Genomic DNA, 72,089 nt, shown 5'->3' with positions numbered 1-72,089 from the left:
TATATTCTAGGAAATCTAACAAGCATATATACCACTTCCATGGTTGATTTTAGAGTTTTCAAAAACGGCCGAAATGGGGGTTAAATGAATTTCCTTGTTAAGTTACGGATTTCACTCGTTTTTGACCCTTTTTCTTTCACTAAAAAGGGCATAAAGTGGCCTAGCCTTATTGAATCGAAGCATGTAATATATTCTAGGAAATCTAACAAGCATATATACCACTTCCATGGTTGATTTTAGAGTTTTCAAAAACGGCCGAAATGGGGGTTAAGTGAATTTCCTTGTTAATTTACGGATTTCACTCGTTTTTGACCCTTTTTCTTTCACTAAAAAGGGCATAAAGTGGCCTTGCCTTATTGAATCGAAGCATGTAATAGTTCTTAAGAAATCTAACAAGCATATCTACGACTTCCATGGTTGATTTTAGAGTTTTCAAAAACGGCCGAAATGGGGGTTACGTGAATTTCCTTGTTAATTTACGGATTTCCCTCGTTTTTGACCCTTTTTCTTTCACTAAAAAGGGCATAAAGTGGCCTAGCCTTATTGAATCGAAGCATGTAATATATTCTAGGAAATCTAACAAGCATATATACCACTTCCATGGTTGATTTTAGAGTTTTCAAAAACGGCCGAAATGGGGGTTAAGTGAATTTCCTTGTTAATTTACGGATTTCACTCGTTTTTGACCCTTTTTCTTTCACTAAAAAGGGCATAAAGTGGCCTAGCCTTATTGAATCGAAGCATGTAATAGTTCTTAAGAAATCTAACAAGCAAATCTACGACTTCCATGTTTGATTTTCTTTATCAAGTTCCTAGGAAATCTAACAAGCATATATACCACTTCCATGGTTAATTTTAGAGTTTTCAAAAACGGCCTAAATGAGGGTTAAGTGAATTTCCTTGCTAATTTACGGATTTCACTCGTCTTTTGACCCTTTTTCTTTCACTATAAAGGGCATAAAGTGGCCTAGCCTTATTGAATCGAAGCATGTAATATTTACTAGGAAATATAACAAGCATATCTACGAATTCCATGGTTGATTTTAGAGTTTTCAAAAACGGCCGAAATGGGGGTTAAGTGAATTTCCTTGTTAATTTACGGATTTCACTCGTCTTTTGACCCTTTTTCTTTCACTATAAAGGGCATAAAGTGGCCTAGCCTTATTGAATCGAAGCATGTAATATTTACTAGGAAATATAACAAGCATATCTACGAATTCCATGGTTGATTTTAGAGTTTTCAAAAACGGCCGAAATGGGGGTTAAGTGAATTTTCTTGTTAATTTACGGATTTCACTCGTCTTTTGACCCTTTTTCTTTCACTATAAAGGGCATAAAGTGGCTTAGCCTTATTGAATCGAAGCATGTAATATTTCCTAGGAAATATAACAAGCATATCCACGACTTCCATGGTTGATTTTAGTGTTTTCAAAAATGGCCGAAATGGGGCTTAAGTGAATTTCCTTGTTAATTTACGGATTTCACTCGTCTTTTGACCCTTTTTCTTTCACTAAAAAGGGCATAAAGTGGCCTACCCTTATTGAATCGAAGCATGTAATAGTTCCTAGGAAATCTAACAAGCATATCTCCGACTCCGATGGTTGATTTTAGAGTTTTCAAAAACGGCCGAAATGGGGGTTAAGTGAATTTCCTTGTTAATTTACGGATTTCACTCGTTTTTGACCCTTTTTCTTTCACTAAAAAGGGCATAAAGTGGCCTTGCCTTATTGAATCGAAGCATGTAATAGTTCTTAAGAAATCTAACAAGCATATCTACGACTTCCATGGTTGATTTTAGAGTTTTCAAAAACGGCCGAAATGGGGGTTACGTGAATTTCCTTGTTAATTTACGGATTTCCCTCGTTTTTGACCCTTTTTCTTTCACTAAAAAGGGCATAAAGTGGCCTACCCTTATTGAATCGAAGCATGTAATATATTCTAGGAAATCTAACAAGCATATATACCACTTCCATGGTTGATTTTAGAGTTTTCAAAAACGGCCGAAATGGGGGTTAAGTGAATTTCCTTGTTAATTTACGGATTTCACTCGTTTTTGACCCTTTTTCTTTCACTAAAAAGGGCATAAAGTGGCCTAGCCTTATTGAATCGAAGCATGTAATAGTTCTTAAGAAATCTAACAAGCAAATCTACGACTTCCATGTTTGATTTTCTTTATCAAGTTCCTAGGAAATCTAACAAGCATATATACCACTTCCATGGTTAATTTTAGAGTTTTCAAAAACGGCCTAAATGAGGGTTAAGTGAATTTCCTTGCTAATTTACGGATTTCACTCGTCTTTTGACCCTTTTTCTTTCACTATAAAGGGCATAAAGTGGCCTAGCCTTATTGAATCGAAGCATGTAATATTTACTAGGAAATATAACAAGCATATCTACGAATTCCATGGTTGATTTTAGAGTTTTCAAAAACGGCCGAAATGGGGGTTAAGTGAATTTCCTTGTTAATTTACGGATTTCACTCGTCTTTTGACCCTTTTTCTTTCACTATAAAGGGCATAAAGTGGCCTAGCCTTATTGAATCGAAGCATGTAATATTTACTAGGAAATATAACAAGCATATCTACGAATTCCATGGTTGATTTTAGAGTTTTCAAAAACGGCCGAAATGGGGGTTAAGTGAATTTTCTTGTTAATTTACGGATTTCACTCGTCTTTTGACCCTTTTTCTTTCACTATAAAGGGCATAAAGTGGCTTAGCCTTATTGAATCGAAGCATGTAATATTTCCTAGGAAATATAACAAGCATATCCACGACTTCCATGGTTGATTTTAGTGTTTTCAAAAATGGCCGAAATGGGGCTTAAGTGAATTTCCTTGTTAATTTACGGATTTCACTCGTCTTTTGACCCTTTTTCTTTCACTAAAAAGGGCATAAAGTGGCCTACCCTTATTGAATCGAAGCATGTAATAGTTCCTAGGAAATCTAACAAGCATATCTCCGACTCCAATGGTTGATTTTAGAGTTTTCAAAAACGGCCGAAATGGGGGTTTAGTGAATCTCCTTGTTAATTTACGGATTTCACTCGTCTTTTGACCCTTTTTCTTTCACTAAAAAGGGCATAAAGTGGCCGACCCTTATTGAATCGAAGCATGTAATAGTTCCTAGGAAATCTAACAAGCATATCTCCGACTCCAATGGTTGATTTTAGAGTTTTCAAAAACGGCCGAAATGGGGGTTTAGTGAATCTCCTTGTTAATTTACGGATTTCACTCGTCTTTTGACCCTTTTTCTTTCACTAAAAAGGGCATAAAGTGGCCTACCCTTATTGAATCGAAGCATGTAATAGTTCCTAGGAAATCTAACAAGCATATCTCCAACTCCAATGGTTGATTTTAGAGTTTTCAAAAACGGCCGAAATGGGGGTTACGTAAATTTCCTTGTTAATTTACGGATTTCACTCGTTTTTGACCCTTTTTCTTTCACTAAAATGGGCATAAAGTGGCCTAGCCTTATTGAATCGAAGCATGTAATAGTTCTTAAGAAATCTAACAAGCATATCTACGACTTCCATGGTTGATTTTAGAGTTTTCAAAAACGGCCGAAATGGGGGTTACGTGAATTTCCTTGTTAATTTACGGATTTCCCTCGTTTTTGACCCTTTTTCTTTCACTGAAAAGGGCATAAAGTGGCCTAGCCTTATTGAATCGAAGCATGTAATATATTCTAGGAAATCTAACAAGCATATATACCACTTCCATGGTTGATTTTAGAGTTTTCAAAAACGGCCGAAATGGGGGTTAAGTGAATTTCCTTGTTAATTTACGGATTTCACTCGTTTTTGACCCTTTTTCTTTCACTAAAAAGGGCATAAAGTGGCCTAGCCTTATTGAATCGAAGCATGTAATATTTACTAGGAAATATAACAAGCATATCTACGAATTCCATGGTTGATTTTAGAGTTTTCAAAAACGGCCGAAATGGGGGTTAAGTGAATTTCCTTGTTAATTTACGGATTTCACTCGTCTTTTGACCCTTTTTCTTTCACTATAAAGGGCATAAAGTGGCTTAGCCTTATTGAATCGAAGCATGTAATATTTCCTAGGAAATATAACAAGCATATCCACGACTTGCATGGTTGATTTTAGTGTTTTCAAAAATGGCCGAAATGGGGCTTAAGTGAATTTCCTTGTTAATTTACGGATTTCACTCGTCTTTTGACCCTTTTTCTTTCACTAAAAAGGGCATAAAGTGGCCTACCCTTATTGAATCGAAGCATGTAATAGTTCCTAGGAAATCTAACAAGCATATCTCCGACGCCAATGGTTGATTTTAGAGTTTTCAAAAACGGCCGAAATGGGGGTTTAGTGAATCTCCTTGTTAATTTACGGATTTCACTCGTCTTTTGACCCTTTTTCTTTCACTAAAAAGGGCATAAAGTGGCCTACCCTTATTGAATCGAAGCATGTAATAGTTCCTAGGAAATCTAACAAGCATATCTCCAACTCCAATGGTTGATTTTAGAGTTTTCAAAAACGGCCGAAATGGGGGTTACGTGAATTTCCTTGTTAATTTACGGATTTCACTCGTTTTTGACCCTTTTTCGTTCACTAAAAAGGGCATAAAGTGGCCTAGCCTTATTGAATCGAAGCATGTAATAGTTCTTAAGAAATCTAACAAGCATATCTACGACTTCCATGGTTGATTTTAGAGTTTTCAAAAACGGCCGAAATGGGGGTTACGTGAATTTCCTTGTTAATTTACGGATTTCCCTCGTTTTTGACCCTTTTTCTTTCACTGAAAAGGGCATAAAGTGGCCTAGCCTTATTGAATCGAAGCATGTAATATATTCTAGGAAATCTAACAAGCATATATACCACTTCCATGGTTGATTTTAGAGTTTTCAAAAACGGCCGAAATGGGGGTTAAATGAATTTCCTTGTTAATTTACGGATTTCACTCGTTTTTGACCCTTTTTCTTTCACTAAAAAGGGCATAAAGTGGCCTAGCCTTATTGAATCGAAGCTTGTAATATATTCTAGGAAATCTAACAAGCATATATACCACTTCCATGGTTGATTTTAGAGTTTTCAAAAACGGCCGAAATGGGGGTTAAGTGAATTTCCTTGTTAATTTACGGATTTCACTCGTTTTTGACCCTTTTTCTTTCACTAAAAAGGGCATAAAGTGGCCTTGCCTTATTGAATCGAAGCATGTAATAGTTCTTAAGAAATCTAACAAGCATATCTACGACTTCCATGGTTGATTTTAGAGTTTTCAAAAACGGCCGAAATGGGGGTTACGTGAATTTCCTTGTTAATTTACGGATTTCCCTCGTTTTTGACCCTTTTTCTTTCACTAAAAAGGGCATAAAGTGGCCTAGCCTTATTGAATCGAAGCATGTAATATATTCTAGGAAATCTAACAAGCATATATACCACTTCCATGGTTGATTTTAGAGTTTTCAAAAACGGCCGAAATGGGGGTTAAGTGAATTTCCTTGTTAATTTACGGATTTCACTCGTTTTTGACCCTTTTTCTTTCACTAAAAAGGGCATAAAGTGGCCTAGCCTTATTGAATCGAAGCATGTAATAGTTCTTAAGAAATCTAACAAGCTAATCTACGACTTCCATGGTTGATTTTCTTTATCAAGTTCCTAGGAAATCTAACAAGCATATATACCACTTCCATGGTTAATTTTAGAGTTTTCAAAAACGGCCGAAATGAGGGTTAAGTGAATTTCCTTGCTAATTTACGGATTTCACTCGTCTTTTGACCCTTTTTCTTTCACTATAAAGGGCATAAAGTGGCCTAGCCTTATTGAATCGAAGCATGTAATATTTACTAGGAAATATAACAAGCATATCTACGAATTCCATGGTTGATTTTAGAGTTTTCAAAAACGGCCGAAATGGGGGTTAAGTGAATTTTCTTGTTAATTTACGGATTTCACTCGTCTTTTGACCCTTTTTCTTTCACTATAAAGGGCATAAAGTGGCTTAGCCTTATTGAATCGAAGCATGTAATATTTCCTAGGAAATATAACAAGCATATCCACGACTTCCATGGTTGATTTTAGTGTTTTCAAAAATGGCCGAAATGGGGCTTAAGTGGATTTCCTTGTTAATTTACGGATTTCACTCGTCTTTTGACCCTTTTTCTTTCACTAAAAAGGGCATAAAGTGGCCTACCCTTATTGAATCGAAGCATGTAATAGTTCCTAGGAAATCTAACAAGCATATCTCCGACTCCAATGGTTGATTTTAGAGTTTTCAAAAACGGCCAAAATGGGGGTTTAGTGAATCTCCTTGTTAATTTACGGATTTCACTCGTCTTTTGACCCTTTTTCTTTCACTAAAAAGGGCATAAAGTGGCCTACCCTTATTGAATCGAAGCATGTAATAGTTCCTAGGAAATCTAACAAGCATATCTCCAACTCCAATGGTTGATTTTAGAGTTTTCAAAAACGGCCGAAATGGGGGTTACGTAAATTTCCTTGTTAATTTACGGATTTCACTCGTTTTTGACCCTTTTTCTTTCACTAAAATGGGCATAAAGTGGCCTAGCCTTATTGAATCGAAGCATGTAATAGTTCTTAAGAAATCTAACAAGCATATCTACGACTTCCATGGTTGATTTTAGAGTTTTCAAAAACGGCCGAAATGGGGGTTACGTGAATTTCCTTGTTAATTTACGGATTTCCCTCGTTTTTGACCCTTTTTCTTTCACTGAAAAGGGCATAAAGTGGCCTAGCCTTATTGAATCGAAGCATGTAATATATTCTAGGAAATCTAACAAGCATATATACCACTTCCATGGTTGATTTTAGAGTTTTCAAAAACGGCCGAAATGGGGGTTAAGTGAATTTCCTTGTTAATTTACGGATTTCACTCGTTTTTGACCCTTTTTCTTTCACTAAAAAGGGCATAAAGTGGCCTAGCCTTATTGAATCGAAGCATGTAATATTTACTAGGAAATATAACAAGCATATCTACGAATTCCATGGTTGATTTTAGAGTTTTCAAAAACGGCCGAAATGGGGGTTAAGTGAATTTTCTTGTTAATTTACGGATTTCACTCGTCTTTTGACCCTTTTTCTTTCACTATAAAGGGCATAAAGTGGCTTAGCCTTATTGAATCGAAGCATGTAATATTTCCTAGGAAATATAACAAGCATATCCACGACTTCCATGGTTGATTTTAGTGTTTTCAAAAATGGCCGAAATGGGGCTTAAGTGAATTTCCTTGTTAATTTACGGATTTCACTCGTCTTTTGACCCTTTTTCTTTCACTAAAAAGGGCATAAAGTGGCCTACCCTTATTGAATCGAAGCATGTAATAGTTCCTAGGAAATCTAACAAGCATATCTCCGACTCCAATGGTTGATTTTAGAGTTTTCAAAAACGGCCGAAATGGGGGTTTAGTGAATCTCCTTGTTAATTTACGGATTTCACTCGTCTTTTGACCCTTTTTCTTTCACTAAAAAGGGCATAAAGTGGCCTACCCTTATTGAATCGAAGCATGTAATAGTTCCTAGGAAATCTAACAAGCATATCTCCAACTCCAATGGTTGATTTTAGAGTTTTCAAAAACGGCCGAAATGGGGGTTACGTAAATTTCCTTGTTAATTTACGGATTTCACTCGTTTTTGACCCTTTTTCTTTCACTAAAATGGGCATAAAGTGGCCTAGCCTTATTGAATCGAAGCATGTAATAGTTCTTAAGAAATCTAACAAGCATATCTACGACTTCCATGGTTGATTTTAGAGTTTTCAAAAACGGCCGAAATGGGGGTTACGTGAATTTCCTTGTTAATTTACGGATTTCCCTCGTTTTTGACCCTTTTTCTTTCACTGAAAAGGGCATAAAGTGGCCTAGCCTTATTGAATCGAAGCATGTAATATATTCTAGGAAATCTAACAAGCATATATACCACTTCCATGGTTGATTTTAGAGTTTTCAAAAACGGCCGAAATGGGGGTTAAGTGAATTTCCTTGTTAATTTACGGATTTCACTCGTTTTTGACCCTTTTTCTTTCACTAAAAAGGGCATAAAGTGGCCTAGCCTTATTGAATCGAAGCATGTAATATTTACTAGGAAATATAACAAGCATATCTACGAATTCCATGGTTGATTTTAGAGTTTTCAAAAACGGCCGAAATGGGGGTTAAGTGAATTTTCTTGTTAATTTACGGATTTCACTCGTCTTTTGACCCTTTTTCTTTCACTATAAAGGGCATAAAGTGGCTTAGCCTTATTGAATCGAAGCATGTAATATTTCCTAGGAAATATAACAAGCATATCCACGACTTCCATGGTTGATTTTAGTGTTTTCAAAAATGGCCGAAATGGGGCTTAAGTGAATTTCCTTGTTAATTTACGGATTTCACTCGTCTTTTGACCCTTTTTCTTTCACTAAAAAGGGCATAAAGTGGCCTACCCTTATTGAATCGAAGCATGTAATAGTTCCTAGGAAATCTAACAAGCATATCTCCGACTCCAATGGTTGATTTTAGAGTTTTCAAAAACGGCCGAAATGGGGGTTTAGTGAATCTCCTTGTTAATTTACGGATTTCACTCGTCTTTTGACCCTTTTTCTTTCACTAAAAAGGGCATAAAGTGGCCTACCCTTATTGAATCGAAGCATGTAATAGTTCCTAGGAAATCTAACAAGCATATCTCCAACTCCAATGGTTGATTTTAGAGTTTTCAAAAACGGCCGAAATGGGGGTTACGTAAATTTCCTTGTTAATTTACGGATTTCACTCGTTTTTGACCCTTTTTCTTTCACTAAAATGGGCATAAAGTGGCCTAGCCTTATTGAATCGAAGCATGTAATAGTTCTTAAGAAATCTAACAAGCATATCTACGACTTCCATGGTTGATTTTAGAGTTTTCAAAAACGGCCGAAATGGGGGTTACGTGAATTTCCTTGTTAATTTACGGATTTCCCTCGTTTTTGACCCTTTTTCTTTCACTGAAAAGGGCATAAAGTGGCCTAGCCTTATTGAATCGAAGCATGTAATATATTCTATGAAATCTAACAAGCATATATACCACTTCCATGGTTGATTTTAGAGTTTTCAAAAACGGCCGAAATGGGGGTTAAGTGAATTTCCTTGTTAATTTACGGATTTCACTCGTTTTTGACCCTTTTTCTTTCACTAAAAAGGGCATAAAGTGGCCTAGCCTTATTGAATCGAAGCATGTAATATTTACTAGGAAATATAACAAGCATATCTACGAATTCCATGGTTGATTTTAGAGTTTTCAAAAACGGCCGAAATGGGGGTTAAGTGAATTTCCTTGTTAATTTACGGATTTCACTCGTCTTTTGACCCTTTTTCTTTCACTATAAAGGGCATAAAGTGGCTTAGCCTTATTGAATCGAAGCATGTAATATTTCCTAGGAAATATAACAAGCATATCCACGACTTGCATGGTTGATTTTAGTGTTTTCAAAAATGGCCGAAATGGGGCTTAAGTGAATTTCCTTGTTAATTTACGGATTTCACTCGTCTTTTGACCCTTTTTCTTTCACTAAAAAGGGCATAAAGTGGCCTACCCTTATTGAATCGAAGCATGTAATAGTTCCTAGGAAATCTAACAAGCATATCTCCGACCCCAATGGTTGATTTTAGAGTTTTCAAAAACGGCCGAAATGGGGGTTTAGTGAATCTCCTTGTTAATTTACGGATTTCACTCGTCTTTTGACCCTTTTTCTTTCACTAAAAAGGGCATAAAGTGGCCTACCCTTATTGAATCGAAGCATGTAATAGTTCCTAGGAAATCTAACAAGCATATCTCCAACTCCAATGGTTGATTTTAGAGTTTTCAAAAACGGCCGAAATGGGGGTTACGTGAATTTCCTTGTTAATTTACGGATTTCACTCGTTTTTGACCCTTTTTCGTTCACTAAAAAGGGCATAAAGTGGCCTAGCCTTATTGAATCGAAGCATGTAATAGTTCTTAAGAAATCTAACAAGCATATCTACGACTTCCATGGTTGATTTTAGAGTTTTCAAAAACGGCCGAAATGGGGGTTACGTGAATTTCCTTGTTAATTTACGGATTTCCCTCGTTTTTGACCCTTTTTCTTTCACTGAAAAGGGCATAAAGTGGCCTAGCCTTATTGAATCGAAGCATGTAATATATTCTAGGAAATCTAACAAGCATATATACCACTTCCATGGTTGATTTTAGAGTTTTCAAAAACGGCCGAAATGGGGGTTAAGTGAATTTCCTTGTTAATTTACGGATTTCACTCGTTTTTGACCCTTTTTCTTTCACTAAAAAGGGCATAAAGTGGCCTAGCCTTATTGAATCGAAGCATGTAATATATTCTAGGAAATCTAACAAGCATATATACCACTTCCATGGTTGATTTTAGAGTTTTCAAAAACGGCCGAAATGGGGGTTAAGTGAATTTCCTTGTTAATTTACGGATTTCACTCGTTTTTGACCCTTTTTCTTTCACTAAAAAGGGCATAAAGTTGCCTTGCCTTATTGAATCGAAGCATGTAATAGTTCTTAAGAAATCTAACAAGCATATCTACGACTTCCATGGTTGATTTTAGAGTTTTCAAAAACGGCCGAAATGGGGGTTACGTGAATTTCCTTGTTAATTTACGGATTTCCCTCGTTTTTGACCCTTTTTCTTTCACTAAAAAGGGCATAAAGTGGCCTAGCCTTATTGAATCGAAGCATGTAATATATTCTAGGAAATCTAACAAGCATATATACCACTTCCATGGTTGATTTTAGAGTTTTCAAAAACGGCCGAAATGGGGGTTAAGTGAATTTCCTTGTAAATTTACGGATTTCACTCGTTTTTGACCCTTTTTCTTTCACTAAAAAGGGCATAAAGTGGCCTAGCCTTATTGAATCGAAGCATGTAATAGTTCTTAAGAAATCTAACAAGCTAATCTACGACTTCCATGGTTGATTCTCTTTATCAAGTTCCTAGGAAATCTAACAAGCATATATACCACTTCCATGGTTAATTTTAGAGTTTTCAAAAACGGCCGAAATGAGGGTTAAGTGAATTTCCTTGCTAATTTACGGATTTCACTCGTCTTTTGACCCTTTTTCTTTCACTATAAAGGGCATAAAGTGGCCTAGCCTTATTGAATCGAAGCATGTAATATTTACTAGGAAATATAACAAGCATATCTACGAATTCCATGGTTGATTTTAGAGTTTTCAAAAACGGCCGAAATGGGGGTTAAGTGAATTTTCTTGTTAATTTACGGATTTCACTCGTCTTTTGACCCTTTTTCTTTCCTTATAAAGGGCATAACGTGGCTTAGCCTTATTGAATCGAAGCATGTAATATTTCCTAGGAAATATAACAAGCATATCCACGACTTCCATGGTTGATTTTAGTGTTTTCAAAAATGGCCGAAATGGGGCTTAAGTGAATTTCCTTGTTAATTTACGGATTTCACTCGTCTTTTGACCCTTTTTCTTTCACTAAAAAGGGCATAAAGTGGTCTACCCTTATTGAATCGAAGCATGTAATAGTTCCTAGGAAATCTAACAAGCATATCTCCGACTCCAATGGTTGATTTTAGAGTTTTCAAAAACGGCCGAAATGGGGGTTTAGTGAATCTCCTTGTTAATTTACGGATTTCACTCGTCTTTTGACCCTTTTTCTTTCACTAAAAAGGGCATAAAGTGGCCTACCCTTATTGAATCGAAGCATGTAATAGTTCCTAGGAAATCTAACAAGCATATCTCCAACTCCAATGGTTGATTTTAGAGTTTTCAAAAACGGCCGAAATGGGGGTTACGTAAATTTCCTTGTTAATTTACGGATTTCACTCGTTTTTGACCCTTTTTCTTTCACTAAAAAGGGCATAAAGTGGCCTAGCCTTATTGAATCGAAGCATGTAATAGTTCTTAAGAAATCAAACAAGCATATCTACGACTTCCATGGTTGATTTTAGAGTTTTCAAAAACGGCCGAAATGGGGGTTACGTGAATTTCCTTGTTAATTTACGGATTTCCCTCGTTTTTGACCCTTTTTCTTTCACTGAAAAGGGCATAAAGTGGCCTAGCCTTATTGAATCGAAGCATGTAATATATTCTAGGAAATCTAACAAGCATATATACCACTTCCATGGTTGATTTTAGAGTTTTCAAAAACGGCCGAAATGGGGGTTAAGTGAATTTCCTTGTTAATTTACGGATTTCACTCGTTTTTGACCCTTTTTCTTTCACTAAAAAGGGCATAAAGTGGCCTAGCCTTATTGAATCGAAGCATGTAATATATTCTAGGAAATCTAACAAGCATATATACCACTTCCATGGTTGATTTTAGAGTTTTCAAAAACGGCCGAAATGGGGGTTAAGTGAATTTCCTTGTAAATTTACGGATTTCACTCGTTTTTGACCCTTTTTCTTTCACTAAAAAGGGCATAAAGTGGCCTAGCCTTATTGAATCGAAGCATGTAATAGTTCTTAAGAAATCTAACAAGCATATCTACGACTTCCATGGTTGATTTTAGAGTTTTCAAAAACGCCCGTAATGGGGGTTACGTGAATTTCCTTGTTAATTTACGGATTTCCCTCGTTTTTGACCCTTTTTCTTTCACTAAAAAGGGCATAAAGTGGCCTAGCCTTATTGAATCGAAGCATGTAATATATTCTAGGAAATCTAACAAGCATATATACCACTTCCATGGTTGATTTCAGAGTTTTCAAAAACGGCCGAAATGGGGGTTAAGTGAATTTCCTTGTTAATTTACGGATTTCACTCGTCTTTTGACCCTTTTTCTTTCACTATAAAGGGCATAAAGTGGCTTAGCCTTATTGAATTGAAGCATGTAATATTTCCTAGGAAATATAACAAGCATATTCACGACTTTCATGGTTGATTTTAGTGTTTTCAAAAATGGCCGAAATGGGGCTTAAGTGAATTTCCTTGTTAATTTACGGATTTCACTCGTCTTTTGACCCTTTTTCTTTCACTAAAAAGGGCATAAAGTGGCCTACCCTTATTGAATCGAAGCATGTAATAGTTCCTAGGAAATCTAACAAGCATATCTCCGACTCCAATGGTTGATTTTAGAGTTTTCAAAAACGGCCGAAATGGGGGTTTAGTGAATCTCCTTGTTAATTTACGGATTTCACTCGTCTTTTGACCCTTTTTCTTTCACTAAAAAGGGCATAAAGTGGCCTACCCTTATTGAATCAAAGCATGTAATAGTTCCTAGGAAATCTAACAAGCATATCTACGAATTCCATGGTTGATTTTATAGTTTTCAAAAATAGCCGAAATGGGGGTTAAGTGAATTTCCTTGTTAATTTACGGATTTCACTCGTCTTTTGACCCTTTTTCTTTCACTAAAAAGGGCATAAAGTGGCCTACCCTTATTGAATCGAAGCGTGTAATAGTTCCTAGGAAATCTAACAAGCATATCTCCGACTCCAATGGTTGATTTTAGAGTTTTCAAAAACGGCCGAAATGGGGGTTTAGTGAATCTCCTTGTTAATTTACGGATTTCACTCGTTTTTGACCCTTTTTCTTTCACTAAAAAGGGCATAAAGTGGCCTACCCTTATTGAATCGAAGCATGTAATAGTTCCTAGGAAATCTAAGAAGCATATCTCCAACTCCAATGGTTGATTTTAGAGTTTTCAAAAACGGCCGAAATGGGGGTTTAGTGAATGTCCTTGTTAATTTACGGATTTCACTCGTTTTTGACCCTTTTTCTTTCACTAAAAAGGGCATAAAGTGGCCTACCCTTATTGAATCGAAGCATGTAATAGTTCCTAGGAAATCTAACAAGCATATCTACGAATTCCATGGTTGATTTTAGAGTTTTCAAAAACGGCCGAAATAGGGGTTAAGTGAATTTCCTTGTTAATTTACGGATTTCACTCGTCTTTTGACCCTTTTTCTTTCACTATAAAGGGCATAAAGTGGCTTAGCCTTATTGAATCGAAGCATGTAATATTTCCTAGGAAATATAACAAGCATATCCACGACTTCATGACTGCCCAGTAATCACCAACAAATCCATAAAATTATCAGCAACTCACTTTTATTTTTGTCATGTTCATAATCCTTTCTCATCTTGTTTCTTTTCCTAATTTACTTTTCTCTCTTCTCGTGAAAGAAAGAAACAAAAACATTCATCTATGAAAGCTAATAATATTAACATCATCAACAACCAATTGAAAAAAGTAAAAATTGAATAGGCTCTTGAAAAAGAAGAAGATTGTAAGTAAAACTTTCTGATTAATTAATTTGTAAGATTTCATAGGATTCAGACTGTGTGACTTTAGCGAGAGAAATTTATGTGACTTTAGTCTTTGTTATTGTGTTTTATGAGAGAGAAAGATGAAAGACATAATAGTAAAGATGAGAGAGAGAGGGAGGGAGAGGGAGAGGGAGGGAGGGAGGGAGAGAGAGAGAGAGAGAGAGAGAGAGAGAGAGAGAGACTCATGGTGACTATCCCTCCACAAAGTCACTCAATCTCAACCCAATTTATTAATTCATGGTGACTTATGGTAACTTATCTCTGTAACATTCAAAAATTGGATCAATTACATAAATTATTTTTATAAGGAATTTAAACAATTGGAATCAAGATTCACAATTTAGCCATTTTCGATATTTTCTTGGCTAAAAGTTTGTTCTTCAACTCTGATATATCATGCCTAATTCATCAATGATATACTATAATGATTTAAAAAAATGAAGTAAGTAGAAGAATAAATGGGAGAAAAAACATATTTCTGACATGTTCATTAGGTTCAGATCGACAAACTTTCTTTGTTTGGTGTCCATTAAAAATAATAAAATATTAATATACCAAACAAAAAAAATATTAATATAAAGTGATTTTAATATTATTTTGTGTTGCCAAAAGAGGTTGAATAAATTATAAATAATTATAGATTTTTTTACAAAGTTCATTTTTATGTAAAAAAAATGTAATTGTGAATATCCGTAGAAATACTCGACTGACGGATAGTCGTGCACATATGGAGAGAGAACATATATCATTACTATCCAATGGAGGGCCTAATGACGTTTAGGGATCGCACATGAGCCCATTTATTTAAAGGCAACAACTTTTTTTCTTTGTAATTAATTTTTTTTATATATAAGAAATTTTAGGGAACCATCTTCTCTTACCCTTGATCTTAAAGTCGTACTTAATTTTCATTTTTAAATAAGTATGTCTCACTTTATTCTAAGACCATTCACAATGGTGAGTGTTTCACCTATTTAGCATCACGTTAAATAGACACCTCCATTGTGGAGTATAATATATGGGTGTCTATGAAGAAGAGTGGCTATGGAAGCACCATCTCTCTTTCTTCATTTTTTGCGGGGCCCATTTAATAAATTTTAATAAAATAAATAAATTTTGTTGAAATGTAATTATATAGAATTATTTGTTGGATTTATTTAATAATTTCTTTTGAGGTATTGGCTTTGAGAAAATCGGTGCTTATTAAGTATTGTCGTACAATGAGCGAGGTGGACATAGGGGACTCATTTAAGCACTCAATTTGGGATGCTCTGTTGTGAATGGTCTAATGCTCTAATATGATTTCTTTAAAATATTGAACCCTCACTTATGTTTTTGTAATATGATATTTAATTATTTTCTTAATGCATAATCTCACTTATAAAATAAATAATATTAAGTATTTATGCTACTTTGCATTTACTTATATAAACTTTTCTTAATTGAAATTGTTAGAGTAGGAGACCCAGAATATAGGTAGCCCTATTTGTCTCCATAGATAAAATATGAGTATTTGTGCTCATGGATATTTGTTGACATCCCTAACTTGTTGATAGATGTGTGATTTAAAACTAATACAATGTACCCCAAATCTTCATTACAAAACAAAAGTACCACAAAGTAGATTAATGATAAGAGTGTGTCTAATATGAATCTCTCAAAGATGGTCTAAAGGTGGACCTTTACCATTTTTAATAAAAAACTAAATTTTAAATAATAAAAAATGAACAACAAAAATGATATTTGTATTAAAATTTACCAAACATATGATGGTCCACTTTTGAATCGGGTTCATATTAGGCACCCCGTAATGATAATCTTTTTTAAAAAAAGGATAATTTTATTAATATAATATTAGTGGCATATGTTGATAGCATAGGAGAAAATTCTTTAACCACGAATGTTAAGATTCATGAAAAATATCCTAAATATTGCCTTAAATTATCTATAAGAAATTGAAAATGTACAATTTCTTTTTACAAAATTTAAAATATACAATTGTTTAATAAATTTTTATTCAATTATATTTTTAATAACTAATTCAAAAAAAAAAAAATTCATTTCCAAAGGTATTGGTTATTAGAAAATATTTTTTTAAATTATGGCTATTACAAAAAATATTTATCAAAATATTTATTTCCATTCAAGTTTATTTAATCTAGATTAAGAGTATCTTGTTTCAAGTAGTATAAAATATTACTTTTTTTGTTTAACAACTCTCTTTTTTGGCCGACTGTTTTTCTGCTAAAGATTGCCACATGATTTAAAAACTCAATTATATGTCAAATTGTCAAACCATGTTGGTAAGACAACACCGGCCTATTCAAATATTAGTTTGTCAAATTGTAGGAGTTTAGCCTTTTCAAATATTCTCTCTAGAAAAAAAAAAACTTTTTAATGAAAGTTATGAAGATTTATGAAACTTTTCCATATTTTAATTTTTACAACTCTTCTTTATGTTTTTACAATTCTTTAGATTGAAAATAATTAAATCGTAGAAAAGTTTATGTTCTTTTGATGAACAAATCTTTTTTGATGAACAACTCTTTTTTTTGTTTATAATAGTGACTGGAGATTGTATTTATTATTTGATTTGCTTTGTTGACATTGATTTTTAAATTTTATTTGAATGGTAATTCAGCAAGTAATTGATTATATTGATCTTGATTACATGTAAATTAAAGAGATGATCCGGGTTATTAAAATGTTTCAAAAGAGTTGAATATCTTAACAATGGTCTATTAATGCCTTAATATAAGGCATGTGTTTATAAAATAATGTAACAAATTTCTTCTTCTTCTTCTTCTTCTTCTTCTTCTTCTTCTTCTTCTTCTTCTTCTTCTTCTTCTTCTTCTTCTTCTTCTTCTTCTTCTTCTTCTTCTTCTAAATTGACTTGTGTAAGTTGTGTTGATGTGAGAAAAAAATTAAATGAGTAAACATTAAATGATAATTAGACCATAACAATGTCACAGTTACTTTAGAATAGAAACTTTTTTTTTGAGCAAATTTAGAATAGAAACTTATAATAGAAGATGATTGATTTGTTTATATTTTTTGGCGGTGTTGAAGATATGAACCCCCAAACCTTATATATATTATGCATTGTCTTTATCAATTGCGTTAAGCTCACGGAACATTGATTTGTTTATATTGTAGATCTGATAAAATTACTTGTATTAAACACTAATAACAAAAATGCTATTTATGGAAACTTGTTAAATTAAACATCAGAACCAAGACCAATGAATCTCTTGTCCCGGAAAATGGAAGATATGAGAACAATTCACTATATGTATTAATTTCAAAGAAACAACCAAATAAAGAACAATGTTACGTTATAAAAAAAAAAATCGATCAATCAATGAAAAGAAGAACAATGCTTTAGTTGGAGCACAAAAGTACCCAGAAGGAGCAAACAAAAGTATAACACAGGTAATGGACGAAGGGAAGCATTGGAAACTTATTTATATATATGAACATTCCTCTTTTGCTTGATTATGACCTTTGGTTGAAAAATTAAAATTTATAATAATATTAAATGTCATTTATGGCTAAATCAATAATAAGAAAATTGAAAAATTAAAATTTAAAATTAACATCAAATTTCATTTAAAATTCCCCTTATGCTTACGTTATATTTTTTTTTTATATATATAAGAGAGATGAACATTTTAAGGAGAAATCAGTTTTACATAATTTTGGTATTGAAAAAATGATGTAATATTAGTTTTATTATAATTGATTATTGATTATAATTGATACGTTACTTCACAAAATTGATTGCAAAAATGTTATTTCTTTTTTTGGTTACAACAAAAATGTTCTTCCAATATTTCATTTTACAAATTTTCCAAAGATAGAGGAAATATTCAAATCATTAAATATGTAAAAAAAAAATGAGGTAATCAAGCTGCTTGAAGAAAATTATGAAAGAAGCATTAACTGCAGATTAGACTATATCAGTGCCCCATATACTTTTGAATAGAGGGGGTTTCATTTATTTATATTGCTAGAATTAAAGATTTATGGATACGTTGATAAAAAAAAAAGATTGATGGATACAAAAAGCAATATTTAAGGAAGAGTTTTGAATTGCACCAAGGAATATCGAAAATGGTGTGAGAAATGTTGAAAGTAAAAACAATGTAACAAAAGTACAGTCAAATCCATAAATTTGTGTAGACCCAAAATTTATGAAGACCCAACATTCGATGTAATTACATTAATCAGAAAGAAAAAAAAATCAATTATCATTTTTTCAGAATTGAAAAAAAAGAAAAGAAATAATATGGTCCTAATAATTAACATATTCATCATCATAAAGGACTACCATTTTTATCTTGCTAACTTGTGACCTTAAAACACATGTTAAGGAAGTCAGAAGTAGAATCTCTATTATATATATTTGCACTATTTTATTTTGATAGTACAAATGGCATCCTTATATTGAAATGTGCATTTAATGTTTTGTGTAATTGGTACATATTATGTGATTTGTGCAAGACTTATGTAATTAACATGATTATGCAAGTTGACTAAAAGGCTTATAATGACAAAAAAATAAATGGAATATTTTATTCAAATTATTTTTGCTATTTAATGTGTTACTAATTTCATTACTAAATTAATGGCATAATTGATGTGACTTACTTGCTTCTTTTTTCCTATAAATATTGTTTGTCCGTCTCAAACATCTTCACATCATTTAGAATTCATACTAAAATTTTAAAATTATTCTCAAAATCTCTCTTTTATTTTATTGAAACACTTTTCTTCTTAACATATTTTTTTCATCACTCTAATTTCAAAAATTGATTCAATTTATGATATTACTCCACTACATGTTGTATATATCCATGTATTTTGTTCAAATTCACATATTCATCCTATGATACCCTCGAGTTCTAACGGCTTATGACAAGATATGTACCAATTACATGTTGGTACATAATTCTTAATTATCATCCAATCAAATTGTAATCAACACATCATCATATTAAGTTAGCCAGTCTTGAGTTTTTTTTCCTATATATAGTCAATTTGTCTTTCATCATTTGTATATGCATCTTCCTTTCGTACAAATTGTTTATAATATCATTTATTTGAAATGCAAATATTTCTACCTCTTGACCAATTCAATTTTATTGATTTCATTATTATCAAATTGATTTAGGCACCTTTTTTTTTCCTTCCGAATTTTGATTCCCTTTTATAGGTTTAGCTGTCGGCTCTGTTAATTTTAGGGTTTTCATCCCCATATATATTTACACCTTTTGAAAAAGTTTGCTTCACGTTTTAATGAATTTCATTATTTTTCTATTAATTTGAAGCGACGTAATTGAAAGACGTTTTGAATCAGATTTCTTCATTCCAAAACTATTTTTTTGCCACTATTAATAATGAGAGATATGTGAAAGGCATGTCAATGTTTTGTTCTTCCAACGTTGAAGTTGTGCATATAAAAGAGAATTCTTCCTTCAAAAAAAACAGAGAATTCTCAAGTATTTTTGGGTAACATATTAGTTGATAGTTCTCAAGATATTATATTTTTATCTTACATTTTTGTGGTGCAAACTATTCATGTATGTTGTAGAACAAGACCGACCCCTGCGAAAATGTAGAAAATTTATTTTAGTTATTTTTTTTTCAATGAATTTTATCTAAACCTCACTATTTTCTTTATTATTTTCATTTGCTCCTATTCAAAAGAACTGATTTAATTTATTAAGTTTTTTCGTTTCTATTGTCAATCACTCATTTTCACTAAACATGGCGTTGATATATATTATTTCACATAAATTATTTTAACATCAAATCTCATCCATTCATTTCATTTGATAAATTAGTTCACATGCATCAAATACTCTTTATCACCTAATCAAGCATTCCATTTTTATCTCCCCATATTTATTTATTTCTGCCATCAACACATACTCAAACTTTGTTATTTTTTTTACAAATTGCATGATAAAACACATACTTATGGTTGTTTGAGTCACTCATCAACATCGATAATATTTATTTGCCTTTATTTCATACCCATATTTTTTTATTTATTTTAAAATTATATTAAAAAAAAAGACAACAATCTCGGCTAAACTATCAATATCTCTATCCGTATCCTTATCTACATCTACAATCTACATCTACATCTACAATATAAACAAGTGAAACCATTTTCATTCAAAAGTACATGTGGCATGTTATAGTCTCATTCTAATTAATGTCAGGCTAATTAATGCTAGAAAAATTCAAATTTCCATTACATGGTAGATGCTTAGCACCTGGTATTTCAGTCTCAACACATACTTCCATATACTGCTCTATTTTAAGAAATCATTCGATTTATTATTATGTTCAAAATGATATCTAGAAATTTAATTGCCTGATATCAAATCAAACAAGAAACTGCCCATAAAAAAATCAAACAAGAAACTATCAACTGCCAATTAATGAAATTAAATTCAAATTATTCAACACTTATAACAGTCCTAAAAAAGAATGTTGACATTGTACCCAAAAAAAAAGAATGTTGACAATTGGTCTAATTCAAGACTATCGTTGAATTGTTTCTCACCTATTAAAATCAAATTAAAACCAAAATAAAATAGTGAAAGGTAATGATTCTTTTTGTCACAAAAAGGAAATAAAATAGCTCAGATCTTTATCTCCCATCCTATTCTCATCACTATTACTATTTTTCAAAAATGGTTTTGAGAACGGTAAGAAGATCAAGAACACCTTTAGTTCCTACAATTTCATCAAATTTTTTTGTTGATTGCATCAGACCGTTCCCCTTCATCATGGTTTGTGACCATGGTTTAGGATTTTATTGCTAATAGTTGGATTTTTAGCTGTACAGGAGAAAATAAGAGGGAGAATGTTAATTATCAAATAATTTGTTGAGAAATTGATTTTGAAGCTGAAGAAAGGCATAAACGAAAGGGATCTTGAATCTTCTCTCATGATTTATATTTTGTTCCAATTCTCTCATGATTTATATTTTATTCCAAATAATTGTCTACTATATATCATTTTTGAAAATGCTTCATTTGAGACATTATTTTCATCATATAACGATATGATCTTATTCATTAAATTTCTTTTGCTATTAATGTAACATATTTATTTTCCCATATATTTGTTTGCGGATGACCATATTGCTACTCAATGTTCCTCAAATTTACAAAGAACTTATCGGATTTATAACTAAAGTATATCTCAGTTTAATCGACTTTAATTCCTTCCAGTTTGGTTGTGTTTCTTCTAATTGGGAGGAAACTCAACATTATTGAATTTTCTTTTATCGGTTTTGTTTACAATGTGTTCATTATTTTGCAGAGACCTTTATAATATTGAGAACAAAGTAGTTTCCTATCTATACAGTTTGGTTGTGTTTCTTCTAATTGGGAGGAAACTCAACATTATTGAAATTTCTTTTATCGGTTTTGTTTACAATGTGTTCATTATTTTGCAGAGACCTTTATAATATTGAGAACAAAGTAGTTTCCTATCTATATATTCAGTTCAAGGTCGCGCATCCTATATTAACTGTCAGGGCCAAACTTTAGTTTTTTTGGTAATTTGTCATTTACTCTTTTTATACCACGAATCATATGTAATTAGTGTGTATTTTAGTCTTTTTAAGGCTTTTGTTTATTTTTCTTCTTTGTGTTGTTTGGATTAGTGTTACATTATAAGAATTTTGAATTAGGGTTTCATTTTTCTTTGTTGCTGCTTCTCTTCTGGATTCTTAAGTTTCTTTTTTGACATATTCTAGATTCTTACGTTGCAAAAGTTTTTCTGAATTTTATTACTATGATTATTTCTGAATTTTGCTAAAAAAAAAAATCTAAATTTTTATTGCAACTTTATTTCTGAATTATGTGTTCTCACGGAATTTCATATATTTTATTTTCAGTATTAAATAAATACAAACATTTGAAGAAAAAAAATTCCTCTTTTATTTTTTTTGAGGGAATTCCTCTTTTATTTAAATGCAGTTTTGGTCGAACCAAACCGTACACCATCGATTCAGTTTGGTTCGTTTTCACTTTTAAAAAATGATAAAACCCAAACCTCATTTGACTTTGAAGAGCATGTAAATGGTAATTTAAAAAAAAAAATTATTATAACAATCAATATTTTGAATAAAACACGTTTACTCAATAATATAAGTATTGTACTACCTCTCATACAAACAAAGTTGTAAAGAGTGTATATACACATTAATCAAAATATATCTATTTTAAAAGGGGCACTAGCCAACAAATGTGTATTTTTTTTTATGTTAATTTTAAACCGAGCCTCCACTAGATAGAACTAGAAAATTAGGTGTAGAACATATGTAGTGGCTAGACCTATGGGTTTTTAGATGCAATATTGCACATGTTAAAGCAACTGAAAGTAATAACTTCTTATTGAAAACAACTATTATTTATTAAAAAACTACACATTTAATATAAAATGCACAACAATTATTTGTTACTAAGACCCATTTAATATTTTTTGAAGTGTTGAGTTTGAGAGATTTTTTATTTTTTTTAGTTAAATGGGGTTCAATTATGAACCAGCTGCATCACTTTATAAATGCATAAATAAAAGGAAACAAGAACAAAAGGAGTTGGGGGATGGACCAAAACCTTCTCAATAAAGCTAAGCAAAAAGCTGAGGGGCAAACACCAAACTAAGAAAAAAGTAAATAACAAGAAAATAAAAAGTAAAGAAAACCAAAAGAAAAATAAAAGGAACGAACTAAGAGAAAGTCCTTGAGTTATTCTGGTAACATATATACTCCTAGAGTTTGAAAGATTAAATCTTATTAAGTATTAATTATAAGAGCAAGTGACATGTACATAGAGACTCATTTAAGCAACCAAAAGGAGAGGTCCATTGTGGATGCTCTAACAATCGATTAACTTATTGATGAAAATTTTTGGTCGAAAATAATACAAAATAAATGCTTGCTGAAATTATCAATTTTTAAATATTATTGTTATTATTATTATATTATTATTAATAATAATAAATATTGATTTTTAATGTTTATTAGATATACTAATTAAATGTATCAATTAAGTTTGGTAACTAATTTTATATTTGATATTTTTTCGAGTTGTCATGAAATTGGTATAAAGCTTACATCACCGTTTAGCAGTGACTAATCTTAGTTGGAAAACCTGTGGGATACATAAGACGAGTTCTCTCATCTCAGCCGAATATTTTCCATACACATGAGGCAGAAATTGAACTGCTATCCACATACTTACGAGGCTCTAATCTATTATCAATTTGACCATTTTTTCCTAGGGTCATAGCTTACATGTTAATTCCAGGTGTTCGTACAACCGGTTCATCCTTCAATATTCCATTGAAAATCAATGAAGCATTGATACATGGATTTGAAAAGAAAATACGAGACCTTAAAATTGACATGAAGGCAGCAGAGAGAATCAAACACGAGACCTTAAAAGTAGTCCCAGGCCAAAACAAGTGGGTTAGATCAAACTTATTCATTGTGTTCCCTTATTGACTTTGTTTATCCAAATAATTTGGAAAATACATAGATCTCCAAAAAAATCAAGAGCGAGGGATACTTGCTCAAACTTTGAACCCATTTGAGCACTTTAACAATATTATTCTATCGTTGTTTCCAGAAAACGAGAAGGAAAATATTAGCTTTGATTTTGTTTGTCAATCTGACCAAAATAAAAAGCTACAAAGCAAATGGTATTCAATTGAGTTCTTGAATGATATTAACAGTTGCATATTTCAAACCACAAATTAAGATTTAAAGTTGGATGTCCAATAATATTGATGAGGAACATATACCAAGGTATTGTGTTTCAAAATGAGAAACCCCACATCTTCATCTAAAACCTTAAGACAATATGTATATTACTCATCTCATTTATATGTTCATAAATATCAAATCTTGCTAGCAATATAGAATTTTTACTCACACATGACAAATTAACATTTCTCCCTTAAACGTGAGACTCTCTATGTCTATGATATGATGAAATAGTCAAATAAGGCCAGAGGCACAACATGGTAAAAAAGGTGGCTTGGTGGTGGTTTCATAGAGATGTTTTTTCTTCTCATTTATTTTATGAGAAGAGAGAAATTAAATTAGAAAAATTATTCGAACTAGAAAGAAATGACAAGGAAAACGAGTGAGTTGTGGGTAGTTTTATGAGTTTGTTGAAGGAGTTGGATATTACTGAGTAATTATTCTACCAAAAATATTAGACTCATTAAAAATGTCACATCAATTTAAAATGTACAATAAACATGTATTTTTCAACTCACCATAACACATAAACGTTTTTCCTTTGTCATATCCCACTAAAGACTAAAAGTGAAGGAACTTAAAATAATAGAGGTTAAATAAAAAAAAGTTATCGCCTTGACAAATAAAAATTGCATGAAAGCGAACGACTTCCAAAATATAATATTTAACATAAAAAAATTAAACAAATGACATTCAAAAGCTAACAAAACAAATCATCATAATTTCGGGACTGCAAGTGTAACCTACATTGGGTTGTATCTTTGCATTAGGCTAAAAGAAACTAGACAAATGATATCGACACCACAATTTCTCTCAAATTATTTAGGCACACGTTTGTGACTCATCTCACTTATATCTTATTCAATATCTACTATTCCTTTCATTGTAGAACTTTAACTCTTATTTTACACGATAACATATCTCCCTCAAGTGTGACATTCTCTGTGTCCGTAATTACGTGACATAACCAAATAAGGTCAAACCGTTGTACAACATGATCAAAAAGGTAGATTAATGGTAATTTACTAAAAGTGTGTTTTTGTTCCTTTATTTCATGAGAAGATATCAAAGAAATTAGAAGATGAAAAATAAATTTGAGATTGAGAGAACTGATACCGGTTATAAAAAAATAAGAATTGTGTATTTTGTCCATGAGGTTATAAAGAACGAAGTAAGTTGCAAGTGATTTTATAAAATTGTTGAAGGAGTTGAAGCTTTTTGTGTAATTAATTTACCAAAAAGTTAGATTGCGTTAAAAAAACTAATTTACCAAAAAGTTAGATTCGGGTAAAAAAACGCAACAACATATAAAGAATTTACTAAGCACATATTTTGTTAACTCAGCATAACACTTAAGTGTTTATCTATGGTTAAATTCCACCAAAGATCAAAGGATAAGGAATTTAATATCTTAGAGATTGATTAAAAAATATTGCATGAAAGTGAACAACACCCAAAAACATAAATTTGATATAAAAATTAAATAATTGGCATCCCAAAACTAACGAAACCGTTTATCGTAATGTTGAGAGTTCTAAGGGTGTCTGCAGTAGGTTGGACTATCACATTAGGCTAAGTGAAACCACACAATTGTGATTGACATCACATCATTATCCAAAACCTTAAGGCATTAGGTGTATTGGTCATCTTACTTATATGTTTCTCAACGTCTACTTTTGCATCCAATAATGTGGAACTTTAAGTCACAATTTACACATGAACATATATCTCTAAAGTGTGAGACTCAATGCGTCTATAATTTGTTGATAGTCAAATAAGGTTAGGCGAAGGCACAACATGGTTAAAAAAAATGGATTAATGGTGTTTTTGCGGAGGGAAGTTTGCGTTCCCATCTTTCATGAAACGAGAGAAATAAATTTAGCAACAATAAAATTAAATTAGAATATGAAAAGAAATTTGAACATGAAAGAAATGATAAGGGAAAAAAATAGTGTGTTTTGTCCATGGAAGTATCGGAAATATAGCGAGTTACTAACAATTTTATGGGTCAGTTAAAAAGCGTTGGAAATTTAAGAGTAAATATTTCACCAAAAAATAGACTCGGTTAAAAAAACGCCACATCTTTATAAAATGTTTAATAATCATGTACTTTTTCAATTCAGCATAACACATTTGTATTTTTCCATTCGCATGTTCGTTCACCCAAAGACCAAATATGGAGGTATTTGATATAATATTGATTGGATAAAAAAATTGTATGAAAGCAAATGACATCCAAAAACTTATACTTGATATAAAAAGTTAAACAAATGAAATTCAAAAACTAAAAAAAAAAAATTAATGTTTAGAGTTCTGAGGGAGTCTACAATGGGTTGGACCATCACATTTGACTATGAGAAACTCCACAAGTGATATTGACAGCACATCTTCGCGTAAAATCTTAAGACATTAGGTATATTATTCTTCTCGCTTATACGTTACTCAATGTATATTATTGCACACAAGTTTAACTCACTATAATGTTTAGAGTTCTGAGGGAGTCTACAATGGGTTGGACTATCACATTTGACTATGAGAAACTCCACAAGTGAGATTGACATCACATCTTTGCGTAAAATCTTAAGACATTAGGTATATTGTTCTTCTTGCTTATATGTTACTCAATGTATATTATTGCACACAAGTTTAACTCACATATGAAACATAAACATCTCTCCCTTAAGTGTGAGACTATTATGTATGTGATCTGGTGAGATATCACATAAGGTCAAAGACACGACATGGTAAAAAAAAGTGGGTTGGCGGCAGTTTCATAGAGGGGTGTTTGTTTCTTTCTTTCATGAGAAGAGATAAAGTAAATTATAAAAGAAAAGAAGATTAAAAATGAATTTGAACTTGATAGAAATGAAAAGAGAAAAAAAAATAAGGAGTGTGCGTTTTATTCGTGAGAGCATAGGAAACATAATGAATTGCTGGTGATTTTATGGATTTGTTGAAGAAGTTGAATATTACTGGGCAATTATGCTACCAAAATATTAGATTTATTGAAAATATGTACATCTATTTAAAATGTCTAACGAATATGTATTTTGTCAACTCATAAGTGAAGGAATTTGAAATGACAAAGGTTATTTTTTTTTTTGTGTGCATGAAAGCTAATCACATTCAAAAACTAAAATTTAAGATGAAAAATTAAACAAATGACACTCAAAAAATAACGAAACAAATCATCACATTAGGCTAGGATCCTACAATGGATTGTATTATCACATTAAGCTAAGATCAATCACAGAAGTGAGATTCACATCCTATCTTCTTTCAAAGTCTTAAGGCATTATGTATATGAGTCATTTCACTTATATGTTTCTCACATCTACTCTTGCATACAATACGGAATTTTAACTCACACTTGAGATTAACATCTCTCCATTAAGTGTTAGGATCTTTGTGTCTGTAGTCCACCACCAAGAACAACTCTCGATCCCCCACAACGTCGAACCCGGATGTGATACCACCGTTGGGCTTTCTGTGGGAGCCTACGTTGATGTAGATCGACGATTTGGATAAAGAGAAACCACACAAGTGATAATGATACAACCAAAACTCCATCTAAAATTTTAAGTAATACCTGATACATCACAATATTCCCTCCATCAAATATAACGACATTCTAGCCCGTGCTTGGCACGGGTGTCCATACTAGTTATTATCTCAAAGCCATACATGCAATTTGAGACATATCATTTACATCCATGATTCATGGTTTAGTTTTAATTGTCTCGAGTCATACCATTTTGCAGTTATTATGAATTCAAATTCAAATCTGAATAATAATGTATAGAATAATTATAAAATATTCAATTTATTCACTTTAATTTGACAGATTTTTGGTTTGTATAAATTATGAGTGTTCTTAATATACAGCGTGTTTAGTAAAATGGGTTATAGTTGATAAATCGTTCAAGCGAGGTCACCGGTATATACCTATATACTTTCTCCATCCTTTTTGAAAATTTTCTTATATTAAGGACCGGAGTATTAGGTAATGAATCTTGCATTACTTTTGTTAAAAAAAAATTAAAAAATATGCTGAATGTTTTATAAAAATAAAACGCACCTAGTTTATTGCAAATGAACTTATAATTATATTTAGGGTCAAAAGATTATCCAATTAGGACTTATAATTAAAGAGGGATGAAGTATCACCCAAACATTGAATCATATGATATCTTAACTAAAATTCGTTTAATATGTTTAAATACATATGAATATGAATGGATTATATGTTAAAATAAGATCCTTATCATTTAAATTAGTTCGTCATATGTTATACATATCATTAAATGACCTAAATAAAAAAATAAAATGAAAATTAATATTATTAAAATGTTTGCAAAATACTTGTCAATCACTTTATAATTACAACCGATCCAGGTTGAAATTAATATGAAAATGAAAAAAAGAAAAACTTGTGAGACTTATTCGATTGAGTTCGTATTTGTGCTGTATTGTTAAATACAACCCGAGATTTGCATCACCACCAACGTTCTTCACATAATACATTTTTCCCTAAATAAGATTTGCATCATAATAAGTTCCCTAAAAAAAAGATTTGTATCATATTATATTCTTAATACACAATATGTTTAGATCAAATTTAGTTTGTGTTGCCTTAAACATCAAAATCAACTCATATTTGTTTGACAATTCTCAAACATGGTAGCGCTGCTAATGCTGGATTCGACCTTGTAAATCAAAGTTTAGCAAGAATTATACAACCCTAATACAACTATTAAAAATGATTAATAAGAAGTCTACAAATTCATTCATTAGAATTAAAACGAAATCAATAATTTTTAAAAGTGATTAATATGAACATCACAAAGAATAATAAGAACATCATAGCCTAACAACAGATTGTCACTTTGAACATCACAAATAAATTAAAACCTAACAATAGGCACGATCAATCACCTTGATTCCCTCACATGATTAATTTTAGAAATTAAACCTTTTTATGAACTGGGAGCAAGAAAAACAATAAAAGAATAAGAAGAAAAAAAAAACAATTTAACAAACCAAGAATGAGAGCAAGAAAAACAATAAAAGAATAAGAAGAAAAAATAACAATTTAACAAACCAAGAAAATATTGGTTTAGTGCTGTCTCTCAAATATTTGTGTTGTATTTCGAAAGTGGTGTGAAAAGTATGAGTCTCAAGAGGATTATTTATAGCAAAAGAAATCAAATAATCATGACATAAATAATTCTGATTGGTAGAAAATTAAAACAAATGACAAATAATTTGATTTGATTGGTTGAAATAACAAACAATGATGTTAATACAAAATGACCGAGCAAACTAATGGGTATGATTATAGGCTAATTAACAATATTGATTATCATTTAAATCTTAGAATGCTATATAACTATTTCTGTCCAAAAAAAAAAATTATTTATAGGAATTTACAAATTAGGTGACCGAAATAAATGGAATTTTAAAACATTTTGTTTTGTTCGAGCAAAAGTTTATGGACAAATTTTGATGTACGGTTCATTATAAAATGATTGTTTAATTCTTTTTAAAGAAAAACTTTTTTTTTGTATTAAACCTCATATCCGGTTCGTAGGATAATAAAATGACCTAGTAATTCATAGTTCGGCTAGTTGGTAAGTAAAGCTTAACAAAAAAATAATAATATTTTAGAAAGACACATAATTGCATTGAATATTGATCGTGATATGGTGTATGAAATCAAAAAAATAAATTAAATACTCCTTATAATTTTAGCATATTACATTTTGGAGTGTATAAGAAATATGAAATAAAACATTAAATGCATTAAATAACAATAATCCTTAATCTTTAATAAAAATCATTAAATGTAATAATTTGACCAATGTAATTATTAATGCCCTTACTTTGTTACACCTGAGATGATGATTTTCATCTAATTAATTATTAACTAGTATGGATACCCGTGTCAAGCACGGGCTAGAATTCAACCATACTTAAGTGAAAAAATGTTGTATGTATCAAGTGTAAGTTACATTTCAACATTGAATAAAAGAGTGGAGGTTGGACAACATATAAATTGGATGGCTCATATACTTAATACCTTAAATATTCGATGAAAATGTAATATTATTCTCACTTGGATGATTGCTCTAGCTCCAATGGATCGATCCACACCACCGCGAGTTCCCCCATAAATTCCAACAGTCGTAACAAAACCCGGTTCGACTTTGTAGCAGAAGCGCGGGTGGGAGAGTTGTTATTGTGTCAAATGTGAGTAAAAGTTCAACATTGAATGCAAAAGTAGATGTTGAGCAACATAATATACCTAATGTCTTAAGATTTAGGGTGAAGATGTAGTGTCAATATCACTTATGTGGTTTCTTTTAGTCTAAAGTGATGATTAAACTAAATGTATGATCCCTGGTAGAAGAAAATTATGAACTATTTTTTTTAAAGTTTTTAGATGTCATGTATTTCTTTCAAATAATTCTTAATTCATTCTTTCAAACTAGTGGCGGAGTCACACACACAAGGTTGTGTGGGCTCCTGCCTGCACAAATATATCTCCACCCACCATAATTGTATTATACCACTATTAGATTTTGCAGGTAAATTAAATATATGAATTGGAATACACCCCGTATAAATTTTCCACTCAATTTATTAACTTTATTTTGCAGTTTGCAGGCAATTTATCCACACAAACAAAACATGTTACACTCTCTCATGTATTTAATTTTTTTAAGTTAAAATAAGTAGTTTTTATTATACCCCGTCTCACTATATGTTAAAATGTCTCACATCGGTTGAGAGATGATATGGATAAGTATTTAAAAGTGTGGGCGATATTCACATCACATCCGTTTTTGTGAGAATTTATTTCTAAACCCACCTATGATCATCTCTTTCTCTATTTCTCAATGAGAAAAATGAAAACTCTTCCTCCTTGTTTCATGGAACCGTAAAATCAACCACACCAACTTTTCCTCCCAACAAATTTCGTGTAATGGTGCCCCCGCTATTCAAAATTTATGGCTCCGCTACTGTTTCAAACATTAATTTTAAATGAAACATGAATTAAATTTGTATGAATAAAAGCTCTCGCCAATTTGAAATTTTGAATGAGTCGCTTATACACATTAATCATTTATCTTTTAATAATAATACTCAATAAGAACGTAATTTCTTCAACAAATGAGTTCCACAAATAACTATATTTTTATATTCCAACAACACTTATTTATTTTAAAATAATTTATTTAATTAGATCTGTATAAAAGTGAAGAGAGTCGTTTCATAAACATTATTCTCTATTAGGCCAACCACTGTTTATTATGGTGTTAACCTTATGGCTTTGAAGGTAAAGGGGTCCTAGTAATCTTAAGTTATGTCGGGAGGTTAATAAAGTTTGACCATTAACTGTTCCACCTAGAATCAAACTCATGTTCTCCATAATAATTCGTCGTTGATGGAGCTAATTAACCACATGAACAAAATTTCTTGTTTTATTTATTTAATTTTTTAATTTAACTTCGTGGTGATTTTGTTTGAATCTACAACAATTACTAATCAACATTTATTTTTCCTCTAAAAAAATTAACATTTATTTATTCAATATTGGTATTAGCATTTTCTTTCTATTTTCATAAACTCCTAAAACATACAACACTCATGACATTCATATTTAAAAATGGTTTTTATAATATATTGTTTCCATTTTTTTTGGAGAGAATATCCTTTCCATTTATATAAATTAGAGCAATTAGAAAAATATACTCATGAGATATTTTGTACTTTTTCTCTCAAGTACTCTAGCGGTTAAATTCACACAATGAGGGGTATAAGTTTGAACATTGACACATGCATATCAATATCACTGGAGCTTCCAACCGAGTTGCAATTATAGGATTGTAAAATTTATTTGAGCATTAATATGAATTATGAAATTAGAATTATTAGAAATATTTTTACTAAAAAAGCATTGATTGTAATGTGATCGAACTCAAGTGGTTAGTGAGTTCCAAATTAATCAGGAAACCTGAGTTTGATTTTTCAGTAGAACAATCTTTCGATCAAACTCCGGCATACAAAGAGTCTTTTACAACAAAAATATTTTTTTCACAAAGAAAAAAATTCCTATTTTGAGAGGTAAAAAATTAATTACTTCACAATTGTTTATAATTTAAATTTAATTTCAATTGAATACCGGTATTAATCTTATTTATGTGGTTAAAGGTCTGCATGAAATATATTAACAATATAATTATAAATTCCATATTAATAAAAAATGGGAATACAATCTTGGTTTAATTTCAAAGTAACTTTTTAAAAATTAGCAACAAATTTGCTTAATTTTTTTTTTGTACCAATTCTCATGGTCCAAGACAAAAAATTGTAAATTATAATTAGTAATGATGGTGCTATGAATAAGAAACTTCTATAATAAGTTGAAAAAATTTAATGTATATAGTATAATATTTAAGGCTTTAGTAAAAAAATTGTAATATCCCGCCTGACAGTATCGGTATATTACCCGTTGACTGTGTCAGATGAATTTAATTCATGAAAAGTAAGTTATTGGAAATATTTTATGACATGTCAGCTATTTACGGGAAGAGTATCTGTGTCGGATTTAACCCGTTTAAGGCAGGGGCAATATGGTAATATCACATGGTACTGAGTAATGATGAATGTAGGTGTTCGTGTCTCTTGCAATCCATGAAGGTATGGATTCAAGGGGTTCTCTTGATGGGAACGGGGAAGGCTCCGTAAGGGGATCGCACGACACTGAGGGAGTCCGATGTACATACATCGGTTATGATGGGATTGTACTCGGGGTTACTCCACCTGGGACTTTCCGTAAAATGAACCAAGATGATAATGTTTGTTCAACGCTAACATAATAAATGAACTTATGTACGACATGTATGTTATGAGTATGTATATATGTATGATGATGTTATGCTCGTGAAGAGTCCATGTATGATTATGTAAGAATGATTCCATGCACGTTATGTTATAGAACAAGAGCACTAGATGCTACATGATAAGTACAAGGCATGGAATAGGGTAAGTAAAGATTATGATGCCGATGACGATATTAGGTTTCCCCTTATCGTCCGGATAGAATCGTGCCATGATATATTATGTTTAGGCCATGATACGTAGAGCGTATTCTTGGCAATGCGGTCCTAGGTTCCCCTCGGCCGCCATGACACGTATAGGATGTGAAACCTATAACATGTAAGATGAAATTATGACGGCTCTAGTATGCACTACCGTCTAAGTATGCAAGTCCCCACACACGTATAATCAACTGTCAGGTTGTAATGTAGACACGTGGTGACCGTAGGTTTCCCCTTGAGGTTGCCTATAGCCTAGGATTTAGGGGAACTCACTGAGACATTATGTCTCATCCCAATCCTTATTTGTTTCAGATAAGCAGGATGTCTATGCATGTTCGGAGCCGGATGGATACTACTTCAAGGGTTCGTTCGTAAAGTTGCAGGACATTATGGATATCAAGGATGTAATTTTATGTATGGATGAGTTGTGATGTATTATTATTTATACGAACGTAACTTGTTGTAAATATTATTCATTCGATGTTTTAATTGTTGTATATTTTAATGTATCCAGTACTAATATTAACGCACGTGCCAGACTTTCTAGATACGTCTGGTATGGGTGTTATATTTGGTATCAGAGCAGGTCGATTCAGACCGTGCCTTGGGTCATTAAATTACAACTAAGGTAGTGGGACCGTTGGGTTCCGGGTAAATGTTCTAGTTGTTGTTGTTAGTTGAGCCTGATCAACTCAATTTAGCATTCAACGATTAGAATGGATGCCTGAGAGCTGAATAGGACCCAGGAGGAACGAAGTATGTGATGAAGAAGTTCGATCGTGCCGGAAGGTGGCCAGTGAACAAAGCAAGTAGAAGTGTGAATCCTCCGGGAATGTCAGAACAAGGTTACAAGATAGTGAGAAGTCGATGTATGTTGACGGAGTCAGCGGGCTCTCAGGAATAATGATATATGAATGAAGTTAAGGATATGTATGTTCGGAAAAGTTATGTAAGTGGCAACGTGAAGAGGTAAGCTATTCGTAGTGGAGGAAATTAAGGCATTGATTTCCGACGTGCCAAGAATTGAATCGAAAAGGTTGATGTTGCCATGCATATGTTGTAAAATAATTTACTATGATAGGAATGAATGATGTGCATGGGGTACTTGAGAATAGAAGTTTCATACAAAGAATGTTTTCTGAAAAATAGAGTTTGGAGGTTCCGGTATTTTAAATATACGTCATGGATGTGAGTACATGAAGAAAATTTAAAGCAGTGCAAAATTATGAGAAATCACAAGGCTTTCAGATTTTGAGGAATTGTGACGTATTTCTCGAACCTATGTTTTGCTTAATAGACTTGCTAAGGCTCGATATGATGTTGAGTTATAAAGTTTAAAGAATTTTAAAAATATTTACACGTATAGGTGATTGAGGTTGATGTTTTGAAAGAAATTCACGAGATTTTTCTAGGAACCGGTATGCTATTACACTCATAGAGCGGGTTAGACTTATTAGAGTCTAGATTTGATAGCGCATATGTGTTATCAACTCGTTCTATGATTTTAGAGCAACGACCGGGGCCTAAACTCAAAATATATTTATAATTAGAAAATCATCAACATCAATGACTCGTGCGCTAGTTACGAAGTTTTCTTTAAAAGAAAAATCAACGAGCAAACATTGGTATGATTGAGCAAAATATAGTATGCGAGAATGCAAAGGTTAAATGTCAAGCAAGAACGTAAGGTTTACCCCCAAGTCAAGTATTATGAGTATAAGATAAGTTATCACGAGATTTGAATTTACAAGACAATAGTAAGGCGGTGACATTGGTTGCAACATGGAAGATCTCAAGAAGTATGTATTCAAGTGGTAAGTATGAATTGAAGTCTCAGTTGCTCTAGGATTAGAGTATTAATTTAAGCCAACCGGTGGGGATCAGAGTAGCGCCATGGAAGTTAATCGGTAATCATGAAATATGGAAAACATGTAAGATTCAGACGGTTATCTTTTGTGATTTAAGTAATAATCGAAGCATCAAGATTGATGACTGGTTTCAGGAAAAGGTAATAACGCTCAAGCGATAACCAGATGAGATGATGTGGAGAATCAAGTTTAATGTCCCTAGATAAGTGGAATAAGTTTTTGTTAAGTGGGTTACGGATCTTCTTGGTTTACATTATGTATTAATATGTTTATGAGGTATGTATAACAGTTGAGAAGGTAAGAATCCACCTCGAAGTTTAAGAATGATATCATGCAGGGAGATGCGACTCTTGAGTTTTATGCAATGAGATTCATACTCTTGTATGCAATACTTGTTGAGTGAAAACGATATTTTTAAGATATGTTAAAGCATGATTTATAACTTTTAAAGGAAAGATTGGTATCAAGGAACTTAGGAATGATGTTTTTATTTAAACTCATAGAATTATACATTTTTAGAACTGATAAAATACGTCGTAAGTAAATTCACTTAAGACGTATAAACTTCAGGACCAACTTGTTATGGACAAGTTGGGGCGAGTTGTTAAATCTTTTCAAAATATAAAAACTCGTCCGGTGGTTCTGTGGTGCTATTACAAACTCAGTTTTGGAGATGATAATATTTTTAGTCATGTATATATTCGTTCCAAGAACCCGAACACCAAAGTTTAAGAAAATTTGTTCAAGAAAAATGCTAGACAAATATCGTTATCATTTGACAAGAGGTGGTACTTGAAGTATGCACATGTTATGGAACAACAATATTCGTATGAAGCCAATGTCCTACGGAATACACGGAAATGTGTTAAGAATGTTTGATGTATGTGCAAGTAGAATTGCTAGAAAGTTTCAAGAACATGTTAACCACAACATGGGTTATTAGAATGTCAGATGAAGTGGCCATTTGATTTCACATTTTCATGTCAAGCTATGTAAATACCCTTTGTTCAGGCGTAAATAAATTACATGAAGTCGAAGTATTCTTAAGACTCGGAAAGGTATATGTGATATGTGGAAATTGTCTATATGAGTCAATGCAAGAAAGAGGTATATGTCTTAAGGTACAGTAAATAAATTGATGCATGAAATGTATGCTTACCCGATAAGATTACGTATGCATGAAAAGATGTCTCAAAGTTACAAGTAAGCACTGCAGGGCAAACCTGGTTTCCGGTAGGACTCCAGTTAAAAGGCAAATCCTGAGTGTTCATGTTTATGATAAGATATGAGTATGAATGGTTTAAGTTAAACGGGCAAGATTCGAGTCTGAGACAATACGTTTATGTGTAGCAAGGTAAGTTTCAAGTCATGATATACTAAGATAACTTCAAGTTTAAGTGATATTAAGACCAAGAAAGTTATATGTTTATGTATGTAAATCGAGAACAAAAGGAAACACAAGCAATGATGAACTTCTTGGATATGTATGAATAGAAAATGTATGGCTCAGACCCAAGATGGTAAGTTTTAGTCATGATGATTGGTAGTCGGTTTCTAAATTTCGAGGACGAAATTTTTTTAAGGGGGGTAGAATGTAATATCCCGCCTGACAGTATCGGTATATTACCCGTTGACTGTGTCAGATGAATTTAATTCATGAAAAGTAAGTTATTGGAAATATTTTATGACATGTCAGCTATTTACGGGAAGAGTATCTGTGTCGGATTTAACCCGTTTAAGGCAGGGGCAATATGGTAATATCACATGGTACTGAGTAATGATGAATGTAGGTGTTCGTGTCTCTTGCAATCCATGAAGGTATGGATTCAAGGGGTTCTCTTGATGGGAACGGGGAAGGCTCCGTAAGGGGATCGCACGACACTGAGGGAGTCCGATGTACGTACATCGGTTATGATGGGATTGTACTCGGGGTTACTCCACCTGGGACTTTCCGTAAAATGAACCAAGATGATAATGTTTGTTCAACGCTAACATAATAAATGAACTTATGTACGACATGTATGTTATGAGTATGTATATATGTATGATGATGTTATGCTCGTGAAGAGTCCATGTATGATTATGTAAGAATGATTCCATGCACGTTATGTTATAGAACAAGAGCACTAGATGCTACATGATAAGTACAAGGCATGGAATAGGGTAAGTAAAGATTATGATGCCGATGACGATATTAGGTTTCCCCTTATCGTCCGGATAGAATCGTGCCATGATATATTATGTTTAGGCCATGATACGTAGAGCGTATTCTTGGCAATGCGGTCCTAGGTTCCCCTCGGCCGCCATGACACGTATAGGATGTGAAACCTATAACATGTAAGATGAAATTATGACGGCTCTAGTATGCACTACCGTCTAAGTATGCAAGTCCCCACACACGTATAATCAACTGTCAGGTTGTAATGTAGACACGTGGTGACCGTAGGTTTCCCCTTGAGGTTGCCTATAGCCTAGGATTTAGGGGAACTCACTGAGACATTATGTCTCATCCCAATCCTTATTTGTTTCAGATAAGCAGGATGTCTATGCATGTTCGGAGCCGGATGGATACTACTTCAAGGGTTCGTTCGTAAAGTTGCAGGACGTTATGGATATCAAGGATGTAATTTTATGTATGGATGAGTTGTGATGTATTATTATTTATACGAACGTAACTTGTTGTAAATATTATTCATTCGAAGTTTTAATTGTTGTATATTTTAATGTATCCAGTACTAATATTAACGCACGTGCCAGACTTTCTAGATACGTCTGGTATGGGTGTTATAAAAATTAAGGCATTTTTTTTACAAAAGTTTAAGGCATTGTTGTATACTTAGAAATATTTTATCACAAATTAATTTTAGCATATGCGGTCATATCAATGAACAAAGTTCATTTGATTAAATGTCTTAATATTTTTAAATGAAATTCAAGATGATAAAAACAACAATTGGGACAAAGACTATCACTGAAATGAATAGAAAAGACAGTGCTGGCTCTTTTTTTGGATTCGATTTATGTCCCTAATTTTTTATCGGGTTAGATTTACGTCCTCTACTTATTTTTTCTCCATAAATTTTATTTTTATCTTAAAAAAACCTGTTAGTGTAGATCCTTAAAATGTCAATTATTTTCTATTTTTAATTTCCAAAATGTCTTTTTTTGAGAGAATTAGCAAAATGTCTTGAATATTATTTAAAATGAAAGACGTAAGATTTTATTGATTATCATAGTTTAAAAGTTATATATTTAATTAAGAAAAAAGATATCCTATAAAACAAATGTTTTTTTGATGTCAATTGTTAGTAATTAGTTGTTAGATTTTTTTCTTTCCCGAAACAAAATTAATTGTTTTCTTCTTCATCCAATTTTGTACCAAAAACCTATAACATCATGGAAAAACACATTCAAACGAAACCAATAAATACATTGAATTAGACAATTGATATAACATGAGTTTAATTAGAATACTCTGACAGTGTAAAACCACTTTACACTGTCAACCAATTAAAATTACTCAATGAGACACATCGACATTTGTGTTAGAATCAGAAAAAATCAAATAAAATCTTCTCTATTAACTGCCTCCCATATTTCCTATTATAAGTATATGTTTTTTCGATGCATTATGCTTGTGATTGTAAGATGGAACTTTTCCTGATTTAATGATTTTTCTCTGTAATCAAGAGTTACTTGTGAAGAAAATAAAAAAAAATTTGTGACAAAAACAACACCTGAAAGATTATAAGGGCATTAGACTGCATGTTTTTTTAGCATAATTTTGGTCATAGTTATAAGTGACCACATATTTTTTTATGACTATGAACACCTGAGAATTATTTGTCAGTAGATTATGCAATGGCTCCAATTTTTTATGTGAATTTTTCATTTTTTGTGTTACTTTTTATATGGCTCCAATTCATGCAATGGCGGCTATGAACATCATGAGAATTGTTTTCTTTATTAAAAAAAATGAGAATTGTTTGTCAAATAATGTGCCTTAATTTTGTATGTGCTTGAAACATTTCTAAATAAATAACAATTGTGGCCTGGATTTTAACAAACAATGGTATAAGGTAAATGAAATCAATTTGGACAAGTAAGTATTACATCTCAAATAATGTGCCTTAATTTTGTATGTGCTTGAAACATTTCTAAATAAATAACAATTGTGGCATGGATTTTAACAAACAATGGTATAAGGTAAATGAAATCAATTTGGATAAGTATTACATCTTTTTGACTTTATTTGTGCAATACCCTTTGTTTCTTTCTCTACCAGTGCAACCCCAGTTTTACTATGCATGCTAAATAGTGTTAGTATTTAATCATGAAAAGAGCAACAAATTGAAAAGAAGAGTTGTATATATATCTGGGTTCATAGCTAGTGAAAAGAGGAAGGGGTGAAGAAGCATGAGGACAAGAGTTAAAACAAAAGAGGAAGTAGGAGAGAAGAAAAAAGCATTAAGTAAATAGATAACAAATCAGAAACATGGAAATAAGGCATTTATTAAAAAAGATTTGATTTGATTTTCTCTATTTTTGACACATATGCTGATGTGTCTAATTGAATGATTTTAATTGGTTGAAGGTGTAAAATTATTTTACACCGTCAGAGTATTCCAATTAAACTCATAACATTAAATGCTTACATGATTTTGCATCTTTTGTAGAAAAATAAAAGAAAAAAAATGTCAACATGCTATGTTATGGTTGAAAGTTGAGTGGAAAAACATACATTTTGCTTGTTATAAGAATTATATTTGTTGGAAAAAATATTATATTTAGCTTATTGTTAAAAAATACATGTATGATTGAAACCTTTCATGATTTTGTTAAATCTAAATGGTCAAAAATTAAGACAAAGGGTGCATGAATCCATTTGATTGGTTGAAAAATCAAACAATGATAATAATTTGATGGTTGTCATTGAAACAATTTTTTTTTGAGGGGGCATAGTGCCATTGAAAGATATTAATAGAAATAAAAAATTCATTTAGTTTTGTTATTATAAGACTTTTACAACTTTCCACTTATAAATAAGGTAATTAATAAAAATATTAATGCAGTTTTAAAGCATATGTGATTATTAATTTTAATAATAGAATGAATGATGGATACAAAAATATGACGTTGAATAAAACATTAATTTTTTTCACTTAAAAAACATAATAATTTAATAATCTTTAATTAGGATATTAATTTTAAAAATAGTATAAACTCATTTAAATATTTAATTAGGATGGAGGAAATAAAATATAAATGATTGTAAGGTTTACTATTTTTTTTTGAAAATTCACTTAAAATTTTCTAAACTCATTTAAATATTTAATTAGGATGAAGGAAATAAAATATAAATGATTGTAAGGTTTACTATTTTTTTGAAAATGCACTTAAAATTTTAGGGTAGCACCTTGCTCCCTTTTAGTTAAAGAAAAAGGAAAGTTTTGACTCAAAAAACAAAAATCAAAGTGCCATAAAATCGATTTTCTATTATGTATTTCTTATCTTTTTCACTCCAAAGTTATCGATTCAATCCATTTTTTGAAAATAGGATGCATTTCTTCTTGTCTATCGACTGGTTTCCATCTCAAGCATAAAGTAGCAAAAAAAAAAACACCAAAATAACATATAAAAGAGCAAGATATTAAAAGTAAAATAACAACATAAAAAACATAAGAAAAATTAAACAAAAAAGAATAGATAGATAGAAAAAGTTGTGAGTATTGAGGGATTAAAATAAAACAAAAGGGGGATGAAAGTGATTATATTTGAATGTGGTAATAGAAATCCTTCGTATATATTATAATTTATATGTGATACATTTCTTCTTTTCTCTTGATTGACTTCCATGTCCAAAATAAAGATCCAAACAAAAACAAAGAACATATAAACACCAAAACAAAATTGAAAAGAGAATATGAATAAGAAACATCAACCTAAGAAATCACATAAAAAGGAACATAACAATAAGAAATGTTAAAACAAAATAAAGTACAATTGCGGTAATTTGCGATTTGCGATAATTTGCGATCATCGGTACACAAACAAAATCACAAGAGTGCGATTACGATTAAACTAATGGTGCGATTGCGATTGCGGTAATTTGCAAAAGATCAATTATTCTCATAGATCAATTAAGGGTGGCTTCTTGATTGGTGAAGCATCTGGTGGACATAGGACATAACACAGTACAAGGTAATCTCTATTCTACCAAATTAATTACTCCTATAGTAGCACGTTAACATGGTTATCAAAATATGCAATTGCGATTATTGATTATTAGTAATTAGCGGTGGGAACTACTACAATTGTTAGCAACTTGCGATTGTGAATCTGAACTTGCGGCGACTGCGATACTGAAGATTTACGATACGGTAATTTGCAAAAGCGATACGGTGACTTGTGATTGCTAGTGATTGATTACAAAATTGTGATTCCTATATGTGATTCCATCTATTTGCGTTTCTGGGTTTCTAAATTGCTCGGATAGGGTTTTCGATTGCTGAAGGTTTTCTCTCCATATCGTTGTGAGAGCTTTTATGTTTCTCTTCTTGTAAGAGTTTGTGGTGCTTGTATTATTTCAAGTGTGGGCACGATGACAGAGGTGAATTTCGAGGACTTATCACTGAGTAACGATGAGGGACTGAGTTTCGACATTGAGGAAGAAGAGAGTTCTGAGCATGATCCTCGCCTATGTTTGGTCGGACGTTTTCTTGTCAACCGTCTTGTTCGGTTAAAGGAGATGAAGATACGGATGTCTGAGGTGTGGCGACCAGTGAAGGGGGTGGCGGTGAAGGAAGCGCAATCAGGGTTATTCTTATTTCAATTCTTTCACAAATTGGATATGGAGGAAGTACTGAAGGGCAGTCCGTGGACATATGACAATCATTCTTTGGTTTTGGAAAAGCTGCGAATTGGGGTACCGTTGAAGGATATCCAGTTGAACTATATGAATCTCTGGATTAGAGTTTACAATTTGCCAACTGGTATGATGAAGGAGAAAGTCGGAATGGGGTTAGGGAACTATATTGGAGAATTTTTGGAGTATGATGGAAATAACAATTCTAGTTTCTGGCATGAATATATGAGGTTGAAGGTGAGGTTCGATATCAGACAACCATTGAAGATAGGGAAGAAGATCAAGGCGAATAGGGGAGAATGGTGTGTGGTGAATTTTAAGTATGAGAAGTTAGGAACCTTTTGTTTTGTGTGTGGGGTCCTAGGGCATAGCGAGAACAAGTGTGAGGTTAGGTTCTGTCAGCCAGATGTTGCGATTCCAAAACGGTGGTTAAACGCTATTAGGGCAGATCTGTGGAAGTCAGGGAGAAGGACGTCATTACAGTGGTTGCGGGAGGATTGGGGATCTAAGGCTAATGTGGAGAAGGAGGGAGGGAGGGGAGCCGAAACAGATGGACATTCTGAGTATAGTAGACATCATACATCTCTGACTCCTGTGGAGAGGGTGACCACGTGTCAGGTACTTGAGGGCAAGCAAATTGGTTCTACGCTTGTGTCAAGTGGGATCATCACTGGTGTGAATGATTTAAGGCATGCAAATGCTCCTTTACTGACTTTTACTAAAGATATAAGGTCGGGTACATCATGTTCAGCCATTCCCTCGACTATTGATAACCAAAACCAGGTGCATAGTACTAGTGAGAAGGATAATAAAGCAGAGATGGAATATCAATTTCAGAGAAAGCGTATGCGAGAGGACAAACAACCTGTAGAGGAATCCATAAATCAGACTAACCTGCATTTTTTATCGGCAAGTCCTGGCAGCCAGGACTGCCGGGACCAATTATTATCTTGAGTTGGAACTGCCGGGGATTGGGCAGCCCGAGTGCAGTTCCAAATCTTCAAAACCTGGCCCGGGGACACAAACCAGACATTTTTTTCCTATCTGAAACGTTGGCTAATAAACGAAGCATGGAAAATATTCGTGTCATGTTGGGATATGATTCATGTCTAACAGTTGATGTGGATGGCAGGAGCGGTGGGCTGGCAGTGTTTTGGAAAGATGTTTCTAATTGTCGTGTGTTAAATTACTCTCGAAATTTCATTAATATGATTGTGGAGGATAGAGAAGCTGGTGATTGGAGATTAACTTGTTATTATGGCTATCCTGAACGTGCTCGTCGTCGTGATGCTTGGGATTTACTTCGAGAATTGCGGGATATGTCATCCCTTCCGTGGTGTATCATTGGGGACTTTAATGATTTGTTGTCTCAACAAGACAAAGCTGGTATGCACCCTCATCCTAATTGGTTGTGTATGGGTTTTCGTGAAGCGGTTGATGATTGTGCCTTATCCGATATTAAATTGCATGGTCACCCATTTACGTGGATCAAGAGCCCGGGTACCAATCGAGTGCTGGAAGAAAGATTGGATATGGCTATGGGAAGCTCTGAATGGCTGCAACGTTTTCCATAAATCAAACTTACAAACTTGCTTACTTCTCACTCAGATCACACTCCAATATTGCTTGATACTATACCTACGATTCGTCAAAGGTATAATTATTCTTTTAAATTTGAAAATAGTTGGCTTTTTGAGGACGATATTGAGGAGGTGGTGGTGGATGGTTGGCGTGGTGCAATGGGGTTGGAGCTTGGTGATAGGGTTGTGAATTGTTCTACGAAGTTGCAAAGTTGGGGTGGGAGGAAGAGAGTTCGGTTTAAGGAAGATATTGACCAATGTGTCCGTATTTTAGAGGAATTACGTGCCCAGCCAAATGGAATGATGCGTCCGCAATATGTCGCATCCCGAGAGAAGCATGCTCGACTTCTTGTACAAGAGGAAGCCGTTTGGAAGCAGAGAGCGAAAATGCACTGGTTGAAGGAAGGGGATATGAATACAAAGTTCTTTCATACATCTGCGGTAGCCTGCGGCAAAGTGAAGAAGGTTAGTAAGCTCCGCACGGATGATGGGAGGACTGCTACATCGCAAGAGGATATGTGTGCGGTGGCACAAGGTTATTTTGAGCAACTATTTGCTGCGAATGCGGGTGTTCATGAACCGGTATTGGATTTGATGAGCCAATGTGTTTCGATGGATGACAATATAATGCTTACGACACCTATTACAAAAGAAGAATTGCGTCAAGCCCTTTTTCAAATGCAACCGGACAAGTCCCCAGGTCCAGATGGTTTTAATCCGGCATTTTATCAGAGATTCTGGCATGTGTGTGGTGATGATATTTTTCAGGCAGTTGCTTCTTGGTTGGATCGCGGTTATTTCCCTTCAAACCTTACAGAAACAAATATTTGTTTGATCCCGAAGTGCGAGGAACCAGATAATATGAAGGATCTTAGGCCTATATCTCTTTGTAATGTGTTGTATAAGATGGTGTCGAAGTTTCTCGCTAATCGACTGAAACGGTGTTTGGATAAATATGTGTCAGAGGAGCAGTCAGCGTTTGTCGAGGGTCGCTCTATACTGGACAACGCGTTAATAGCTACCGAGATAATCCACTCGATGAAGAGGAAGACGAAGGGATGGAGAAGAGAATTGGCTCTCAAGATTGATATTAGCAAGGCTTATGACAGAGTGGATTGGGGGTTTCTTCGTGGTGTGCTTATGCGATCCAATGGATGATGATGTGTGCTAGTTCTGTTACTTATTCGGTGCTTATGAACTTTGACAGGGTGGGGCCTATTGTACCCGGCCGAGGGTTGCGCCAGGGTGACCCGTTATCACCGTATTTATTCATATTGGTGGCTGAAGGCCTCTCGACTCTAATACATAAGGCAATGAATAGAGGTGATATTCATGGGATACAAGTATGTCGTGGCGCACCAGTGGTTTCCCATTTGTTGTTTGCAGACGATTGTTTCTTGTTCTGCAGGGCCAATGTGGTGGAAGCACAACGTCTACTCACTATTCTTAAAACTTATGAGGCAGCATCTGGACAAGAAATTAACTTATCAAAGTCTGAGGTGTTTTTCAGTCGCAATATGAGTGGGGCAGCGCAGAAGGATTTGTCACGCATTATTGGTGTCCGACATGTGATGGGTACTGGAAAGTATTTGGGATTACCTTCGATGATTGGTAGAGATAAGATATCAGTTTTTTCGTTTATCAAGGATCGTATCTGGAAACGAATAAATGCGTGGAGGGGACGAGCATTATCGAAGGCGGGTAAGGAAGTTATGATCAAGTCTGTGTTACAATCTATTCCTTCATACATAATGAGTATTTATCTTCTGCTGAATTCAGTTATAGATGATATTGAGAAGATGATCAATGCGTTTTGGTGGGGAGGTAGGAGTAACAATCGTGGGATTAAATGGATGGCATGGGAACGTGTGGCATGCCCCAAAGAATTTGGTGGTATGGGGTTTAGGAATTTCAAAGCTTTTAATCTCGCCATGGTAGCTAAACAAGGATGGAGTTTTCTGTCTAAACCTGAATCTCTGGTTGCTAGAGTTTTTAAATCGAGGTATTTTCCCCGTTCATCATTTTTAGGTGCTAAACTCGGTTATAATCCGAGCTTTGCTTGGCGGAGTATTTGGAATTCGCGTCAGTTACTTTTATATGGATGTAGATGGACAGTAGGAAATGGGCAGCAGGTTAGCGTGATGAATGATCCATGGGTTCGAGATGCCCAGGGAAGCTGGATTCAATCCCCACAAAGCCAAAGTGTTCATAGTTTGTGTGTGTCTGATTTGATAGCTACTGAGGAACGGGTTTCGGATATTAATAAGATTGAATCTTTGTTTCCAGATGATATGGTGCAGGCTATTCTCGACACACCACTATTTGAGGAAGTTCAAAATGATAGAATAGCGTGGATGATGGAACGACACGGGAGGTATACTGTTAAGACTGGTTATAAACTAGCTATGATGGAGTTGTTACATACTGATCGATTCCATGTTAAAGGAGAATGGCATAGAATCTAGAAAGTGAATTCCCCTCATAAAGCTCGTAATTTGTTATGGAGGATTTGTCGAGATTGTGTTCCGACGCGCCTTCGATTACAATCACGACATGTACAATGTGAGATGATATGTCCCTGGTGTGAAACGGCTGTTGAGGATGATTGGCATGCTTTTGTAGGTTGTACGGTGGCGCGTGAGAGTTGGTATTGGGCAGGGCTTGCGACTGTAATGCAACCGCGAGTTGGAACTATGAGCAGTTTGGCAGACTTTATTTTTGATATATGTCGTTCAGAAAGTCGAGACATTGCTGGTCGGGTGGCTTTACTTCTTTGGCAAATTTGGGCTGCACGTAATGATGTCATTTGGAATGACGCTCATCATACATCAACGAGCTTTGGGAGGACAGCACTAGATGCATGGCAGCAATGGCAAGATGTTCATAAACAGCCTTCACCACTGGTTGTACAACACGAGCAGAGTAGAGTGTAAGGTAACAATTCAGTTTGGGAGAAACCGAGCGAGACGTGGTTGAAGTTCAATGTAGATGCCGCGTTCCATGATCGTAGCCATATTACATCTTTTGCGTGTTGTGTTAGAAACTCCCGCGGGCAATTTATTCGGGCTAAAACAAAATGGAAGCGGGCAAATATGACAGTTTTGGAGGGGGAGGCATTAGCCTTACTCGAGGCCCTTCACTTTGCTGATGCGAACAGATGGGACCGGGTTGTGTTCGAGTCCGACTCATCTACTCTAGTGCAAGCTTTATCTTCTCCGGGCCATGGTGATTCGGAATTCTATGATATTGTTTCTAGTATTATTTATCAGTTATCTTTACATTCCAACTTCGAGGTGAAGTTTGTTAGGAGACAAGCGAACATGGTTGCTGTAACACCCACGTCGTGGCTTTCGATATCCCGCTAGGTGGATACGAAAGGTTCCCGACCTAAGGGGAACGGTTTAAGCCGCAAGGGACCCCCACGACAATAGTAGGAACCGAAACACATCGGAATGAGAGGGATCCGGAGGCCGTGTAGGTATGGGACTACATGGTTGAAAGAAGGCTTATAAGAATTGTTAGGTACTACCCATATCAACAAGATGCATCTTCTTTTCGGGAGCTCAATCCATAGGAACTCCACAGTTAAGCGTGCTTGGCTTGGAGTAGTACTAGGATGGGTGACCTACCGGGAAGTTTCCCGGTAAGCATGTGTGTGAGGACAAAGCATGCTGAAAAGACTCGCGTTGGTTTGTGGGGTTAGTCGGCAATCCTGTAAGCAGTCTGGGATGTTACACTTGGTATCAGAGCAGACCTCTCCCAGTACAGTGTGGTTCGGGGACGAACCAGGCGGAAGCTGGTGGGCATGTAACACCCACGTCGTGGCTTTCGATATCCCGCTAGGTGGATACGAAAGGTTCCCGACCTAAGGGGAACGGTTTAAGCCGCAAGGGACCCCCACGACAATAGTAGGAACCGAAACACATCGGAATGAGAGGGATCCGGAGGCCGTGTAGGTATGGGACTACATGGTTGAAGGAAGGCTTATAAGAATTGTTAGGTACTACCCATATCAACAAGATGCATCTTCTTTTCGGGAGCTCAATCCATAGGAACTCCACAGTTAAGCGTGCTTGGCTTGGAGTAGTACTAGGATGGGTGACCTACCGGGAAGTTTCCCGGTAAGCATGTGAGTGAGGACAAAGCATGCTGAAAAGACTCGTGTTGGTTTGTGGGGTTAGTCGGCAATCCTGTAAGCAGTCTGGGATGTTACAGTTGCTCATAGCTTAGCTAGGGCGGTCTGTTCTTGGGCTAGTCACCGTATTTTTTATTCTTATCCTTCTTGTATTGAACATTGGTTGATTAATGATAATAGTTAACTTTGTTTCTGTCAAAAAAAACAATAAGAAATGTTAAATAAACAATAAAACAATAAAAAATAAAAAAATAAAACAAAAAGATAATGAGGTTGAAAGCAATGATTTTTTATGGGAGGAAGAAGTAGATGAAAATAATAAAAAATCAAATTGTCTATATATAGGAAAAAAAATCATATCATGATCAATTTTGATTGGTTGGTGAAAAATAAGTGAGTCATGATTCAATTTTGATTGGCTAATAGAAAAAGAATGAGTCAAATCCATTTTGATTGGTTGATGGAAAAACATTAAATGAAATGGGGAGTATGAAGATGTCATGTGTACTATTGTTTTTAGATGTAAGCTTTTGTATTATATAAAGATAAAGATAAAGATGTATCATATTTTCGTGACTAAAAATATGATTGTGATTGAACATATGCTCTCTAACATATGGAAGAAATGTATGGAAAAGAAGAAGGATAAAAAATATGTTCCGTTTTTCAAGTTTAACCATGAAACAAATTAAAAAAAAAACAATGAAAGTTAATAGCATTTACACGGCATTAAACTATTCATTTTTTAGTCACCATTTACGTTTCAATCACTAAAACAAAAGGAATATGCTTTGATGAGAGAAAAATGTTGTCATAAAATAATTAAATAAGTAATTGCATTTTTAAGTGGCATGTCTACTTTTGCTTCTATGCAAGCCACATCTATCTATATTATAAAGATAAATATTTAAGGTTGACCATTAAATGAGAGAAGCAATGAGAGGCCAAAGATTTGACCTTTACTAAATATTTGAAATAGATACAATGTGTAAGTGTGAAATAGGAGAGGAGCGGAAAAATAATCATGAGAAAAAGAAGTAATATATATTTTTTCTTAAACAATACTTTTCGATACACAAATTTCATTTCAATTGAAAAGTGAACACTAAACTTAGTCAAATATATATAACATACATATTCATGTAAGAAAAAATTGTGGGTCGTCATATAGGTGTTCGTGGTGCTGTTTTGATAAGTTGAGGTAAGAACTAATCAAATAATCAAATAAAAAAATGATCTGATCCGAGAAGGTTCCACAAAAGGACATTCAAACATATCCAATAATATTATATTGTGTGATTTTCAATTTTTTGTATCAATTAATGGTTTTGTTTTGAATCTTTTTAGACTTGAACACTCATATCTCGTCATTAAATTTGTTTCCATGATAAAAGTTAAGGGAAATGTTAACTTGTGCCCTCAAGGCACAAGTTAATGATTCAAATATAGAAAAAATTTATTGGAATGTGTGCATTGCATTTAATATTTAACTTTTTTATCATTTAAATGCACAAAATTTTAGAGAAAATTTCTTCTTTTAGGTTTCTTAACATGTGCCCTAAGGGCACAAGTTAACACTACCCAAAAGTTAAACATAATTTCACTAACAGTATGCAACTAATGCAAAAATCATATACTGTTCTGGACCGGCCAAAAGGATTCTTGGCCCATCCACTTAGGCCCAATATCACTCAAAGCCCAAACTCCATGTTTGGCATTATTGCTCGCAACTTACCCCCTCCCTGAGGGGGGTGCACGAAGCAAACGAGACTGGTTCAAACTAACCCCAACGTCTCTCTTGCACATTCTGCACGTTCCTGCAATAAACTCTCTGGCGGTTACACTTTCCACAATTTCGTAACCGCCAGAGCCAGGTGTGCCTCCTCAACGGCTCTGCAGCTCTCCACCTCTATAAATAGGGGACTCACTACAGTCCCCAAGGTAGAACTTTTTTCTTCCTCTCAAACCCTCACTCTCTGATCTTACTGACTTGAGCGTCGGAGTGCCTGCAGGTACACACCACCCATCCGCTCCAAGAAGCAGTATGACGTATTCCACCACCGTCACAACCACCGCATTCAAAGCACCGGCAGTCACCTTCTGATCAGGTACGATCATATACTAATATAACTTTTTTTTTACAGAAAATGTAAATAATAGTTTTTTAAAGGATATCCTTAAATCATGCAATTGTCTCTAGCAATACGAGAAGCATTTCATAGTCTTCGTGAACTAAACTCAGTTGGTAGGGACAATACATAATATATGCAAGGTTCGAGGTTCGAATCTCGGCCACCACCAAAAAAAGAAGCATTTCACAAAAAATGTATAATAATAGTTGAAAAAAATATTAGTTACGTAAATTTGAAAATTTGAATTTTCTATTATGTATTTTTTTTCGTAAATTAAATTCAAAACATATTATAATTTATTTTCAGTTAAATGATTTTTAATATGAATATTTTAAATACCCGTGCAAATATTAGCTATATGATTTTTTTCAAATACCTGTGATATGTTTGAATTCTAGCTATGTTTATTTTGTAATGAATAAGGTAAAATTAAAAACAACAATTAAGGAAGCAAATCAATAGAGATTTTCTTGCAACATATGGACATGATTACATTTTGGTGTGTATGTGAAAGAAAACATTAAATACACATTTCAATATAAGGTTGCCAAGTTTGCCACACGTACTATCAAAATAAAATAGGGGGTCCTCGTGAGCTTAGCTCAGTTGGTATGGACAATGCATAAAATATGCAAGGTCCGAGTTTCAAACCCCGGCCACCACCAAAAATAAAATAAAATAGGGGAAATGTTTATAATAAAGATGAGACAAAACAATTAAAGATTTTTAATTAATTTTGGTTGAGTTGAGATTTTAGGATGTGCTACAACTATTTGATTATCCTTCTATGCTAATTTCGATAGACTAGTTTGCCTTCTTACAAAGATATATTAATTAATTGTTTTTTTGGTATAAAGAATATTAATTAATTAATTAACTGGATATTAGAGAATTGTTTTTTTTGAGGGAGGGATTTGTTGTTTTTATAGGCAATTAATTGGGATATTTTATTCATAAAAAAGAATGGGTCTTGCTAACAAGTGCTCTAAGGGCATTGTTTAAGGAACCCACAAAAAGAAACTATGTCTTGAAAATACAAGTCCAACACATATTAAAGTCATAATTGTACAATTTCCAATGCAAAAGTTGCTACTTTTAGATGCTTAAACAATGTCCTTAGGGCACTTGTTAGCATTTTCCAAAAAGAATTAATGCAAGAGATTTGAAGCCACACTGGCACACACTACAGTTAAACCATACCGGTTTAAACTCCCAATCCCAAACCCGGTTCAACCACCGGTTTTTTTCCATACAAAGATCTTCTTCCTCCACTTCCACTACTCCATTTTCATTTCATTCCTCACTGCAAAACCAACCTCAACTCTCTCCTCTCTTCTTCCTCCAGATCCCAACCCTTTTCATTCACATTTCCCTTTCCTCTTACACCCCCCATCTCCCCTTAGGGTCCGTTTGGTTCGAGAGTTTTGGAGGGGAGGGGAGGGGAGGGAAGGGGAGATTTTTAATTTGAAGTGTTTGGTTCAATTTTTAGAAGGGGAGGGGAGGGGAGCAAATTTTATTGCACTGCCAAAATTATCCGTATATTAATTTAAAATCTCAATATTATCCTTATAACATTTATTATTATTAGGTTATATTATCCATGAAACAACTTTTATTATTATTAGGTTAGGTTATATTATCTTGTAACAACTTTTATTCCATATTATTAACAATTTTTTCTTGTAACAACTTTTATTCTATATTATTAATAACTTGTCCTTGTAACAACTTTTATTACTACTTGTAACAACCCTATTACTAATCCATTATTCCATCGTCTACATCGTGTTGTTATCGATTACATCGTTATTGTTTCGTTACTTTATTATCGTTATTTAATTAAGTTTATGGGTAAAACAGTAAAATAATTTTAAAATCCCTCCCCTTCCCTTGCGAACCAAACACACTTTTAATTAAAATATCTCCCCTCCCCACCCCTCCGTTAAAATTCTTCCTCTCTCCTTCCCTCCCCTCCTAATTCTCGAACCAAACGGACCCTTACACCCCCCTCACACTAACTAAAATCCTCACTATAAAACCAATGTCCTCTAACTAACTCCCCCTCTATAATCCAAATGGATTCCCCACCTTCTCAACAGTGGCGTAGCCAGGACCCTGAGTCAGGGGGTTCAGACTTTTGAACTATAATCAATAGTTATACACACACACACACACACACACACACACACACACATATATATACACACACACACACACACACACATATATATATATATACATATTCAAAAATATATATTAAATGCAAAAAATTACATGCATACTCGACAATTGTCCTCAACGTGATTTCGTTCTATGAAACACTGAATAGTCAACTCATTATCTATGTTGACCATATGTCTTTTAGGTTCAGTCAAATTTGTTTTTGGAATGTCGCATATTCTTAAATACATGGGTGTAATTTTTTTATCGTCTCTAAATATAAGATCTTATTGACCTAAAAATATAAATTGAAAAAGTTGGTAGTATTATTAAATTTAGGGTTAAATATGTTATTGGTCCCTACATTTTGCCTTGTTTTAATTAATAGTCCTTACATTTCAATAAATGTTTTTAAAATCCCTATATTTTGTCTCCGTTAGTGCAAATAGTCCCCGCCGTCAAATTATGCCCAATCACCAAACGGAATGCTTACGTGGCAATATTTTTTTTTGATACGGGTTTTTAATGGATTGGGCCTAATTGAATGGTTAATTTGACCCGACCCGACCCATGGAAATAACTCATTTCATTGGTGATTCAAATCCCTAAATTCCCAAAAAAATTCTTCTTCCTCCTTTCTTCTTCCTCTTTGCGCAGATCTATCACCTCTCCCTCATACTCCACTCTGAAATTTTTCCTTCTCCTCAAGCTAACTTCAAGAGAGTACTCCTTCATCCATTGTCATGCAGCAATCTCTCACCTTATTCTTCCCTCGGATATTCCTCCATCAATATCACGTGGAATTTCATTCTTGCAAACACAGGCTTACAATATTTCTCATCACTAAAGTAACCCCTTCTTGACTTCTGTAACTATGCCTCAGTAGCTGGTGTGAGTGTGAATTCTTTATTCCCAGACTCATGTTCCTCTTGAATGAGGGATAACTGATGTACGAAATTCCCCAGTTGCTGTCAATACATTCCTTACCTTTGTCAGGTACCCCATTAGAGGAAACCTAATCGTATAAATCTCCAACCAATTTTTAAGGGCCTGACTCGTTACATTTGCAAGAGGCATTGTTGGGTACCCTGTTCTTCTCACAAATATCTGGACATAGTCCTTTCAAAATGATTCAAACATTGCTGCATTTGCTGTAGAGTTGATGGAAGAAACAAAGAAAAAAAAATGTCAAGCTTTCCAAAAGTTAAGTGCTGAGAAGATGAAAGGGAAATTTGTGACTTCTATACAAGCTGAGGCGAACATATACCTCTGCCTCAGCACCAAAACAGAAAAAACCTGCTACACTAGTTGGCTGCCTAAAACCAAAAACTGAATTCCAGCAAGGAGCTACACACACCAGTTGAATCCCAGGCCACAAAACCGTATGGCAGTACCTGCAAAAGGCCAACAGCGCCCTCCAAACAGACCGAATGTTGGGACTTTCTTGTTAATTATCATTAAAAAAGGGGCCCACAAACTGCCACGTCAGCTTCTCGTTAATTATTTGACAGCAGGGACTATTTTTACTAACGGAGACAAAATGTAGGGATTTTAAAAACATTTATTGAAATGTAAGGACTATTAATTAAAACGAGGCAAAATGTAGGGACCAAAAACATATTTAACCCTTAAATTTATTGATAACTTCCTTAAAAAAAAAATTGTTGATAACTAATATTGTTTTGCAAATTTAACCTCTAAAAGAGAAAAAAAAAAGAATTATGTTTTTTTTTATCATCATAAGATTTAGCACAAAGTGCTAAAAATCATAGCATAATTAATGATATGTTGCTAAAGATTTAATATAAATTGTTTAATAAAAATTAACATACCTTACAATTTTTCCTCTATTATTCCCTTGCTAATGATCAATTATAACTTTATGTTATAAATTCCACTAAAACCTTAACCAAAATCTTGTCCATACCATTTTTAGTGATATATATTGGTTTTAATTGACTATGTTGCACAGCTTGCTATCATCGGGCTTATTAAAAAGTAATATTGTCAATGAGCTGCATAGGCGCAAACTTTCTAATTTCTATGAGATATTGGTGTAAGACATAAGTGTTGAGGGGGTTCAAGAATAAAATAACTTGGAAAATTGGTATAAAGTTAACAAAGTGAGGGGGTTCACTTGAATCCCCTGGGTGTAACGTGGCTCCGCCACTGCTTCTCAACAACCGTCGTGGGGAAGATCACCGACCTTCTCCACCACCCATCTCAACCGCACAACCTCCACATCTTCCTCAACCTCTTCCCCATCTTTCTCCAAAGACTCTTCAACAATCCAATCTCTCTCCTCAATCCTCAACAACCCTCTCTCTTCCACCACAATCTCCTCTCCCGAATTCACCCCTATCTCCTCCACCAAATCCACCTCCACTCTCACCCGATCCGATTTCCTTCCTTATCTCTCTTCCCTCTCCGATCCCTTCCACCGCTTCGACGAAATCCGCAAACACGCTAACAGCGAGATCTCAACTATCTCCGACGACGGCGGTGCCGGAGAAGCACTCGTCGCGTGTCTCCGTGAAGTTCCGTCTCTTTACTTCAAACAAGACTTTCATCTCGAAGAAGGCGCTACGTTCCGCGCGGCGTGTCCGTTCTCGACTTTTGCTGAGAACGCGGTTTTGCAGGAGAAGCTTTCGCAGTATCTTGATGTGGTTGAGCTTCATCTTGTGAAGGAGATCTCGTTGAGATCGTCGTCGTTCTTTGAAGCGCAGGGTGAGTTGCAGGATCTTAATGGGAAGATCGTGGAAGGATGTGCAAGGATTCGTGAATTGAAGGATACGGTTAGGCTTATTGATTCCGATTTGGCTGAGTCTGCGAGGCAGATTCAGTTGCTTAATGGTACAAGGACGAATTTGTTGGCGCTTCAGCAGAAACTTAGGCTCATACTATATGTTAATCAAGCACTCTGCTCTCAAATTGGTTCGTTTTTTGAATTTTTGTGTCAAGATTCTATGTTAGTGTGTGTTAGATTTCGCTTTACAATCCTCATTTTTAGATTTTGAGTTTTTTGATTCAATTCATTGATTTTAGAGTGAAGTGTTCAGGTTTTAGTGTTGTGAATGTTAGAAATTTTACTGAATTATGTTATTGAGAATTGCGGAACAATGACACGCCAACACTGATAACAATTACTGAAAATTGCATGATTGAACGTAATCACACATTTGTGTCGGACTCTGGACATGCCTTCGATTAGAAGTACTATCGGTACTGCAGATATTCCAGTTAATCTTATGCAGTTTTATTTCTGTTAGCTAGTGAATAATTCGGAGTTTTGAATTTCGAATGTTTTTATTTTGAATCGTTGTAATGGAGAGGTGTTAGTGCTGTAAATGTGGAAGCTATACTGAATAGGATTAATGAATTATTGAGATTTGTGGGGAAACTATTTGCAGTTTTCTTTGGGTTGTTGTAGTAGCAGTTCTGTGAGCTTGTAATTAATCAATTTATGCAACAGGTTTCTTCGAAAATTAGTATGGCGATAATTTTGTTTGATTTTCCTATGTTTCCTTTATTATTTTAGTCGTTTTTATGAATGTTTGACAACTGGAAATCCATTTTAAGTTGATATATTTTGCTGTGATACAGCTTGTTGCATCTGCAGATTGTGCTGGAGCACTGGATGTAACTGATGATTTGCAACATTTGCTGGTATACTTTAATTATTATATGATATTTTCTGAATATTATTCTTAACTACTACTTGTTTTCATGATCGTAGACTTAGTTTTGTTTATCTTTTCATCAGCACTATATGCGTTTGACCTATCATGACTAGGGATGTATCTTAAGTCTTGACTTATTATGATTTTTAGTTTAGTCAACTTAATAGAATATGATGGATAACTCAACATAAGTAATTCCTAAATTTTATTCAGTTCAAAAAATCCAAGGTACAATGTAGTTGGTATCCTCTACTTAGAATATATTTTCCCCTACAATTATAATTGCTTTGAAGCATTGAAATTAGAAAGAAGGTTTATGTTGATTCCATTATCCATATTGATCACGATATATTTACTTTGTGATATGCGGAGGTACTGCATTATGTTCCTTTTCTTTGCATAATCACTGAACATGTTTAGATGTTACCAGATCTTATCGTGGATGGGTAATGTCTTAGTAAATGTGTGTGTAGCTGATATCAATCAGTGTTTGGGTAGCAGATACCAATCATAATATTGAATTGTGCCAGTTTCCTTTTAAGTTACAGCTGACATCAATTACTTACAGTGTCGAACTTACCTAGTTTCCTTTTTAGTCTGTTAATGGCACAGTCTATGTTTTAACATCAATGGGATTCCTGAAGGACGAGAAGAAAATTTATGCTAATTTTAGTCTTATTGTTTCCTGTAACTTTGGTAGGATGGAGACGAGCTCACTGGCTTGCATTGCTTTCGCCATCTTAGAGATCATGTGACAGGCTTTATAGAATCCATAAACAGGTACACCTTTTTTGATGTCCAGATCTATCAAGATTGTGTATTCCGTTAACCTGCATCTGCAAATTCATTTGACAGTGTTTTCTACTGCTTTTTGTGATTTTTGTTCCCCTGTAATAATGGGAAGAGAATAGGGTTGAATTATAAGGTTTCTTTGGATAGCTCTGTTTTTGCTTTTGATCTTTAGATGGTGATAGGGAAGTGTACACTCTGCTAATGGCTTTGATGGGTTGAAAAAATGTTTCGGGCTTGCATTGCACTTGGCCTATCTGTGAAATCTTTTGTTCTTATGGTAGAAAAATAAATTGTTTTGATAAAGAAGTAGGGGGATGCAACCATTGAAAATCAATATGCCATCCTAAAAGAAACAGAAGTGAAAAATAAGACAGTGGAGAAAGATGAATCCACATTTATCAAGTTTACCAATCTGACTTAAGCACCATCTAGAAGCCAAAAGCACCCATTTAAGAGTCAATATTTTTTTTTGTTTGAAAGAACAGTCAATATTTAAAAGTAGTGAATTTTAACTTAGGTTTATAAGAATTTGTATATAAATTCTTGCCTAGATTTTGAATATATAAATTTATAAGAATAGGTGCCTGTGGATACAAAACATTTGTACCACATGAATCTGGTTCAGTCAGCTGCTGATTATTCGGGTTGGTTTATCCAAGTAAAACACATCATTTTGATTGATAAGAAAGAAAAGAGAGATACAGAATAAGAGTAAATGCAGCTAATACTCACTGTTCTAAGCAAGCCAATTACAGTAGGGAGAAGACTATCTTTGAAATTGGTTGTTTCTTCTTCTAACTTTGCCTGGTTATGATTAGGTAGAGATTAGATCAAAATTTGCATCCTCAAAACTTCAAAACATCACAATTGAGAAATAATATTTATCAAAACACGGATGCACACCCAAGAAAATATAATAACAGAAAGAACATAATCCACGCAACATAACATTTTGAGATTTCAGCTTCTCAAACATTGGATTAAATGCTAGAGTACTCGATGAAAATATTTATCATTGTGCATTTGTGCTTAAGGTAGCAAGAATCAACAATACCTTCATTTATCCTGCTACTTATACTTATTTCAACTACTTAACTACTTCCAACAAAGAAGAGTTTAGACTTTGGATTCTTCAAGTGAATCACAAGTCAATCCCTAACAAACCTATTTGGAAGTCAAACACTCCTTTAAACTCATGTTTTTCGAACTTAATTTAAAACCTGATACTGCACAGGGCAAAGAGCCGAGTCTGAAAAGATCACTAATATGAAAATCCCTTTCACTATGGAGGACGGTTCTACCATGGTGGTTCCCCCTTTGCGATTCCGACCACCACGGAACCGCACCCATTCACTTACGGAGGCCGGTTCTACCATCGGATAATGGAGCCTCCATGGTTTCACCCCGTCCATGCCAATTTCAAGTCCTCTATCGCAGATTCGATTCTCAACCCAGTCCTCACGAGTTCAAAGTTTCAAACCATTTGTGAGTCAACTCACCTTCTCCCTCCTTTGATCTCTGCACTTTGACTATCCATCTCTGTTTTTATCTCTGATGTCTTCCCTCTTTCCTTTCTCATTTCAATCAGAGTCACTTTCTGTTTCTGGTGTTTGTCCTTTTGTTCCTCTTGAACTTGAGAAAGAAAATCAAAAGGAAACATCATCAGATGAGCAACCTATTAGATTTGTGGTTTATGTTTGGTTTGAAAGCAGAGCTGTGTTGGGAAGGGACCAAATGAGAGAGATTCAAAATGGGTTGATGAAAAGTGGACATAAATTTTTGTGGGTAGTTAAGGTAAGATTGTTGACAAAGAAGATGTATAACTGAGGTTAGATGAGGTATTGGGTGGTCAGTTGGTAGAGAGAATGAAGGAAAAAGGGTTGGTGGTGGTTGAGGAATGGGTGGATCAAAGTGAGATTTTGAGTCACAAAAGTGTGGGTGGGTTTATGAGTCATTTGGAAAAAAAAAAGTTGTGGATGAGCTGGTGAACGTGTAGTGAAAGGGGATGAAATTGGAGAGTTGTGGCTTATGGTTGCTGCTATATTGATGGAGGTTAGGGAGAGGGTTGAGAGAGAGGAAAGGAGATGGTGAAGGAGAAAACACGTGCTCTCCCCTTTTTTCCTTTTCCATTTATTTTATTTCATCATTAATTATTATTTTTAATTCTATAAATACACACATGGCTTTTCCTTTTTTTAATTCAAAAAATACACAGATGGTGTGACACATAGTATTGACCAAGTCAAAATTAGTGTTTTGCAAAAGAGGCTAAATGAAGGGAGGGAGGGAGAGGAGGGGGGGCTTTGGCTATTTCTTTTAAAAGGGAGCCAATATCGCTACATTTTAAAAGTTAGGGGGTGAAATGTGCGTGTAAGCCTTATTATGAATTTGTAATGTTGGATTATTGGCGTGTTAATGTGATTATATTGATTACACAAATTTTCAAAAAAAATTACCATTTAAAGGTCTTAAAGAGTGCCCCGGGGGAACTCGTTAACATTTCCCTTATATATATGTCGTGTAAAGGTTTTTAATATTATTTGTATATTAGGTATACTTTTTTTTTAACATCTTTTATATTAGGTATACTCTACGAATCAACGGAAGCTCTGAGATTTTACCTACACTCTCGACTAGAGTTTGACAACCTGACAGTACAGTTCACTTTAAAATATGCCAACTACATTTTACATGAAGAAATCCCTGTGACAGTACCCTCTATAACATAATAATGGTAAACAATTGACAGATCTCCAGCACAAGATTCATATAAAATAAAAGAGACAAAACAAAAAGAGGTGTTAAGGATAAAAGTAATTTAAGATACGATCTTACTTCATCATCTTTTCCGTTCATCATCAGGGAAGCTCTTGATTTAGCTTTAGATAAAATTATCACATCTGATTCTGCAGCATCGGTTAAAGAAGATCGAATAAACTCTGCTGAAAGAATGCTACAAAAATAAAACAATACATTACTAAACATCCAATACATAACACAACTTGCGGTTTTTCTTCAAAAATATACAATTGTTTTTTACCACTATATCATTACCAAAACTCAAGATTTCAAAGTTACAAGCATTGATGGACAAAGAAAACATGTTTTAAATAAGCGTAAGTTTAAAACATTTTAAAATAAAGCAACGTGGATGAATTTAGTTCGAATCATATACGAAACCGAAATAAAAAGATAAGAATGTAGTTTGTTAAGACCAACCCTTAAACAAATTTAAAAGCGACAAGCAAAAAAATACACTCCTGAACTTTCCAGTTGATAATTAGGATTACTTGTTTCCAAGCCACAAAAAAACACAATAACAACCATCTTTTATCCAAATCAAGATAAAAAATTAATCCATTTGTTGATGATTTTTTGTTTACAGGCCACAATAAATCACAATATCTACCTCAATTGCTGCTTCGTTTCTCTATTAAAAATATTTGTTGTTTATGCTAGTTCAATTTCTATATCATGTCATGGGAGTTTGAATAATACCTTTGGTTGATGAAAAATCTTCACTAAGATCCATGCAACTAGTTATTCTTTTGTATTTTTGAGGATATGCTGTTCCTTTTATCCTTCATAGTGATTTGTAAACGCTTGGCAGTTGGTAACAGATATATGAGGATAAGATAAGAGACAGAAAAAATCGTCTGAGATCTGGTACCATAAAAATAATTGATGAACTATGTTGCACACAAAGAAACATCACCTTGAAAGTTTCATCTTTATGCTTCCAATGTAATTCTCCTGAAACTCCTCGCGATTCATTCTAATTGTGCTATGTGAGGCATGGAATCTGAAAACCTTGGAGTGGCAGAGCCGCAGAGGTAGTCTTGGCAACAAGTTATTTTATGTGGAGTTGGGAATACTAACACCGCACAATTACAGTCCATTAATTAGGTGGTGGCTGTTTGTTGTTTCCCCATGCCATCTATACTTTCATCTTATTAACTGAAATTTTCCTCGAAGCCCTTTTTGTAGTACAGACCACAGAGCAGTAAACTATGTATATGATACAATAACAACCAAGTTTTATCCATCTAGGTGGTGTAAGGGATATAAATGAATTGGACAACTGTCCCTAACATGGACATGCACTATTTCAAAAATAATAATTGTACATTTGACTGCCATTCATTGATGCGTCTCTTTCTTGGAGGGAATTTGTTGATCTGGAATCAAAATAAATTTTCCCATGAAGATTTAAGTTTAACTTGTCTACAAAGTATTCCAAATTCCCCGGTCCCCCTAACATTCGTAATTTAGGATATTAAGATTTCACATGTTTTGTGGGGAGAGACCTATAAGATATGTTTACGATTCCTAAAGCTTTTCAGTTTATTTTTTGAAATTTATTCCTTGTTCTTTTAGCTTCTAGAAATGCACACTATGCTCCTTTCTTGAATGAGTCTTAGGATTGTTAGATGATATTATACTATTTTCCCCAGGTAGTCGAAAACTTGGTTTTCTGGAATTTAGCTTGTTTTGGTTTTATGGTTTTCTTATTCTCAGGCTAAATTTCCCTCTGTTCTGAGGATCTATCGAGACACACTGACTGCTGATATGAAGAGTGCTATTAAAACTGCCGTTGCTGAGTTGCTTCCAGTTATTGCTGCTCGAGCTTCAGAATCGGAGTTCTTTTCTGGAGACAGAGCTGTAGAGGCAGATGGTGAGAATTTCTATAGCATAACTATTGATATTTGGCTATCAGAAATTAAATCTTATATATGGGTTGGGGGTTAAATTATTATTTTCACTGTTACATTAATAACTCAAACATAATTTTTGTGTGGATCCAACCATTGAACAGTAACAATTTGTTGCATTGTTTATTTATGTCACATCTCATAAAATGTAAATAGGTTTGTAATCAGACTGTTATATATATATATATATATATATATATATATATATATATATATACCTTTCTTTTATAAGCACTTTTCTACTTTCAACTTTCTAATGTTGAATAGTGACTCAGGTGGTGGTGCTTCACTTGCTAGCAAGTTAAAGAGTCTGTCATCTGATTGCTTTGTCCATCTTTTGAGTGCTGTTTTCATGATTGTACAGGTAATTTGTACTTGACTTTTGTTGTGTCCATCTAGACTATAATTCTTGTATATTTTGAAATGTATTTAGTCTTAATAATATAGACAACACACATTAATGATATCTTGCCGGCATTGCTGAGATGCACAGACACTAATACACAATACACAGACTCTGCAATTAAGGAAAATTTGAAAATGTCACCTTGCTTTATAAACCATCTGTTTTTTCTTCTTGCTTGGCTGTATTATTGTTAATTCGCTTGCTGGACTCATTGTTTTCTACCAATTTAAATAGGGTGCTTTATTGATAGTAATGAAAATGGTGAAATAGTAGTAGAGAGTTTCTCTAACTACTCCCTGAGCAAAGCTCCGACACAACTCAGAGAGGAATCCTACTCTGGCCCTAACAGAAAACTTATTCTGTCATCTCTTAAACTCCTAAGAATTCCCCTGTACATACAGATAAAGAGAACATTCTATTATTTAACCCTAATGGGCCTCTTATTATTTAATCCTAATGGACCACTTACTAATAATCAACTTAAACCTAATTAATCACCTACTAATTTCTTAAAACATCCTCTCATATGTCCTAACAACATGCATAGTCAGAAACATTTTCTTTTCCCATCATTTTCCTGATAATGCCGAGTAAAGTTGCATAAAAAATCAATTTCGCTACTATTTAGAAGTATGTTGTAAGTTTTAGCAGATATGAGTGATAGTTTGCAATTCCACTCCATTTCATTCTTTGTTTTTTAAGTTACGGAACAATCGTAAACTCCAAGAAAATTTGATCTTGGACACTAGAAATTGTGGATATGAGTGTTGTAGTGTAAGGAAGAAAAAGGTCAGACATGGTAAAGCATTAAAAGAGAAGTCTTGTACCTAATGGTCCTCCCGTATTATTCATAATTAGGGAACATTACTTAGGAAACACCTATATGGAAAGTAAGTACCTAAAGGTAGCATTTCCACGTTGAAGAAACTTCCATTGGAGATTAGAAGCATTGATTGTTCCCAAGTGTTGAGATATTGTAAAATAGTCTTGGTACCAGTTTAGATATTATCCTATTGTATTCCTGGGATTCTTTGCTATTTTCTCCTTTTAGTTGATTATCTTCCCTAATCTTTCGCGATTAATTAGGTTAGCCTCATCTATATGTGTGTGTGTGTTTGCGTTTTTTTGTTTAATGGCAAATATTAGTCGCTAGTTGTTAGATTAGTTTTTCTCCTTCGTCCGGGTTTGAACCCAAGTCCTCCAACTCCTTATCTCTTAGTTCAAACCAGTTGAGCTATCCAACACCTTTTGTGTGTGTATTACAAAAGTCACTAATGGATTGAAAGTTTATATGATATAAATCATTTTTATAAGTGTTTATCTAAATCTAAAGTCATTTGATTTGACATTCCGAATCACATATCAAATTATATTAGATTTACAAAAACGCAATTGCAGAAAAAATCTATACGATATAAGCTTTGAATCCAACAATAAATTTTGTTTTATAAGTATTTGATAAAAATTTATTGAGAACTGTAACACTATCCAATTGTTACACTGGTGTAATGTGATTCCTCCTCATCTCTCAATATATATATATATATATCATACATTTGTCCATTATTATATGCTCCTTTTGCAATTTTCACATATATTAAAAAAATAAAAAAAAGTGGGTAGTTCCCTCGAAACAAAACAAAAGTGGGTAGTGTTGTACCAAAATAAAAAAAAAGTGGGTATTGTATTCAATGTATCTATTTTGTGTATAGATGTTCCTAAAATACCATTTTGTTTATGGATGTGTTCAACTCTGACACCTCATCTCCCAAAACATTTAGTAGTATTAATTGTGTGTATTTGAAAAAAATAAATAAATGTATCTAGTAATTTGAAATGGGGATTATATTTACGGACACTTTTTTTTTTGTCTGGAAAAAAAGGAGCTTATATTGAGGAACAAAGGTAGTAATGTATATAGAACATTCTCTTTCCATTGATACATGAAAATACAGTTTATTTTCAATTACTATTGGTATTCATAGCAAGGTTCTTAAGCCCTATTCTTTGTGTCCTCAAGGGTAACCTAGTTTTTAGTTCGGTGATGCCCAAAGAGAAACCTTGCTATAGATATCATTTTGAATATAAATATTTCTCATTAACTGTGAAAAGGGCTGAACAAATATTTTTATACACGTGAGATGGAATCTAAATAGGAATATTATCCTATCATTAATCCTACTACTAGCAAATCTTGATATAATCAATCTTAATATCTCGACACATATGATGTATATGCTTCACCTTAAGGGGCATGTCGGGATATTGTAACATTATGTTCAGATAATATCCTGATTGTGTTTCTGGTATTATTTCCCAAGTGTCCTTTTTAGTTATTTTTTATTCCTTAACCGGTAGGGATTGATCAGGTTAACTTCTTGTATACATGTTGTACATTCTCCTTTCCTTGATACAAGAAAATACAATATATTTTCAATCTGAAGTCCGACCATTATGCTCTATGCTATCTTTGAAGTGATCGTGATCTTCATGTAACTCCTTGAGTGTTTAGTTTTGTTTCTTTATATATGTGAGAATCTGAAATCTGAGTTATATCAAATCTTGAATAAGAGAGAAAAGAGAGACATATGATGAAAACTGTGCGTCTGAATAGCACTACGGAAGATTTATTATATAGGAGTTAAGTAACTTAGAGACTAAGCTAGGATATATTTACAGAAGGAATATTCTAAATAATATTCTATGCTAAGTAACTTAGAGAGTAAGGTAAAATATATTTACAATGTAAATATAATTATCTACTATTTATTTAAATATCAACATCAACAAATATCACATGTACATGAATCAAAATGCTCCCTGGTTTAGAAATTCTTTGTCTTGACAATCTTGTGGTGTTTCCTTAACTTTTATAATACTTAGAACAGTGAAACCTAAAGACATTTTATTCATGGCAGACAAGGTTTGCATCCTCGAATTCTGCAATCACAGGACTTGAACTTTTCCATATGTTAGATTGGTTTTAATAGCATTATAATATATTGTATGCTGTATAGTTTTTACTGCATAATTTTGTCTCTTGGTACATTAAACCTTCATTATCAATGGCTATTGCCCAAGAAAGGGATTATTGACTATTATGCCAACTTGTAATGTTCAAAACTTACATGTTTTATCTTCCTAGGGAGACTCTATGTATTGGCTATATTTCATGTACAAGAATAGGTATTATGTGTCTAGGGTTACAGCCATGTTACTGAAATTTACCTTTCCAATGGTTTGCACTTTATCAGCTTTTGTAAGAGTGATGTAATAAGATTTTTTTACTTTTTAGTGATTGCAGGCACATTTAGTGCGGGCGGCTGAAGTGAAAAAAGCCATTGAATGGATTTTGAGCAACTGTGATGGTCATTATGCTTCTGATTCAGTTGCTGCAGCAATTGCGCATGGTGCTGCAGCTGCAGAAATATCCCAAGAAAGTGAGGTTCATGGTACCACATTTTTGCCATATTCACCTCAAAAGAATGTTGCCAAGGGTCCATCTTTTCACGGAAAAGCAATAGATGCTGTGAGCTCCTCAAATATGTCAAAAAATTTCAGGTTAAATATAGGCTCTTTGTTCTAATACACTTGTAATGGAAAGTTTTTCTGGATTCTTTTGTGTTTAGATTGGAAGAAGCATGTAATTTATGATGTAGGAGCTAATTTTCCTCTCACAGAAACACCTAAACTCACTAATGGAGTATAGAAATGAAATACTAGTTTTAAGTTGATAGAAATGATAAATAATTGTATTGAAATGAAATACTTGTTGTTTTGTGCAAAATATTTTTCATTTCTTTTATAAGTTTGAACTGTTGATACTTTATTGAATGGTGACAAATGTAATATATTGAACGAGGACTATTCCTTTATAGAATCCTTATTCGTAGGAACTCTTTTTAAACACCAGAACACTATTTATATGTCAAAAGCCAGTTAACTCGAAAGTTCAATCTGATAGGTGAAGAAGGTACACAAAGTTTTACACTAAAAGCATTATGGATCTGTCCCATCATTTTAAAAACCAGGCTACAAAAAACGAAATTGGACAGAATTGTGAGAGGAAAATTAAAAGAAAAATGAGCTAGAATATTGTTAAGTGCCACTACTTTCTGTTCCCTTAAGACTTGAGTGGTTTGCCACATGACTTCAGCTGTAGTAAAACCATCTATATTCTATAGCATGCATGTCTAATATATCTGGGACATTTTCTTGCTGCCGACATTATCTTTTGCAAACATACTATCATCCATATCCCCTTAACAATGTTGAATCCGTATGGTGATACTCCTCTCAAATGTTTTATCTTATCTTGTTTAGTCCTTCAGTAGTAATTTTTCTGTTTTAGAGGCTGCTAGGATTGAAGTACTGTATTTCTTTTACTGGTTACTAATAACTAATTGCTCTTATGTAATCTTCTCTCTTAAAAAATTTGATAATGGGGGTTAAGACCATGATATGGAGTCCACTAGATGCTTGTAAAGTTAGTACATGGATTATATAATTATAAAATAAATTATACTTTGATCTAGTATGCTTTCTGCCATTACTTTTGTGTTTTAATTGCTGCCCAATTTATTTCATGTTCGCAAAAAATCTGGTCCTAAACAGAGCTGATGTATTGCGAGAAAACGCAGAAGCTGTGTTTGCAGCATGTGATACTGCTCATGTAAGATGGGCAAAGCTTCTGGGGGTCCGTGCTACTCTCCATCCTAGGTTGAAACTGCAGGAGTTTCTAACTGTTTACAACATCACCCATGAGTTCATTACAGCTACAGAAAAAGTACATATTTTCATTTTGGTTTAAAGTTTAAATTTCAAATTATGTGGTTTTAGTTCCCTGATTGAACTCCCAAATTAAAACTAACAGATTGGTGGAAGATTGGGATACAGCATCCGTGGGATACTGCATTCACAGGCCAAGGCTTTTATTGATTGTCAGCATGATTCTCGGGTCAGTTTAAATTTGGTGCTTTCCGTTGTGTTTTATATATTATTTCCTCAAAAAACTGTTCATCTCTATTAATATCCCTTGCTTTGCATTTAGGTGTCAAAAATTATGGCAGTGCTTGACCAGGAAACAAGGGTGGAGATAGATGTTCCTGATGAATTTCAATCCATTATCAATACGCTTTTTCCATTGGATGCATTGTCTTCTGGGGACCCTAATGGTGTTGAAGAAGATAATTCAAACAGTTACCATGATTTGGCGACTAACAATGATGCTCGGCCGATGGCAGACACTGGACAGTCAAATGCTGAACAGAATGTTGAGCAGACTGATTCCACCGATGAATCTAAGAAACCAAATAGAGGTCATAGTAAATCGTTAGAGAGTATCAGCACTGAGAAAGATCAGAAAAAATCTGCATCTCAACCTCTTTTCTACAAAGGTGTTGGTTATCACATGGTAAACTGGTTGGTCATCTGGACTGAACTTTGTTTTCTTTTTGCCCCCTATTGTATGCAACTTCTATTCATTGTGTCTTCTTTTCCTCTCTCTCTCTCTCTCTCTCTCTCTCTCTCTTAATATGCTTGTGTAGGCATACTCAAGTATTTTTTATTATTATTATTATTATTATTATTATTATTATTATTATTATTATTATTATTATTATTATTATTATTATTATTATTATTATTATTATTATTATTATTATTATTAGGGTTAAATATGTTTTTGGTCCCTATAAATATGTCAACTTTTCGTTTTAGTCCCTCTAAAATTTTCCTTCAACTTTTAGTCCCTATAAAATTTTCAATCTTCACTTTTGGTCCCTCTTTTAAAGTAAACTCATATGTAGAATTCATATTATTTAATAAAAATTTTCAGAAAAATTCAAAATATTATAAGAATCACTCCAAAAAAAATTCAGAATTTTTTAACAAAACATGAATTTAATATGAATTTTTATATGTTTTAAGGTTAAAAATTCATATTTAATTTGTGTTTTGTTAAAAAATTCTAATTTTTTTTAGGAATTTTTTTAAGAATATTTTATACATTTCTGCACAATTTCATTAAAAAATACAAAAATTAAATTAAAAATAGGGACCAAAAGTAGTGATTGAAAATTTTATAAGGACTAAAAGTTGAAGGAAAATTTTAGAGGGACTAAAATGAAAAGTTGACATATTTATAGGGACCAAAAACATATTTAACCCTTATTATTATTATTATTATTATTATTATTATTATTATTATTATTATTATTATTATTATTATTATTATTATTATTATTATTATTAGTCCTTCTGTTCCATAATAATTGTTACATTTGCGAAAATGAATTTGCCCCCAAAATTGTTATTTTTTAGTTTTCAATGTAACATTAATTACTTTTTTCCAATTATGCCCTCTAATTAGTATCGTGTGTATCGCTCCCAAGTTATTATTTTCAACTTTGGGTTTACGATAATGAGAATCAACCAATAGTTAATACGGTTAATTTGATAAAATTGTTCTCTTTTCATCATTTATAATTTCTCCCATTTTAGCCCTCAGCTGTGAGAATGCATTTAAAGTACTTCAATATCTTCTGTTTGCTTCCAGTGGCTTGATATTGCTCAAGATGTTGTCAGAATACATTGATATGAACAACCTTTTGCCAGCACTATCTTCAGAAGTTGTTCTCCGTGTGGTAGAAATCTTGAAGTGTTTCAACACAAGAACATGTCAACTTGTGCTTGGGGCTAAAGCAATGCAGGTAGTACTTGTATTGTTCTCTGAATTTTTGGATCCTTTTAGATATAAAAACTATTTTTATAAATAAGATGCATATATCTAGAGCAACGTCCAAGTGATTTCTGCAAAAGAATTTAGGTATTCCTCTATCTCTTTTAGTTTGACCATTATCCATCTCATCACTCATTATCATTTCCAATACAATAAATTTTTCTCTTGTTTCCCTTCACTGCCCAACATCCAACACCATAGGGAAAAATGGTCTTATAAGCTCATAAATACAATTGTTTGACTCAATAAGTTAGAATCAATTTTCAGGGGCTGCTCCTTACTTTCATCCTGTTCCAATCTTCTCATCCATGCTTCCATTTCGTTTTTTTTTTTAAATAAATATTAGAAGCTCCAAGGATCTGAGCTCTTTGATGCCAATTTGATAAAAACCTAATATATTCATATCTGAAATAGAAAATAATGGAGCTCTGCAATTTACAATCTGAGGCGTATCCCTCTGTAACTGTACAACAGAAAGCAAAATGTAGAAATGCAGAAACGAAGAAGACAGTTGGATTAGTATCCTTCCTCAAGCCAAAATATTTCCAATAAAACCATTCTATTACCAAGAAAAAAGATGATAGGTTGCCATAACCGTTACCTAAAATATTTTCATACCCCCTCATACTGTTACCCCCCCTCCAAAACCCATTCTATTATAACAGAATTCTCACATTCTCTCTCTTTAATCCCCTTACCCCACGTGCCCCATTCTGTTATTTCTCCCCCCACATTAATAATGGACCTTTCATTAATAGTGACCCTATCAGATTTCAACTAATGTGTTAATGAAACCCAGCTTGGGGAGCATATATTGAGTCATTTCATATCAGCTTATATATTGTCCTGCACTGGAAAAAAACCGCAGGACAATGCTGAGTTAAAAAATTCACGGCTTTCAAACAGTGTGCATCATTTCGTTAAACTATATCCTAAGTAAATGCTGCAGCTGTTGATTTTTTCGGCTTTCGAACAGTTTTGCTTAACGAACTTGATCCCATTTCAATTAACTTAGAGTTTTGTCATTCTTTTGGTTTCTAATTTTTTCTAAATTGTGTTCAGGTGTCTGGTTTGAAGTCCATCACCTCTAAACACCTGGCGCTGGCAAGTCAAGTCATTAGTTTCATACACGCTATTATTCCTGGTACAAATTCGCACACAAGTTTTTTGAATGTGTTTGTATCACAAGAGTTTATGAAATTGTTGTTACACGGTCGAATTAAATTATATCTTTGTTCTTCATTTCTGGTGTAAGAAATTCGGCAGATTCTTTTTCTGAAAGTTCCAGAGAATAGAAAATTGCTATTGCTTTCAGACATTGATCGAGTCGCGCAGGTACATACCTAATCCCTTTTTCGCCTTCCTCCATCTGATAGAGTAGACTTATGCAGATGCTGTTTGATTTTAGTTGCATTTTTCAATGAATATCTTTGCTGGAAGTATTATCTTTTCTTTCTTTCTTTTCCTGCTTATAGGGGATGAATATTTATGATTTACAATTCCTCATATAAGGTGAAAATTTACATAGCAGTGTATTAATTGGAAATAGATTTTCCATGTAGTCTCCCTTGCAATGATTCTCCAATCCCTCTACTTTTCCTTTGAGTGGAAAAAGAAATATTGTAATAGAGGAAGGGGCAAATTAATAGATATTATGTTAGGAACCCGAATTAAAGAGAAACAAAAGAAATAGTATTATTGATTGAAAAGAAAATATTACAGAAGATCAACCCTCTGTAATCCTAGAGCAAAAGCTCCTCAGAGAAGAGACATCTCTCTCTGCCCAAAAACCAACAAGGTTCCTAACTGAATAATTCTCAATCTCCCTACTGTTGTTGCCAAATGGTCTTATTTATATAAACTAAGGGCATAAACTGCCTGTAACCACTCCTAATCAATACAAATTACTGCATAAACTGCCTAACTGCTCCTAATGAATACAAATATTGCATATTATACAAAATGCTAACTGCTCCTAAATAACTATATATTGAAATAACTGACTGCATCAGCAGTTACCCTATCAATACCACCCGATACCTAACAGATTATTTGAGTTTGTAAAGTCTAAAGTGCTGAGTAACTGAAGGAAATGACAAAATGTGATAGAAAATGGAAGTGAACATAAATATATAAAATAGACAGAAGTCTGTGAAGCTTACAATTAAATGCGATGACATGTATTCTACAGAGTGCAAGTGTTGCACAAGAAATTATATCTTTTAACAACATGGGTGCATTTAAGCTGAAGGTCAATAGTTCGGATTTTGTAGCCTTTGTTCAATTTTTGGGTTTAACAAAATGTTTGGGAACCGGACCAAGGACAGGCAAGGAACTTGTATATCCACTAGATAATTTTTTTTAGAAACTTCTTTTCTATACTGATTTCATCATGTTCAAACTCATTAATCTCATCATCTATGAAATTCAACACCCTTTATGATGGCTTTTACTTGTTTATGCATGTTCGTACCAGTTGAGTAGAGTTTAGAATGATCAACTTGTATTACACAAAGGGGATGAACAAATATATACACAAGAGAGAATCTCTCAAAACAAGGAAAAATAATAATCTATGGACACAGTATAAAAAAATATTAATATTATAGTCATGACTATAATCAACTGTATCAAATGTCATTTTTCCCCTCAAATATTTTTTCTTCCTTTACTCCCATTTTAATAGCGAAAATGAAATGTTAGCCAATGTTGTTAGAAGTTTGATAAACAGTGAACTTGTCCCTCGATGTCCCTTGATGCGAAACATGATATGTGAACCTATTTGCTTTTATATTCGGAAAAATGAAAGTATTGGAATGACTTTGTCGCGAAAATGAGATTTTAGCCTATATGGTTAGAAGTTTGATAAAGGTTGAACTTGTCCCTCGATCTCCCTTGATACGAAACATGATATGTGAACCTATTTGGTTTTGTATTCGGCAAAATGAAATTATTTGAATGACCATTGTCCCAAAAATGAGATTTTAGCCTATATGGTTAAAAGTTTGATAAATATTAATGTTGAATTTGTCCCTCGATGTCCTTTATTGCGTAACATAATATTTGAACCAATTTTGTTTTAAATTTGGTAAATAGAAAGTAATGAGATGACCCTTATCGCGAAAACGAGATTTTAGCTTATATTGTTACATGTTTGTTAAATATGAAGGTTGAACATGTCCCTCGATGTCCCTTGGTGCAAAACATGATATGTGAACCTATTTGGTTTGAAATTCGGTAAAATGAAAGTATTGAAATGACCCTTGTCGCGAAAATGAAATGTTAGCCTATGTGGTTAGAAGTTTGATAAACAGTGAACTTGTCCCTCGATGTCCCTTGATGCGAAACATGATATGTGAACCTATTTGGTTTTATATTCGGAAAAATGAAAGTGTTGGAATGACTTTGTCGCGAAAATGAGATTTTAGCCTATATGGTTAAAAGTTTGATAAAGGTTGAACTTGTCCCTCGATCTCCCTTGATATGAAACATGATATGCGAACCTATTTGGTTTTGTATTCGGCAAAATGAAATTATTTGAATGACCATTTTCCCAAAAATGAGATTTTAGTCTATATGGTTAAAAGTTTGATAAATATTAATGTTGAATTTTTCCCTCGATGTCCTTTATTGTGTACCATAATATTTGAACCAATTTCGTTTTAAATTTGGTAAATAGAAAGTAATGAGATGACCCTTATCGCGAAAACGAGATTTTAGCTTATATTGTTAAGGTTGAACATGTCCCTCGATGTCCCTTGATGCGAAACATGATATGTGAACCTATTTGGTTTGAAATTCGGTAAAATGAAAGTATTGAAATGACCCTTGTCGCGAAAATGAAATGTTAGCCTATCTGGTTAGAAGTTTGATAAACAGTGAACTTGTCCCTCGAT

General features: G+C 33.5%; 1 long non-coding RNA gene and 1 pseudogene across 2 annotated transcripts; one reads left to right on the top strand and one right to left on the bottom strand.

Annotated features, from left to right (window-relative positions):
- Positions 1-46,004: 46,004 nt before the first annotated feature.
- LOC146899326 (vacuolar protein sorting-associated protein 54, chloroplastic-like) lies at positions 46,005-69,754 on the top strand (annotated as a pseudogene). Its single transcript, XR_015023193.1, has 18 exons — positions 46,005-46,366; positions 46,478-46,692; positions 54,019-54,798; positions 55,468-55,530; positions 56,245-56,361; positions 56,917-56,980; positions 57,571-57,702; positions 57,925-58,130; positions 60,855-61,011; positions 61,324-61,412; positions 64,759-65,015; positions 66,069-66,240; positions 66,328-66,411; positions 66,505-66,875; positions 68,011-68,164; positions 69,256-69,337; positions 69,449-69,528; positions 69,669-69,754. The product of XR_015023193.1 is annotated as a vacuolar protein sorting-associated protein 54, chloroplastic-like (transcript).
- Positions 56,986-59,279, bottom strand: LOC146899327 (uncharacterized). Its single transcript, XR_015024212.1, has 2 exons — positions 59,172-59,279; positions 56,986-57,140 (listed from the first exon to the last, which is right to left on the bottom strand). It is a non-coding gene; the product is annotated as an uncharacterized LOC146899327 (long non-coding RNA).
- Positions 69,755-72,089: the final 2,335 nt, after the last annotated feature.

The sequence above is a fragment of the Medicago sativa genome, chromosome 8, assembly GCF_051527215.1.
Source record: "Medicago sativa cultivar Bolivia chromosome 8, Bolivia_mono, whole genome shotgun sequence".
In the NCBI taxonomy this organism is placed as follows: domain Eukaryota; kingdom Viridiplantae; phylum Streptophyta; class Magnoliopsida; order Fabales; family Fabaceae; genus Medicago; species Medicago sativa.
Note: the sequence above shows the minus strand (reverse complement) of the source record. Positions and strands in the feature narration are given on the sequence as shown.